Source organism: Eretmochelys imbricata, chromosome 4 (genome assembly GCF_965152235.1).
Source record: "Eretmochelys imbricata isolate rEreImb1 chromosome 4, rEreImb1.hap1, whole genome shotgun sequence".
NCBI lineage: Eukaryota > Metazoa > Chordata > Testudines > Cheloniidae > Eretmochelys > Eretmochelys imbricata.
In genome coordinates, this window is record NC_135575.1 from 62,390,526 (window position 1) to 62,462,614 (window position 72,089).

Here is a 72,089-nt window from a genome sequence, read left to right on the forward strand (position 1 = left end):
GGGGTTTGGGATTCAGCTGGAGCTAGTAAAGTTGGCAATGTCAGCTGGGTACCTCTCTCTAGTCCAATCTGGTCAGGGCATCTCTCAGGATGATGAAGGCCCAGGGTTCCAGGAGATGGTGGGGGTGGCAGCCATGGCAGTGAAGCTTGCTCCTATAGCCAATTTTTCTCCCCACAGTCTCTTTCTTTAAGGACCCCAAAAGGGAGTGATGGGTGAGCTCATCCTCCCATTATTTTGTCCACCAATTACACCTAGTTCCTGACACACCAGTTTTGGTTCACTGATTTCTGGTTCCATGATTGTTTTGTTTACCAAGCATGATCATAACTGACCTTGAATTATATCAGAACTTTTTGTTGTACTAATTCAATCAGTCTCTCTTTCTTTCACAACTTTTCCTGTCAACATCAGATGGTATTGTGACATCTTATGAATTTACACATTCATTTTACAGTTGAGCTCACAATTAGGGTAAATTTGTAGGCCCCAATTATTACAATATCAGAATATCCCATAGCTGAGTGGGTAGATCGCTCTGAAGTGGGAGACCCCTCTTTAAATCCTTTCTCTCCCTCTGGTAGAGAGGGCTGAATTGAGCCTAGGTCTCCTGTATCCCAGCTGAGCACACTAATCACTAGGCTATGTTATAAGTTGGCTGCTGCTACCCTCTCCTCCTCCTCTTACCATTACGTGTGAAGCAAGGCAGGAACCTTAGTCATTACTGCAAGAAATGAGTTATATGCCTAAACCTCCTGACTCCAGGCAGCTGGTTTCAATTCATGGATGGCTAAGCAGAGATAGGTGCCTATCTCCAAGAGAGGGGCAGGACTTTGCCCACACCATTGTTGTGGGCATGTCCCATTGGCTAGCTTAGGTGGCTCCCTACCTACTGTGCTGGCTTTCATGGACTACATTCTTATGTCTCTCTCTCTCCATTCATTGTATAGGGAGTCAAAAAGCCTAACTTGGATTATTGGATTCTGGTATTGTTTCTGTCATTTTCTAGGTGCCTAGAAGTTAGGCACCACAAGGCTCAGTGTTGAAACCCCTAAACCCTTTCATAGATTCCACCCCTAGTTCATAATCTCTCATCTTCAATTTTTAATGTTAAAATGCAGCTGGAGTTTTAGATAGACAACTGCTAAGATTGTAAGTTAATTATATCTGATTATTAGTCAAAAAAACATCTTTCATAATCTTTGGAAAATAAGAACATTGGGAAATCACCAACAAGAGCTAGAAATGATGTAACATATATTTTTACTATAATTATAATTGAACAGTTTGTTTCTGTATGGACAGACCATACATATTTCATCGTGTCTCAGATTTTAAAATTACTGCTTGCTACTTGAGAAAAACAAAATAGTTTATCTGATTTATATAATTAAGATTTTCATCTGATGGAGTTATACTATTTTGTTATTTGCATTTTCAAGAAGCCAAGAGGGCAACTAGTATAGTCTTAACAATAAAAAAAATACTGCTTTTTAATGGAAATGTTTTATTATATTTTTTTTATTATTAAATCAGCAGAGAACTCCTTTCTCTGTCTAAGGATATTATTATTTTATTTAAACTAAACATTCTAGAGCAAGAATGCAATTCCTGTTCTCCCCCCTGCAAAAAAAAAAAATTACTATGAAAAAAAAAAATCTCAAGAACTGATCAGTACTTTCAAATTTTTAAAAATATTGAACATGTTCTTATCAGGAAAAGGAAAAAGGGTATTCAGAAAATACTGCCCTGAATTCTCTGATGGGGTACATAGGTAGAATTCCACTGAAAGCAGTGGAACTGCATGTATTTATGCCAGCAGAAAATGTGCCCACTGTGGTTTGTCTTAGGTCCCAATCCTGCAAACACTTATGCACATGAGTAGCTTCACGAACACCAGTATACTCATTGAATTCAATACCAAGGCTCCCCCATCCCACAGAGGCCAGTGACATTTGGAGGCAAAACTAGGTATGAATATTGGTGCAGAGCCAATTTTCAGCAACAATTAACTGTTTATTGTATCATTTTCCTCCCATCCTTTGACTTATGTATGGGGGCAGAGACTGTCTTACTCTTTGTCTTTACAATGACCAACACAATGGGGCCCTGAGCCATAGTACCAGTTTTACTCAGTAGGATACAGATGTGAGCAAAAGTTATTCATGGATATACGTGTTTGCAAGATCAGAGCCTTATTTTGTAAATTTGTTTTGGAGAGACAAGGTTGAAAAATAATAACTGTCTTCTAGTCAGTGTATTTTAATGAGTATAAAAGGTGGGGAACCTATTTTTTCCTCTGTTTACAGCTTTCAGATGGCAGCAAGTAGGGAAGGACAATAGTAATATTAGTTGAGTATTGTAGCAGAACAACCCAGACAATTGCTAACTTTATTTTAAATTGTGCTAAAGTCCTTTTAAAATCATGACTAGTACTTTAGGGCTTGTCTACGAGGGGAAATTTACCAGTATGACTCCCTTAATGGCATTTATTCCAGCATAAGGATGTCCATAAGGATTATAATGGTGTGTATGTATACACCTGCTCCCCGCCCCAGTACATTTCCCCAGACAGATAAGCCCTTGGAGTGTTTTTCAAAGCTTGGGATTGTGAAAATTCCTCCCATCCTAGGAAGCACCTCCTAGCCCAATAAGATACAGCTTGATCTGAGTCTGCTTCTAATAACTGGTTTTGAGAATTTATTGACATGCCTGTTTTGCCTACCGACTTTCTGACGTCACTGAAATCCTGGGTATTGACTCAGTGGGGAGGAGGTACTGAGATGAGAATGGAAAGGGTGATGCTTATCTGGGAGCAAGAATGGAGTCTGTAAAGGCTTCATCTCCAGAAACACACTACTTTCTCAGGGCTATGTTGAGTTTGTTTAGAGAAGGCTTTTACCTTGTTTCTATATAAATAGTTACAATGACATCAATGTTGGCAATAGCATTTAACAAAAGATTAATCCTCCTGCACAGATTATTTTCTCCCATGACACACTTTCCTCTGATAAAGTGGGATAAGTGATTCCCATGTGTGATCAAATGGGAAATAGCTTTGTTTTAGGGCAAGCCTGCCCTGTAGCCCGCCGTACTGAATTAGTGCAGCACTGTATGTTCTCCTTGTCTCAGTTTCCCTTCTCAGGAAGCCAGTAACTCCACTTCAGGCACTCATGATGCTTGACTCAATAATACTCTCCTCAGGGCTTGTTTATGACAAAACCTCATACAAAGGGGGGCAGAACAAAGAGTCCAAATAAATAAAAGATGCCTCTGGCTTTGAGAGTTCCTCTGAAGCCTGCCCTTTAGGTTCCCTTAGGGTGACAGTCCTGATTTTGGGGCTTTTTCGTATATAGGCACCTATTACCCCCCACCCCCATCCCGATTTTTTACACTTGCTATTTGGTCACTTGAGGTTCCCTTCCCAGTCCTCTCAAGCATTCTATGTCAGTCTTTGCAAAAAGAAAAGGAGTACTTGTGGCACCTTAGAGACTAACCAATTTATTTGAGCATGAGCTTTCGTGAGCTACACGAAAGCTCATGCTCAAATAAATTGGTTAGTCTCTAAGGTGCCACAAGTACTCCTTTTCTTTTTGTGAATACAGACTAACATGGCTGTTACTCTGAAATATGTCAGTCTTTATGTCTCTCCTTATGGTGGGAGTCCCCAGTCCTCCTGGGGGAGCTGGGTAGTTCAAGCAATTATTACTTTAGGATTACCTCTCAGTCTCTAGTCTCCTCCTTATGGCAGGAGCTCCCAGCTCTCCTGCTGGAGCTGGGCTGCAATTTGTTTCCCTCAACTGGCCCCACTTCGTCCTCAAGTTCAGAGGGTTTTGTGGTCACCTCCTGCTGCTATCTACTCCCTGCTAACTCAGGGCCCTGCAGGAAACTTGTTATTCCCTTTGGTGGCTGCAAGCAACTGCCCTGCTATGTGGGAGGAGGCAGCATTTATTCTTGTCCCTTTCTCTCAGCTTATCCCCAATTGGTTGAGGGGGGAGCCTTGCCCTTCCTCTCTGCAGTTCGTTGTATCTATAATAGACCGTTTAACTCTTAGTCCTTGTCTACACTATGAGTTTAGGTCGAATTTAGCAGCATTAGATCAATTAACCCTGCACCCATCCACACAACAAAGCCATTTTTGTTGACTTAACGGGCTCTTAAAATCGATTTCTGTACTCCCCGACGAGGGGATTAGCGCTACAATTGTCATTGCCGGGTCGAATTCGGGGTAGTGTGGATGCAATTCGATGGTATTAGCCTCCGGGAGCTATCCCAGAGTGCTCCATTGTGACTGCTCTGGACAGCACTCTCAACTCAGATGCACTGGCCAGGTAGACAGGAAAAGCCCCGCAAACTTTTGAATTTCATTTCCTGTTTGGCCACCATGCCAAGCTGATCAGCACAGGTGACCATGCAGATCTCATCAGCAGAGGTGACCATGGAGTCCCAGAATCACAACAGAGCTCCAGCATGGACCGACTGGGAGGTACTGGATCTGATCACTGTATGGGGAGACGAATCCGTGCTATCAGAACTTCATTCCAAAAGACGAAATGCCAAAATATGTGGAAAAAAATCTCCAAGGGCATGAAGGACAGAGGCTATAACAGAGACCTGCAGCAGTGCTGCATGAAACTTAAGGAGCTCAGGCAAGCCTACCAAAAAACCACAGAGGCAAATGCCCGCTCGGGGTCAGAGCCCCAGACATGCCGCTTCTATGATGAGCTGCATGCAATTCTAGGGGGTACCCCTACAACTACCCCACACCTGTACGTGGACTCCTGCAAGGGAGTCTCACGCAACAGGGATGAGGATTTTGGGGACGAGGAAGATGATAGCGCACACCAGGCAAGCGGAGAAACCATTCTCCCTGACAGCCAGGAACTGTTTATCACCCTGGAGCCAAAACCCTCCCAAACCGGGCTCCCAGACCTTGAAGGTGGAGAAAGGCACCTCTGGTGAATGTACCTTTGTAAATATAATACACAGTTTAAAAGTAAGCATGTTTAATGATTAATTAGCCCTGAAGACTTGGGATGCATTCGCTGCCAATACAGCTACTGGAAAAGTCTGTTAACGTGTCTGAGGATGGAGCAGAAATCCTCCAGGGACATCTCAATGAAGCTCTCCTGGACGTACTCCCAAAGCCTTTGCAAAAGGTTTCTGGGGAGGGCAGTCTTATTCCGTCCTCCATGGTAGGACATTTTACCATGCCAGGCCATGTAGTCTGGAATCATTGCATAAGAAAGCATGGCAGTGTATGGTCCCGGTGTTTGCTGGCATTCAAGCAACATCTGTTCTTTATCTCTCTGTGTTATCCTCAGGAGAGTGATATCATTCATGGGCACCTGGTTGAAATAGGGGAATTTTATTAAGGGGACATTCAGAGGTGGCTGTTCCTGCTGGGCTGTTTGCCTGTAGCTGAAAAGAAATCATCCACGCTGTTAGCCATGTGGTGAGGGGAGGGGTGAAGCGATCATCCCAGAGAATTGGGTGTGTGTGGGGGCTTAGTTGGGTTTGTGCTGCACGTTAACCCGAAAACATCAGCCCCTCCTTTTAAATGGCCAATGTGTCTTTTTCAATTTTACTCTCTCTTTTTTTCCTCCCACAGCTGCAAATGTTTCAATGCTGCAACTAGCATCTCCGTCCCAGAGGCTAGCTCAGGTAAGAAGGTGAAAAAAATGCACTCACGATGAAATGTTCTCTGAGCTCATGCAGTCCTCCCGCACTGAAAGAGCTCAGCAGAATGCGTGGAGGCAAACAATGGCAGAGTTCAGGAAAGCAGAAAATGAACGCGAGGACAAGAGGGACGCCTGAGAGGATAGATGGCTCGAGCAACAGGAGAGATGGTGGCAGCGTGATGAGAGGAGGCAGGATGCAAGGCTGTAGCTACTGGAGGATCAAACTGATATGCTCCGGCATATGGTTCAGGTGCAGGGAAGGCACGGACCGCCACTGCAGGCCCTGTGTAATCAACCACCCTCCTCCCCAAGTTCCTTAGCCTCCTCACCCAGACGCCCAAGAATGCTGAGGGAAGGGGGAGGGGCCTCCGGGCACCCAACCACTCCACCCCAGAGGGCTGCCCAAGCAACAGAAGGCTGGCATTCAATAAGTTTTAAAGTGCTGTGTGGCCTTGTCCTTTCCTCCTCCCCCACCCCTCCCGGGCTACCTTGGCAGTTATCCCCCTATTTGTGTGACAAATTAATAAAGAATGCAAGAATTTGAAACAACAATGACTTTATTGCCTCTGATTTATTGCTGGTGATCGAAGCGGGGAGGGGAGGGTGGTTGGTTTACAGGGAAGTAGAGTGAACCAAGGGGGCAGGTTTTCATCAAGGAGAAACAAACAGAACTGTCACACCATAGCCTGGTCAGCCATAAAACTGGTTTTCAAAGCTTCTTTGATGTGCAGCACACCCTGCTGTGCTCTTCTAATCACCCTGGTGTCTGGCTGTGCATAACCAGGGGCCAGGAAATTTGCCTCAACTTCCCACCCTGCCATAAACGTCTCCCCCTTACTCTCACAGATATTGTGGAGCACACAGCAAGCAGTAATAACAATGGGAATATTGGTTTCGCTGAGGTCGAACCAAGTCAGTAAACTGCACCAGCGCACTTTTAAATGTCCAAATACACATTCTACCACCATTCTGTACTTGCTCAGCCTACAGTTGAACTGCTCCTGACTACTGTCCAGGGTGCCTGTGAATGGCTTCATGAGGCATGGCATTAAGGGGTAGGCTGAGTCCCCAAGGATAACTATAGGCATTTCAACATCCCCAACAGTTATTTTCTTGTCTGGAAAGTAAGTCCCTTGCTGCAGCCGTTCCCACAGACCAGAGTTCCTAAAGATGCAAGCATACCTTTCCCGGCCATCCCATATTGATGTTGGTGAAACGTCCCTTGTGATCCACCAGTGCTTGCAGCACCATTGAAAAGTACTCCTTGCAGTTTATGTGCTGGCTGCCTTGGTGCTCCAGTCCCAAGAGAGGGATATGCGTTCCATCTGTCGTCCCACCAAGGTCAGAGAATCCCATTGCAGCAAAGCCATCCACTCTAACCTGCACATTTCCCAGAGTCACTACCCTTGATAGCAGCAGCTCAGTGATTGCGTTGGCTACTTGGATCAGAGCAGCCCCAACAGTAGATTTGCCCACTCCAAATTGATTCCCGGTAGCTGACCGGTAGCTGTCTGGCATTGCAAGCTTCCAGAGGGCTATCACCACTTGTGAACAGTGAGGGCTGCTCTCATCTTGGTATTCTTGCACTTCAGGGTGGGGAAAGCAAGTCACAAAGTTCCATGAAAGTGCCCTTACGCATGCGAAAGTTTTGGAGCCACTGGGAATCATCCCAGACCCGCAGCACTGTGCAGTCCCACCAGTCTGTGCTTGTTTCCCGGGCCCAGAATCGGCATTCCATGGCATGAGCCTGCCCCATTGCCACCAGAATGGCCAAATTGCCAGGGCCCGTGCTTTGAGAGAAGTCTGTGTCCATGTCCTCATCACTCTCATCACCGCGCCGCTTGCCGTGATATGGCGTCTGCAGGAGAGCAGAGTTGCAGGGGAAACGGTGGTTGGATGACCAGTTTTGCAGACCTACTCCACCGTCTGCTGCCAGGACAAAACAGCTAAGTGGGTTGCATGCTTGCCATGGTATGGCGAGACAAGAGCAGCCGAGCAGAGTTGCAGTGGAAGCAGCGGACGACGGTCATATAGACTAGGACCTGCGAGGTGGATTCATAGCACCAGGAGAGCAGAGTGGCAGCGGAAGTGGTTGTTCGTTGACAACGGTTTGCAGACCTACTGCACCGTCTGCTGAAAGCAGTATGGCGCCCGCATGGAAAAAGGAGCGAAATGATTGTCTGCCGTTGCTTTCATGGAGGGAGGAGCAACTGACGACATGTACCCAAAACCACCCGTGACAATGTTTTTGCCCCATCAGGCATTGGAAGCTCAACGCAGAATTCCAATGGGCGGCAGTGATTGTGGGAACTGTGGGATAGCTACCCACAGTGCAATGCTCCAAAAGTTGATGCTAGCCTTGGTACTGTGGATGCACTCCGCTGACTTAATGCGCTTAGTGGGGACACGCACAATCGACTGTATAAAGTTGCTTTCTAAAAAATTGACTTCTATAAATTTGACCTAATTTCATAGTGTAGACACAGAGCTATGACGGGGGCAAGGTGGATTGACCAGTAGTCAGTACTACACTTAGGTCAGTAGAGATGACCCTGTCACGTGCTGTCACAGAGGAATTTATTTAGACAAATGCCCCAGTCCTACAAAGAAGCAAGTGTTTAATTGTATACATTATGCATTGTACCATTGATCTCGTTGGATTACGCTATTACTCCCACTACATAAAGTTAAGAATGTGCATTATTTTTGTAGTATTAGGACCTATATCATTATTCAGAATTACCAATTAGATATCCAAAGATACAACCCATTTATTTCCCACTGTTTGTAATACATTGTATTATTTTGTCTCAAGTGAATGACCAACAGTTCTTCATGATCATTTATTAGAAAATTTAGATGCAATCCCGTCCAGACTGCTCTATCTGCAGATATTTGAATTTTGCAAACAGCAACATTTATGGAGAAAAATAAGAAGACATCTTTTAACTCCACAGAAATCAGTAGACATGGGGAAGTTCTCGAAGGCCAGAGTGGGAAAATGATAGAAGTTTCGTAAAAATCCCAAGCACATAAACAAAAGTCCCTTTCTGAACAGAACCAAAGGGGTCCCGTCTCTGTCTTCATTCTGTGAATAGTTTCAGTAAACTGGCCATGCCATCCAGCAAACACTTACACACTTGTTTAATTAGGCACCTGAGCAATCCGACTGCAACAGAGGAACTATTCCGGTACCTGAAGTTAAGCAGGTACATAGGTGTTTGCAGGATGGGGGCCTCGGTGTATGAGTAGTGTCCTTTCCCTGTAAATGACATTGGTTTCGGCCAAGCCACAACCTTTGTGTCATTATTCCTTCCTGTCCTTCTGTCCAAAGCAATAGCTCCTGGGATAGAAGAACTACAGGTGCAAGTGCAAAGCATGGGCCTGACGCTGTACTACTGAAGTCAGGGGAGAGTTTCACCACGGACTTCAGTGGGAGCCTGATGTTGCTCAGGGAGTGGAGAGAAAATTTAAAACCACCCGGCTTTGCTGTCCCTTTGCTGGAGAGACGAGAGTAGCATCGTCACCTGAGGCAGCCCCGCCTAGTGCTGCGCCTGCGTGTTACCTCCTTCTTCCTGCTGCCTGGCCCCGGCTGCAGTGAGATGGGCGGAGGTGGTGGCATTCTCCCGGATTCCCGGGGAAGAGCCCAGCGGCAGACCAAGGCAGTGGGGTGTGGGAGAGAAGAGGCAGAGCGCATTCACCGGGCCCCTGCGGAGGGGGAGAGGGGCCGCGGGGGGATCCGTGCGGCTGGAGGCAGAAAAGGTAAGTGGCCCTGAGAGCGGGAGCAAGGCTGTGACATGTGAATAGCGCGATTGAAGCCTGCGTGTGAGTGGATCATGTATGTTGTTATAGACATGGGTGTTATTCACAATGCAATTCCCCACCACTGGGGCACTGACACGAGGGGCCAAGGGAAGGCTGCGTTATGAAGAGTTGTCGCGCGAGCCGCCTTCCCTTCCGTGCTTTTGCTGAGCGAGGTTGGGACCCTGTCGCCGGTTTGTTCGAATTCATTGCTTTCGCGGTGGCTTTGCCCAGCCTTCCGGCCGGTCTGTCCAGATCATCTGGACCTGAGCTGCTGGGGCTCCCCTGGGAGTGCTCGCGCCTGGCTGGGTGATGAAGTGTCGGGCTTGGGCTCGGGAGCAGTGAGACCTCGCTTCTCCTGCCGCAGGATTAACAAGAAGTAATAACACAGCCATAAAAATCCCCCTTCCTTCTACTGCAAATTAAAATCGATTTTTCTCCCTGGAAAGAAGAGGAACAATCTTCAACACCAAGACAATCTCATTGTAATGTAGATGCCGGTTCTGTCTTTTCCAAGGGCCTCACCATATAAAAAAATTAAATATTTGCACCACTGTTCAGGGGCTTTGGAACAATTTGTACAGTGGGGGTCCTGAGAGCCATTGACCCAAACTGTAAACCTTGTATATGATGGAAATCACTTCACGGCAGGGGTGCTCCAGCACCCCTAGTTCTAGCACCTGTGTCACTGTGACTTTACAGGAGTCTGAAATGCTGTTTTTCTGTGCGCAGCCTGGTTCCTCGCACCGGATCGTATATTTACTGCTTGCTTAACTCCCTACTCAGTATCTTCAACTTCAGAGGGGGAAGGACATTAAAAGTAAAGGCAGGTCCATGCTGCACCCTTGCCTTGTGGGGAGCGATCCTGGTCGCCTGTGTTTCATCTGCAATGGTGCGCCACTGTGAGTCCCCTGAAGTTGAAGAAATGGGAGGAGGGTACAGCCCTCCGCCCTCAGCTGCAGAACAAGACACGGATTGATGGGCCCCTGATTGCGTCGTGGTGTGTTCGAGCTTTCACGCGGGTGTGTTTCTCTTCACGCCCTCCCTCAGTGATTGATGCTGGAAATGCTGTCGTTTGCTGAGCCGCAGCCATGGTTGCGAGTCTTTCTGCTCCCGGGTGAAATGGGGGAGGCTGGGACGGACTGAGTTCGCAGCCTAGGAGCCAGGGCAGCGCGCGAGGCTAGAGGGGAGAGACGCGGCGGCTGTAGCCTGCCGGGGGAGGAATCCCTCCTGCTGCTGCGGGGGCTCTGGGGACTGAGATCAGTTTAGGGCATGGAGAGGCATCCCCGCCCTGGCTGCGCAGGGTGCCCCGAGGAGCCAGGGACCCCACCCTGCGGCGCCCCCGGTCCCCTCTGGGCCGAATGGCGAAACGACAGGGAGGGCTTGGCATAGATCTGGCGGGGCTTCCCGCCCTCCCGCCAGGTGCGGCGGCGCTGCCCAGCCGCGGGCCGTGCGGGAAGTGGGGGCAGGCGGCCGTGCTGCACCCGGCCCGGGGCGCCTCGCTCCTTGCGCACGCGGTGGGAGAGCGCAGAGCTGCGAGAGGCGACAGCAAGGGCGGGGTCCCTGGATGGGGGGCGGCTGGGGCAAGAGGAGAGGTGCCCTGAGCCGGGCAGGGGCGGAGGAAGGGGGGGGGTTGCGAGGAGAGGGCGCTTGCTGGGTGTGGGGAAGGGCGCAGCTGCTGGCCGCCGGGTTTTCTTCCAGCTGCCGCACTTGTTGTGGAGGGGAGCTCAGGCAGCATCCCCCTGGGCGGAGGGAGGGGACGCGCCGCAGCCCGCCCCACCTCACCCTCGCCCCGGGACTGAACACACTCAGCAAACTTGGGCTCTCAGTAGGGTTTCTTTAATTGCCTCTCTCAGGATCCGCCCAGAGAAGCCAGCGGAAGCTGGGAGAATGAGGTAAGGAAGGGGGGTTAACCCTTTCCTCTCTGGGCTGCAGCTGACCGAGGAGGAGGAGGAGGAGGAGGAATCACCCGACGGGATACACTTGCTGTAATTAACTGAATCAAGTCACTGCTATTTCCCGTATAAGTGTGTGTGCGCAGGACAGAATCTAGCCGGGCAAGCAGCCTACCTCCAAAACCAAACCTCAGGTTTAAACCACTCTGATAAAGTGTCCCGAGGTCTCCAGGACCATGTAGTTCGACCTTCAGTTAAAGACCGACCTGTAAGTAACCAATTTTTTACTGCCCCTTGGGTGGTCCTCTAAGGCAGCTCTGTGTGTACACATACACATGCCTTTTTATCTGCATAGAGAACAAACCTTTTTGGCTTATTTTTCCTCAATCAGAAATCAAATATTAACACTCCCTCTTTTACCACCTTCTAAAAGTATCTTTGGAATCAAAAAGGCTAGCTTTTAAAACTATGATGTCTTCATTTTGTCTGGTGGCCATTGTCTTTATTGTCTGTTTTACTCATGCACTGAACTAAAAGGGGCCTTGTCTTTTTCAGTCATACTTTTAAGGGATATGTTTCAGATGAGCATTTTCTCAGGGTGTGTTCAATGGTCATCTTCTAAGCTGTTGTGATTAATATGAGCCTTTCTTCTTGTGGCAGGTTGGATTTCTAGTTATACATGCCAGTGTTTTCTGTTGCTGTAACTGTGGTTAGCAACTAGTTGCTCCATTTACTTCATTGTAAAGCTATTGTTGAGATCCAGACATCTAAGTATTGTGGTGAGGATTGTGGTGTGTGAGCACTCAAAGGCAGTGCTGTTTTAGTGTGAGTTTGGGAGATATTTTACAGAGAAATATATTTGGTAGAGAACAGGAGGTATGGACTAAAGGGAACAAATATGAATTTCTAAAAGTCACTGTACACTGAACATTTCACTTGTTAATTTGTGTGTGCAAATATAATATTTTGCGTCTCTTTCAAATGGCAGTTACTTTGGTTGGGAAACAACATTTTTTAGAATGCTTGTCTTCTGAGCTGGGGAAAAGCTCCTTATTGCTCTCCATCTTTGAAGAATGGTTATGGGTGAAATTCTGTACGATAAAATCATGAGTGAGACAAAAATAAAATGCTCCATTTAATTAAAATATTTGGTGTTCCTTTCCTTTGAAAAGTGTGATCTGCAGATCTGATAATATTCAATATGTGTACAGCAGTGTCAATATGAACATTCTTAAAAGTACTAAAGGCATCACTTTAAAACCGTTTTGCTGCTCAGACTGATTTGGATGTAACAACTGTGCAAAGATGCAGATTATAATGTTGGAAGTCTTTGAGTGTTGATCTCCCATCTTCTCCCCTTCTACCCTTCCTTCTAAAATTTCAGCTCCAGTTGAATTTTATCAGATTAAGTGTTTAGGGCACTAACCTACTCCCAGTGTATTTTGGAGTGGGACTTGCTCCCTAGTTATGAGTGGGAATTGCTCTCGTCCCTCCCTCTACTTCTTGCAAGGGCTAGGGGACACCTGCTGCCACCAATAAGCTGTGTAGACAGTGTCGCAGTCTGCTTGAAGTGAGCTGTAGCTCACAAAAGCTCATGCTCAAATAAATTGGTTAGTCTCTAAGGTGCCACAAGTACTCCTTTTCTTTTTGTGAATACAGACTAACTCGGCTGTTACTCTGAAAGCAGTCTGCTTGTTTATCTCTTCCCCCACCCACATTAGTGGCTAGTATTATGGTGCATCTACAAACTGAGAGAGGAATTTTGACATTCCTCTGTATCTCAGCCTAGTAACTAGGGTACTTTATGCTTCTGTTAAGAGCAGGTGACCTCCTCTACTTGACTGTGCTTATCTGTGGAAAAACAATAGCTGAATGCTTGTGTGTGTTTTGTAGTTTTCCTTTCACACATTCATTCCAGACTTCTTTTTCCCCCTCCATCCCGGTTATGGGAAAAAATTAAGTTTATCACTGTTGCCATCATCCAAAGCTGCATGAGGTACTGGTGGGTTTAAAATGGTCTCTATTATTAGGTTTACCATTACTCGCTGGGCTTTTCCCCCGTTCTACTTATGGGCTTAATCTTACAGAAGTGGAGAGGAGACTCTTTTGTTCCCTGTTAATTCCCCCAAGGAAAGGCAATAGAATGTATGATTCACTTCCTTTTTGGACCATCCATCTCCTATCCTCATCTGTAAAGCTGTAACAGCTGTTGCAACACTCCTGCAGGTCAGGGGAATAAGAGGCTTCATTTGGGATTATGTATAGCTATTCAACTGATTAGAATAGGGTACAAGCCTCAACATTTGGATACAAAACTCAAACCAAAGTTGTGGGGTGGGGGTGTTTCTCTGGGGCCTCTAGCATAGGTCCCATTTCTAGAAATGACCAAAACATTTGCGGAGGTGTAGTGCTTTTGATAGAATTCTACTTTGGGATAGAAAGCTGTGTATTCAAGGGCTTTGCCCAGTGATGAAACTTAGTGCTAATTAGTAATGCAATCTGTTTGACTTTAATATTTCATCTACAGGAAACAATACCTTTTTTTCTGACTTCTAGTAGTGCTCTAAAAGGAAGTTAAAAGCCCATGCCACTCTTCAGATGGGTCAGTCTTTGCTCTGTTTTTACCAACATTTCCTGTCTCAATAGAACAGGTTCTAATGTACAAGACTGTTTTGAGCTGTTAATGAATACATAATAGGTATTAGTTTTCCACAGCATTATGAGTATCCAAAAATTAAAGTTAGCTTGAATATGTGTAATATATAAAAATCAAATATCTCAAGTTTTAAGAAATCTAAAGGCTTTACTCAACAGCTAGAAGTTGTATGCTGAACTCTTTTTTCCCCCACAATACTTTAATCCAGTGGTTCTCAACCAGGGGTACACAGAGGTCTTCCAGGGGATATATCAGCTCACCTAGATCAGTGTTTCTGAACCTGGGGGTTGCGACTCCAAGATGGGTCATGAGACAGGTTTAGGGGCATCGCAAGTGCAGGGCCGGTTTAGGGGGTGGCAAGCAGAGCAATTGCCCAGGGCCCCATGCCATTGGGGGGCCCGCCGTGAAGCTAAGTTACATGCTTCAATCCCAGGTGCCGGGGCTTGGGCCTCAGACTCCGGAAAGGGGTACAGTAGTCTGGAAAGATTGAGAACCCCTGCTTTAATGTATCTGAAGTTCTACTCTCGTGTGGTTAATGTTGGGACATTGATGAAGCAGCACTGTTTGATTAGGATTATTTACCAGTTCTTCCTAATGCATCTGAATTTATTAGAAATTTCCACTTCTTGTGTAACACTCTGAGAGTTGAGACAAACCCTGATGCGTTCAGTCTATCAGTCTCTATATAGAAGATAGCTGATTTAAATTTGAAGCACCTCTTTCTCAGATCCTTTTTCTCTCTTTTCCTTCCTCCATCAAAGTGTCCTCTTCAATGCTTCAGAGCCTGTATTTTCTGGGTTCCCCACGCTCATGAATACTTTCACTACTTCAAGAGAGTGAAATGAATATGACTAGTAAATTTGAAGTAAATATCTGGTTGGCTGCTGCCCACAAGATTCCAAAAAGCACTGGTGAAGTTGACTGGTGTCTTATGACTTTTTCCACTGAAGTCAGTGGAGCTATGTCAAGTTACATCAGCAGAAGATCTGCCACATGGCTTGTCTCTGTAACTTTTTATCTCTGTGAATGTATGCTATAATGGTTCATATCTGGCAGCGGTGAAGGTCTCTTTTTCCTCCCCCACCTTGGCAGTATTTTTTGTTCCAAAATATTAAGTAATCTGAATTGCTGTTAATTATGTATACGTTCTGTCAAATGTGAGGAACAATGCCAAGTAGATAAGGCTAATTAATAAACAAACTTTTGTTTAGTAGTAGTCTTGCCCAAGTGCATTGCTGTAACTTTTTTATTAGATTTCCTATTACCATTCTTTGCCTGGTACTCCTTCTTCAGTCTCCATCTAACTTTGCCTGTGCAATAGATACTACCACTCAATTTGGTAGTATCTATCTCTGATTACAGTGCTGTTTAACCACATCCTCCAGTAAACATGTAAAGGGATTAAACAATAGCATTCTTAGTTGGGCCTTGTTTTTGAAACTTTTTAGTCTGATGCGTTCTCAGGGAAAATCTCTAAAAAGTGTAAATTCGTTCATTAATACGAATGACCTGACAAACTTTTAAATTGTGCCTCTGGAAAAAAAAAACCTAACTAGCTTTAAAATTGCTGCCACCAACATCACCATTTGCTCCGCCACAGTGGCAACATAAAAAAAAAAAAAAAAAAAAAATGCAGTTGTCACAATAACTTTGAGCTACCAGATTCTCATCTAGACATACAAGTTTTCTTAAGTAAATATTTTCAGCTTTGCATGTGCTTAGAGCTTAGGCTATGTAATTTTATTATTCCAATTTTATACCCCCCCCCCTTTTTTTTTTGATCTGTAGTGAGACGTGCTTATTGAGGTAGCTACAGTAATCTAGATACCTGAGTGAATTATAAAGACACATCATAATAAAACTGCAGTCTCTCTTCTAGTGTGTAAATTTTGGTAAATGTATTGTAACTTGACCATTAATGACAATGACAAAATGTAGATGCTAGGTTTTTTTTAAGATGCATGTCTGTGGTCAGTAACCATAAATATTGCACAGTTTTATTAAGAATCCAGGGTTTTGGGACTCTGTACACTTTATTAATGAAAACTGCATGAAAAATATTAGGGCAAAAAAGCCATATGCTACATAGTTGAACAATCTGGGATAATTCATTGTCTTGATTCACTGTTGAAGGGGAAGCCATTTAAAAAGCTTCAGGCAGAGCTTTTGTCAAAATATAAGTACATTCTAACTCTGCATATTGAAATCTGTATAACGATATTTTTAATTTAAAATGAATAGTTGGAATGTGTTCCGTTTGTTGAAATGGCTTGGGATAAATATTGTTTCTTTAGAAATTATATTGAATCCAGAATAGGTGTTTCAGTAACCTCTGGTCTCTCCAGAGGCACTCAATGCTTTAAATTTAAAGTTTTTAATTTTATTTAAATGTAATGCCCCATAATTAGCTGACATTTTATTGTGGATGTACATAAATTTTACAAAATTAGGCCCTAGAAAACTTTGTTTTTCAGAAAATCTCCCATCTAGATTAAAACTTAAAATGACTAATGATTGTTTTATATTGAATTTTGTGTATTTCCCACTAATACATTGCTACCTGTACCAGGGCAAAAATCCAGTCCCTTTGATCTGAATTTCACCATTGTGGTTTTTGTTGTAGGTTGCGAAGATGGTTCAGGGCTGCTGCATTGTTTTCACTTCAGGCAGATTAGAATTTGAAAGTGTCTGACACAAATTGCTACTCCACTGCTCAATGTTTCAAGGAGACCCAGGGAAGTACGTCTCTCCTCGTAGGAGAGACTAAAATGCATGTTATGAATTGTCTCTCCCTGGTCAACGATAAAGAAAATGGGGCTATATCAGTTGCAACTGGATTAATGATTGAAGATCCGACAACAGAACAAGTGCCACCACCTCCTCCAGCACCCCCGTTGCTGCCGCCAGGTTCAGTCACAGGCGCTGGTTCTTCACCTCCGCTGCCTGGGGCGCCGCCGCCGCCGCCGCCGCCGCCTCTTCCTCCAGGACCAACCCCACCAGCTCCGCCACAGTTTATAAATGGGCATGGCCCCCACAGCAAAAAAAAACGGATGCGGAGTTTCTTCTGGAAAACAATTCCTGAAGAGCAAGTCCGCGGTAAAACAAATATCTGGACTATTGCTGCAAGACGGCAGCAGTTCCAGATTGACACAAAAACAGTTGAGGAGCTTTTTGGGCAGCAAGAGGAAACCAACCTTCAGGGTCCTAGGAGGCGAACTTCAAAATCATCATTTAAAGATACTAAAGAAGAGGTAAGAATTCAGAAGTAGCCCAACATTGCTGTGTGTGTGTGTGTCTGTCTGTCTCTCTCTCTCTCTCTCAGTTATTCACCGTAATGTCTTAGAAATTGATGTGAAATCTGACCAGCTGCCATTCACCATATGTTTTCTTATCACTTTACCCAAAAAACTTGCAGAGCATAAACTGTTAGATTTATGCTTTTATTTAAAGATACTTGTTCGTGAAAGGCTGGTTCTGTTATTATGTTATCTCAATAAAGTCCCTTAATTTGATCACTGGCAAAAAATATTATATTTGAGGAAGAAAGAATGTGTCTCCAGTGATTACTGTAGATTCTGTCTGGCTAGCCCTTGATAAATCTTCATTTCTGGGCATGGATTACATGAAGAGTACAAATACAGTAATTTACACGCATTATTTTATATGCACAACTGCACCATGTCCTTGTCTTCCTTTTCAGTTGCTACTTTTGAAAGCACACACTTCAAGGAGTTGTTAAAGGGATCTAGTAGGCAGCGTTCCATTAGCAGTAGTTCTGAAGGGCAAAAGTAAATGTTGTATCTTGAAGGAGGATAAAAGAATCATCCGAACACAAATGTAAAAAGACAAAACTTTGTTCTTAATGTGACTGTTTGGAGACAATGTAGGGGAGAACGCGTAAGTATATGAGTGAAACAACAAATGTTTTTCTCAGGGCTAGTCTATGCTACCACTTAAGTCGATGTAACTTGCGTCGCTCAGGGGTGTGAAAATGACACCCCTTTGAGCGACACAAATCACTTAGCATGATGAGGACACCATTTTATGTCAGTGGGATGTGCTTTCCCACCGAAATAGTTTCCGCCTCTCACGGAGATGGAGCAATTATGCTGACAGGAGAGCACTCTCCTTTTGGCATAGCATATCTTCACCAGATGTGCGACAGTGGTGCAGCTGTAGTGATATAGCACAGTAGTGTAGACTTGCTCACTGCATCTGTTACTAATTTTAGATCTAATTTAAGTTGTTCCCCATTTATCAAGTTCACCTTCTTAATACTGGGCAATAGAAATAGACTAGTTTCGTTTTCTGGTGCAACAGAAAATCTGGTTTGGGGGTCATGTGCGGTAGGGGAGAGCATTTCCTTCAACTCTGTAAAGGAATCTTTAGAGTCAGACATTTTCCAGTGAACCACTTAATAGCATTTCTATTTTGTTCTTCTTTTTTTTTTTTTTTAAACTCTTACAAACAACCTATGATTTTTTGGACTAAACAGCTTGGAAGTGTTTCTATTAAATGTTCGCAAAACTGGAAGTAAAAATGCAAATGTAAGTACTGGTAGGCAAAGGGAATTTACAGAGAGGAAATGTTAAATATGCATAAAGGACCAAAGAATGGAATGAATATTAATTCAAGCACCAAATAAGAGAGACTGCTGGAAATGTATCTGCTTTTGTATCAAACTTTAGTGAGGAAAATTAAAAAGGTGTTAGAACTGATTTAAAACATCATACATTTGTAACTTCAGTAGACTTGAAAAGGGGGTGTCAGGATAAAGTTTAAACAAATGTGCAGATATTAGAAAAAGGAAACTAATTTCTTATGAACACTAAAGAAATAGACAAACAATGGAGATCTGGTTACTTCATTGTGAACAGGTTGGGGGGGGGGGGCACATGATTTTAAAAAAGCAAATAAAGCTGCTCTTTAAAGGCTTCCATGAGTAATTTTTACATCAAGCAAAGAGTGGAATAATGGATCTCTGATTATTAAGTATCATGAATGATGGGATAATGAGTATCAGATAACATGATTTCTCAAATTTCTAACAAAACTTCATAGCTTTCATTAATATAATAACAAACATGATGCCCCTAGGAGATATTCCAATTGAGCAAAATGTTGATTCGTGAGACTTTCTTTGAAATGAGAACACTGCAGCCTTTAATGGAATCATTTTGGCTTAGAGGTGGTATATAGCTGCTTATGTGGTGTTTTGAGTATTTTTTTGATCTTCTCCTATCTCCTCCGAGATGCTGAGGTCTTACAGCTCTTTTTTAACATTAATGGGAATTGCAGCTCCTATATAAAATATTGTAAGACTACAGTATTATTTAGTGCAGAAAAAATTCATGGCTTTGTCCATGATAGAAGATGAAATCTGTTTTTTAGGTGTTTATATTCCAAATAGGTGGAGAATTGTGGGTTGTTGTGTTTTTTTTTTTTTTATATGATGGATGAATGATAGCCTTTTTATTGGTGTGGATGCCAAGTAGGGCCGAATAAACCTTTTGTGGGCCCACACCAAACATATTTGTGGGCCCCCAAAGGGCCTGGTGCATGGTGCAGGGGGTGGGGGTGTCGGTCCCCAAAGCAAGGGGTGGATGGGAGCAATGGGGCACAGTGCGGCAGGGGGCATCCCCATTCCGCCCAGCCCAGTGCAAGGGCACTGTTTACAAACTGGCTGCTGCCAGATGCACACTGGCCTGCTTGGCCCTGTGCTGCCAGAGTGCCTCTTCCGCTCAGGGGCGTGCCTATGCCGTGCCACATTGCCTCCCCACCTGACCAGCACCCCCTGACCCCTTATGCCTGGAGACTCCCCCACAGACCTCTATGCCCAGCACCCCACCAGACCTGCTATGCCCAGAGATCCCACCACCACAACTGCAGTTGCCCTGCACGCTATCACTCCTCACCCAGTGCCCCCCTCCAGTTCCCATAACCACAACTGCACAGTGCCCCCCGAGGTTCCCCTATGCCCAGTGCCCCAAAACACTGAAACCTCTCCCACCCTCCATTGCCCAGTGCCCGCTGTCCCTCACTGTCCTGCGCCCACTGCCAGACCTCCCAGAGACCCACTCCCCCACGCCCTGCCACCCAGCCGCTCTCAGTGGCTCTGCTGGGAGGTGACCTTGTCTGCTGGGCTGAGTTGGTAGCACAGCCAGGGCCAGTCCTAGGGTGGAGATTGCTTTGGTCCCTCCGGAGCGGTGCAATCAGCCAGGCCATAGTGGAAGCAGGGCCTGCCCTGGCCAGGCTCCATCAGGACCCACTTGTCTGGCGGAGCCTGGCCGAGCTCCCTGCGCTGCCTCCCTCCCCGCATTGGCCAAGATTGGCCTGGCCTCTGCACTGTTCCTAGCAGCTCAGCCCTTGGGGTCCGTTTATTAATCAGGATAAAACCAAGTCCTTGGCCATTACCATCAAGCAGCTTCCAGCTCCGGTTTGTGACCAACTCCATATTAACCTGTTCAAACGGGACACTGAGCAGGTGGCAACCGTTAAATACTTGGGAAGCATCACAGACGGTGCTGGAGGATGTTTGAGAGATGTGGACGCTTATGTAGCATCAGCCAAGTTCCGGTCCTGTCAGTGGCATTTGGAGACATTGCCACATCAAGCTTGCTTTGAAGCTGTTGCTCTATAGAACCAGTTATTCCAACTCTTTTGTACCACAGTGAAGTGTGGGTGCTGAGGAAGGCTGAAGAGCACTGGAGTGAATTTTTTAATCTTGCCATCTTCATCAGATTTTTCATGTTAAGTGGCAGAACAAGATCAGCAATGAGGATATTCATAGTCCAGCAGTTGCCTCCATCAGTACTAATTTGGTTTCAGTGGCTTTTTTGGTACGGATGTGTTAGGATGGAAGACCAGTGAATTGTGAAGCATGTTTACGAAGAAATGCCACTACTCAGCCAGTGACCACATGGTCACCAAAAGTTCTGGCAATATAAGATTGCCAATGGCTGACAGACTGAACATCCAGACGAATTATGTTAAGAACTTAGCTAGAGATCAATCCGGATTGTGCTTGATCTGCAAGGAGGTATGTTCTCTTGGGGTTTGCCTTGATACTGGTGATGAGTGTTAATGGGCTTCACCAGCAAAATGAGATTTGAGGCAAAAGGGTCAAGGAAGATGAGGGTGGAGAAGAAGACTTGAGACTTGGCTAGAAAAGGTCATAACAAATCATGTGAGATCTGCTTTGGCAGAGGGTATGGTTACAATCCACAAAAAATTCTCCAGTTGAGATGATGTATCAAATGTTGTTAGTAGTGGTCAGTGCTGGAACTGGCATTAATTTTAGTAACTTTATAAATTATGTGGAGGAATTGGCATATGTTGTGTTGACCAGACTTTGCAGATGATACCAATACAGGAGGTCTGACACAAAGAGAAGATTGAGGCAGACTCCCGAAAAACTTGAAGTAATTATGTTGCCTCTTGTTATTCCTCCAACATATGAAAACATGCTAAGATGCTGAAGTGCAGGGGGCTGGACTGGTTGACCTCAAGGTGTCTTCCAGCCTTACATTTCTGTGATCCTACTATTCTGTGCCCATGGGCAAGAAGAAAACCGAAGGAAAACTCTAACAGGGAAATGGATGGATGTTAGGAATGCAGAACAAGGTTTAGTGCGATGACATGTATGTAAAAATAGAAGTTATATTAGCTCCATGTACAGAGTTAAGGGCCAGTGTTTCAAAGTGAAGAGCAATTTGTGTGTGTGTGTGTGCGCGCCAAATTTGAGACTTTCACAGGATTTTTCAGAAAAGAAGCCCCCTTTAAAGAGTCTTAAGGTGAACACACAAAAAGTGGGGAACCCAAAATTACAGGTTGCTTAGGGAAATCTTGGTCAAAAGTTTTAATTGAAAAATCGAACAATGAGTGTAAAAAATCATATGCAGAGCAGTGAGAGCTAATATACTAGGCCCTATAAGAAAATGTGACTACTGAGGCTCTGTTGAATTTTAATTTTGTACCTAGCTTGTGGTCATGCAATACCTTTGTACTGCGCTACACCGAAAGAGTAGTTATATATGTTCTCTTTAAGGGAAAGAATAAAAACAATTAAATTGGTTCACCAATTTCCCTGATGCACTGAGCCAGATTTTCTGTAAATTTGTGTAATGTCATGAAGACAATGAGGCTATATTGGCTTAAACAGTGAGGATTTGGCCTCCTGCATACTGTGTATTTAACTGTACAGAATTGTGTACAGTTAAATACTCTAACTAAAAAGAATACGAAGAGTAGCACGTAAGATATAAGAAGGTTAAGAACTTGTATAGCTTACACAAATGGAGAGAGGGATCTTAGATCTGAACAAATTATTGAACAAGCTATAAGGACTGAATGAGACTATGTTACAGGATTTAAAGAATGGTAATTTTAGATTAGAAGTGAGCAGAACAATTGGAGAATAGAACTGCAATCTAAAAGGTCGTTGAGGGGTACCTTCAGTGAAACATTTGAAAGGAGATTAGATAATGCACTGGGGAACGATAGTTTAACCTGCACTAGGTGCTGGGGCTTTCACTTATTGAACTGTGTGGGCCTCTCAGCTCCCATGATTAGAGGAGAGAGACTGAGGTGTACCCCCACTGTTTACATTTGCTAGGCTGGTAGGAATTCTGGCTAGCAATAATCTAATTTAAAAAAAAAACCCAAAATCTCTGTATCACATTCTTTCAGACTTGTAATGAATTTGAATCAAGAAGAGAGGGAATTTCAAAGTTCTGGAAAATATTCATATCTACTTTTTTTTTTTGGGGGGGGGGGGACATTTGGCAAATGAGATTGTCTTGGATATGCAGTATTGTATAGGAGTATGCTGGAAGCATACTAGCTACATCTGCATTTTTATTTTCACCAGCTGGCTTCAGAACTTGACATATTTGGTACTTTTTCCTGATGTTCCCATTGCAAATGATAGTTGTTTTTTTTTTTTCTGACACTTTTGTTACTGAGTATAATATATCTGTGCAACTGTCAAACACAGTGTGAGGCCATTGGAGCCCTGTACATCTGTGTATTTGGAGTTGTTTGTGGCAGCCAGGTGACAGTGTTAACATGAAACAATTCTCCTGTGATAGTAAATCTCAGTGACTGTTTTTTATGGCTGTTATCTCCAAACTTGCAGTGGTAAAATTGTAATTTTAATGAAATGAGGTGATATAATTCACTCAGAAAATTGCTAACTTTTCAGATTCCTAGTTTTGTTCCATTAGGACTTGGTGCAATTTTTTGGTATTAAAAAAACCTAGCTCATTCTTTTGATTAGAAAGAACTTTAAAAATATAGGAGGAGAAAAAAAGTACACTCCTTTTTTGGTTGGTTTTTAGAATTACATATGGGTTTGAGCATTGGCCTGCTAAACCCAGGGTTGTGAGTTCAATCCTTGAAGGGGCCATTTGGGATCTGGGGCAAAAATTGGGGATTAGTCCTGCTTTGAGCAGGGGGTTGGACTAGATGACCTCCTGAGGTCCCTTCCAACCCTGATATTCTATGATTCTATGCAAAAAAAAAATTCTATAACAAATCTGTGGCTTTTTTTAAAAAAAAAACCAAACAAATGCCAAGAGAACATATTTCCTTGCAGGTCAAGTGCAATCCAGGTTGATCTCTAGCCAGGTTCTTAACATAATCCGGCTGGATGTTCAGTCTGTCAGTCTTTGGCAATCTTATATCGCCAAAACTTTTGGTGACCATGTGATCGCTGGCTGAGTAGCGGCATTCTTGGTAAACATGCTTCACAATTCACTTATCTTCCATCCTAACATATCCGTACTAAGAAAGCTGCTGAAACCAAATTAATGTCATGGGGTACTGCATCCAGATAAACTGAAGATTTGAGCATTATCTATATCTAATACTGATGTCAGATTTATTAACTGATTTAAAGTCCTTCCATTTAATCAGCATGACCGTTCATTCATATGAATTAAAACAATACTGTGTGTTGACTCTTATTTAAGTTCTTATACTGTGGTGGTCATGGTATTTGATAAGTTACCCCTGAAATAAAAATAATACGAACTATACATTTCAAAGTATGTCCCTGGATGTCATGGAACTTCAAACTTTTGTAATAGTCTGTGTCCCAGTTAAGTCATCAGTGAGCAGCATTAATGTATGGATATGATATGAAATAATTGATTCCACTCTACCTGGCCCTGGAGTACTGTGTCCAGTTTTGGGTGCCATGCTTTAAGAAAGATGTGGGCAAATTGGAGAGAGTACAGAGGAGAGCAACAAAAATGATAAAAGGTTTAGAAAACCTGACATATTGAGGAAAGGTTTAAAAAAAGCTGGCTGTGTTTAGTCCTGGAGCTTGTCTGCACTTAAAATGCTGCAGCGTTGCAGCTGTACCACTGTAGTGCTTCAGTGAAGACATTATGCTGATGGGAGGGCTTCTCCCATCAGCATAGGTAATCCACTTCTCTGAGGGGTGGTAGCTCGTTGAACGGGAAAATTCTTCCATCGACCTAGCACTATCTACTCTGGGGTTAGATCGGTTTAACTGTGTTGCTCAGGGGTGTGGATTTTTCATACCCCAGAATGACATAGTTATACCGACTTGATATCCTAGTGTAGACCAGGCTTTGAGAAAAGAAGACTGAGGGGTGATCTCATATGACTTCAGATATGCTAAGGGCTGTCAGAAAGAGGACAGGGCTCAGTTGTTCTCCATGTCCACTGAAGGTAGGACAAGAAGTAATGGGCTTAATCTGCAGCAAGAGAGATGTAGGTTAGATTTTAGGGAAAACTTTTTAGTATTGGAATAGGTTATCAAGGTAGATTGTGGACTCCCCATCACTGAAAGTTTTTAAGAACTGTTAGACATATACCTGCCAGGGATGCTATTAACTACACTTGTTTCTGCCTCAGCACAGGGATGGACGAGATGATCTCTTGAGGTTCCTTTCAGCCCTACATTTCTATGATAAAATCTAGCTTGTTACATGGTGAATTATAATTTGTCTTAATTCTCTCACTAACATGCTGTGGTTTTCTCTTAACTTGGACGTCTGTTCCGCAAGCCAAGGGTGTTGTGGGTGGGCTGCATTGTTTCCTGTTAAAGACTAATTTAATAATAGATCACTCCTTTTCTGCTCTCTAATGAATGATACTCAGATCTAGCCATTCATTTGACTTGTGTTTTGGTGACAACTCTTTTGTACAGAAGATTGCATATAATTTATTCTTTTTATAACAATTTAAGGAAAAGAGTCTGTATTTTAAGGTTTTCAGACAGGTATTACTGGAGTCAGGTCTCTTGCTTTCTCTTTCTCAGATTTCCATTTTGGATTCAAAAAGAAGTATGAATATTGGGATATTTCTCAAACAATTCAAAAAGTAAGATTTCCTTTTTCATACAATTAATTAACTTGAGCTTGAAGTGAAATGGTTACACAATAAGTATTATTGGAAATAAAGAAGACATATGATAGAATTGGAAAGGCAATGTTTCTTTAATTTAGTTTAGGTTTTGCACAAAATTGTCAAATAACTTCAGTTCATAGTTTAAACAAAAACATGTTTATCTGAGTGCCAATTTTACTTAAATCTTGTGTACTAATGAGCTCAGTTTGATTGTTGCCTTGCCAGTTGAGCTGAAGTTTCATATGCAGTAATTGAAAGCTATACATTCTCATGTAATTCAACGTGAGATGCTCTTCATTTGGTTTTTCTCTCTTTAGGAAGAAAGAATGGAATGGGGTGAGAGAGGATGTGGGGGGGATTCCCAGACCTGGGCCATCCTTTTTATGTGACAAATCTGAGGAATTGTACCATATTGAGGTGGTGCTAGAGGAATCAAACTGATAACGTAAATGGTAATAAGTCACCAGGACCAGATGGTGTTCACCTAGCAGTTCTGAAGGAACTCAAATATGAAATTGCAGAACTATTAACTGTGATCTGTAATCTATCACTTAAATCAACCTCTGGTACCAGATGACTGGTACGTAGCTAATGGAACACCAATTTTTAAAAATGGCTCTAGAGGCAATCCTGGCAATTACAGGCCAGTAAACCTAACTTCAGTACCAGGCAAACTGGTTGAAACTATAGTAAAGAACAGAATTATTAGATGAACATAATATGGTAGGAAAGAATCAACATAGCTTTTGTTGAGGGAAATCATGCCTCACCAAACAAGTGGACAAAGGTAATCCATTGGATACAGTGAACTTAGACTTTCAGAAAGCTGTTGAAAAGGTCCCTCACCAAAGGCTCTCCAGAAAACTGAGCATTCATGGGATAAGAGGGTGAGTCCTCTCAGGGATTGGTAATGGTTAAAAGACAGGAAACAAAGCATAGGAATAAATGGTCAGTTTTCAGATGAATAGTGATGTCCCCCAAGGATCTGTACTGGGACTAATGCTGTCAAACATATTTATAAGTGATTTGGAAAAAGGGATAAACAGTGAGGTGGCAAAGTTTGCAGATTGATTCAAAATTACTCAAGATAGTTAACACGAAAGCTGACTGCAGAAAGTTACAAAGGGATCTCACAAAGCTGGGTAACTGGGCAACAAAATGAAATACAGTTTTGATAAAGGCAAAGTAATGCACATTGAAAAACATCTCAACCATACATACAAAATGATGGGGTCCAAATTAGCTGTTATCACTTGAGAAAGAGATCTTGGAGTCATCATGAATAGTCTCTGAAAACAACTGCTCAATGTGCAGTGGCAATCAAAAAAGCTAACAATGTTTGGACCCACGAGGAAATGGATAGATAAATAAGACAGTAAATATAATAATGACACACTATAAAGCCATGGTACACCTACACCTTGAATCCTGCATGAAGTTCTGGTCGCACCATATTAAAAAGATATATTAGAATTGGAAAAGGTGTAGAGAAGAGCAACAAAAATGATTAGGGATATGGAACAGTTTCCATATGAGGAGAGATTAAAATGACTGGGACTGCTCAGTTTAGAAAAGATCTGAGTGGGGGTGGGGAATGTGATAGAGGTCTATAAAAATCATGAATGGTGGGGAGAAAGTGAATAAGGAAGCATTATTTCCCCCTTCCCATAACACAAGAACCAGGGGTCACCCTATGAAATCCATAGGCAGCAGGTTTAAAATAAAATGAAGTACCTCTTCACACAATGCACAGTCATCCCGTGGAACTTGTTGCCAGTGGATATTGTGAAGGCCAAAAGCATAACTGGGTTCAAAAAAGAATTGGATAAGTTCATGGAGGGTAGGTCCTTCAATGGCTATTAGACAAGAGGCCAGGGATGCAGCCATGCTCTAGGTGTCTGTAAGCCTCTGACTGTCAGATGCTGGGAATGGACAATAGGAATGTATGACTCAGTAATTGCCCTGTTCTGTTCATTCCTTCTGAAGCATCTGGCATTGGCCACTGTCAGAAGACAGGATACTGGGCTAGACGGGCCATTGGTCCGACCCAGTATGGCTGTTCTTATGAGATGAAGGAACTTTTTAAGAGTAAGCTGGTGGTGTTGAACCTTTTATGCACTGATTAGAAAATTGCTCTTCAGTAGAGGCATTGCTGAATGTTGTTTTTGAATAACACTGTTGTAAATACTGATGCATGACTAATTACAATTATTGTGCATAGCAGAGGTATGTTTTTTTCTCCAGTGTATAACTGCTGTTACTCAAGCATTTGAAATGTAATTGATTAATTGTGTATTCAAGGCCTGCTCAATCCATAATTGAAGATATTAATCAAGGAAAAGGTGATCTCGGTGGGTGTGAGATGCTGCGTGAATTCCTTAAATTATTGCCAGAAGCAGAGGAGGTAAGTAAGCTGTTTTATTTAGTTGCTGCTTTTGTGGTAGAGCTGCTGTTGCCTGGGATTCTACAGAACAGCTCTTATTTTTTCTCTAAAAGGGGCATCAAAACTCTGGAGATCTATGAATGTAAAACCATTAAGTGCAAATATTTGGCCTGTAGGATGACAACATACTTGCTTGAGATACTGAGGACATAGTCTTAGTCATTCCCTGCCTACTAAGTAGTTTAACTATTTGTTTGTTGGCAGTCCCTAATTAAGGCACTGATAAGGTGGCTTTGTTTCTTAGATGTATTTTATTAAGTTATGACCTGTAAATTACTGCTCAATTCTCTTTCAGCGGGTGCAGAGGTTTTACAGTTGGAACCAAACACAGTTGCCCAGTGCCTTCATTTAGGCTACATCTACAGTACAGCTGGAATCGATGCTCTGAGATCGATCCACCGGCAGTCCATTTAGCAGGTCTAGTGAAGACCTGCCAAATTGACAGCAGATCGCTCTCCAGTTGATGCCTGTACTCTATCCACAACGAGAAGAGTAAGGTAAGTCGATGGGAGAGTTTCTCCCGTCGACTCCCCTGGGATGGAGACCCCGTGGTAACTTGTTTCTGTGCTGCCTTAGTGATCCACAATCCTAAATGTGCCAATTTGTTTGATAAACTTAAGTCGACTGACACACAAGCTCTCTAAAAACAATTTTTAAAAACCAGGAAATTGACAGTTAACATTCAGGCCAACCTTAACTCATATGCCATACCACTTCAATATCCTAATATTCAAATGCTCTCTGACAACAACTTGCTCAGCAACAAACTTGCTTTCAGTTCAAACATATAACCAACAACACCACACATCTCTACTTAATTGTACTCAAGCACACATCCTTAACCCGGGCTACTTACTTTGTCATGGGGACAAATAACATGTATAGTGGTAAGGTCTATAACTTTGATTGGGAATGTGTAATCTAAAGGTTAAGTTAGAGGGGTTTGTATATAAAGGGACACCGTCAACTTGAAATATAGTTAGTTTTAGAGGTGGAGTTCAAAGTAGTTTTGGGTACTGAAATTGTTCCTGAAACCATTCCCTTCTCCCTTCCAATTTTATGTGGCTTTACAATACACGTATCAGTCTTCAAAAATAAGTTTTTTCTACTGAGTGTGGAAAAACCCACATAAAGTGGAAAATGGTGGAGTAACTATATATAACGGGAAATTGAATCATAACCTCACTTCATCTGTAGTCAATGCACAAAATAAACTGACAAAAGTATTTTTCCTTTCTAATCTTTCAGCTGTAGGTCTTGGATGTTACTTGTGGCAAGAGTTGGTAAACTTTCAGATAGGCGTGACTCTGGAAGTTAATTGTATGCTCTGATTATAATTTCACGCACTTCAATCCTAAATCAGATGGAACTCCTCCCTAGTTTTCTGAGTTCCATGCTGTAGGAGACTTACAGTTGTGAAATCTTGATGTGTCTAGCAATTCTCCAAAACTAGAACATGGCTTCTGATACCATGAAAGTTCAGTTGACCTTATGTGGAACAGCTGAATGTCACACTCAGTCAAGCTGCTGTGGGTAGTGAATGTACATCTTGCATGTCCTGTAGCAAAGGAGCTAGTATGGGGCTGTCAGGGAAGGAAGGCTGTAGCTGATTTCTAGAGAAAGAAGACTGGCATGTAGTTAGGCAGCAGTAGAAAACTGATTAAATTCTGAGACCTAAAGGCCACAAGGGACCATTGTGATAATCTAGTCTGACCACCTACATAACACTGGCCATAGAACTTCCCTGTATGAACTCCTACTTAAAGTCCAGTAGCTGTGGTTTAACTAGAGCATGTCTTTCAGAAAAACATCCAATCTCAATTTAAAAATACTTCATGTGATAAAGAATCTACCACGTCCTTGGATAAGTTGTTCCAATGGTTAAAAATTTGCACCTTATTTTTAGGCTGAGTTTGTCTATCATCAATTTCCAGCCATTAGTTCTTGTTCTACATTTTGTCTGCTAGATTCAAGAGCCCTCTATTATCAAATTTCTGTTCCTGTGTAGGTACTTACAGATTATGATCAAGTCACCCCTTACCCTTTTCTTTGTTAAAATGAATAGATTGAGCAACTTGAGATTTTCACTGTAAGGCATGATTTCCAATCCTTGAATCGTTCTCATGGCTCTTCTCTGAACCCTCCCCAATATCCTTCTTGAAGTGTAGCTACCAGAACTGGACACAGGGGCACATACAGAGGTGAGGTAATCTTCGTACTTGATAGTCCTCTGTTTTTACTTTCAAGAACTGCACTAGCCCTTTGGCCTCAGCATTGTGCTGCTGATTAGTCACCATGACTTCCAGGTCCTTTTCAGATTCACCGTTTAAATTTTCTCCCAGATGATTTGGGTGATATTTGTTTTCAGCTTTGTGAAACTGATCTTTGTAAAGCACCAAGCTCTTTCACAGTTGCAGTGCTAGCTGCATCCTCTTTGGGGGTCTCGGGGTGTGCCACTTCTTCAGGTGTCTGACCTTGTGGATTTACCCATCCTGGGTGGTTTCTCCTACTTTTGGGACTGGTCTGTGCTTAAAATTTTAGTAGACACAGCTACGGCACTCAGGGGTATGAAAAATTCACCCCTCTGCACGATGCAGCTATTTCAACTTAACCTCCAGTGTAGTAGTAGCTAGGCTGATGGAAGAATGCTTCTGCCAACCTAGCTCAGGAAGGTGGTGTTCCTACACCAATGGGAAAAACCCCTTGCATTAGCATCAGCTGTGTGTGCACTACTGGGTTACGTAGGCATGGCTATGGCACTGTAGCTATGCCGGTTTAGTCCCCGTAATGTAGACGTGGCCTTAAACAGGGTACCTATGGCCCAGTCTATCAGCCATGCGTACCCAGCAGGTCTGACTGGGTTTGGCACCTGTATTCTTCCTTTCAGGAGTCTGTGACTAGTGGTGTTTATAGTGACAAACAGTTGTTGCAATAGGAAAAAAGCATTTAGAGAGAGAGATTTTAAAACAATAAACTACACAGGTTTATCTTACCTAAAGTCTGACCATCTCTTCTGAGGGTAACTAAACAGGCCTAACTTTAGGCACCCCAATGGTCACCTGCATCTTAGTTTGTTTTCCCTCTTTCTTGACTCTCTCTCTTTCAACTACTGTAGTCCTTTGGATCTTCTGTTCCCAAGCCTTTTCTGGTTCTGGCATTGTTTCTAAAATGTCTGCTGAAAAGTGGTTTATCTTGAACTATTGTTCTTCCCCTTCCTGTTTGGTTTTTTTTTTTCTCCCCTTTATAGGCACTATTAAACTACACCCATATAGTCATACAGTAAGCATCCCAGTAACCAGGTAAACACACAGTATTCATATATTATTACATAGCAACTCCAATCTCATCACATATATTACTGGTTTGGACTTGGTTTTGCTTACACACAATAGATGTAATCAAGTCATCATCACTTGCACCTAAGCAAACACAAACTTATTTATTTTTATGTCAATTCCTCTTCATCTGTCAAAATTAGGTCTAATGCAGAATTCTCCAATGTAGGATGCCACACTATTTGAGTTAGGAAACTGTTATTTATAATATTTATAAATTCCAAGCACATTTTAGTCTTGGCAGCATGAGACCTCTCACATAGGTCACTCAGATATAAGTTCCCCACGATAATGTAGCTTTTTGTCCTACCCCTACATGTAGATGCTTAAGGAGCTGGTTGTTCTGTTCTTTAGTGTGACTTGGTGGTCTGTAGCAGGCACCAACGAGTATCATATCTTGTGCCTTATCTGTTAGAAGGTTGATCCATAAGCATTCAAGGTCATTTGCTTACAAGTGGGCAGTGATCTATTTTTGACAGAGTGTCCGAGTACCATCTCCACTCCTGCTTTTCCCTTTCAATCCTATTTAAAGCAGTTATAACCACTGATTTTTAACATTGCAGTCATGTGACTCTTCTCAGCAGATTTCAATAATACCCACTAAGTTAAATTTATGCCTATAAATGAGCAATTGCAATTCCTCTTATTACCCAGACTCCTATACTTGGTACATAGGCAATTAAAGAATTTCTTCTCTTCACATCCCTTGGTGCCTAGATTTATTTTGTACCAAATGAATGCTTATTTATTCCTTTTTTTTATCTGTTTCTCTTGTTAAATATAAATACCCTCCAGCCGGTCCCCTAAAGATTGATTCCCCCTCTACTGAGATGGAGGTCATCCAGATTTGCACAGCTCCCTCTCCTAAGAAGGTTGACTTATGTTCCACAAAATCAAAACCCTCTTCCTTTCAACCACTTATCTAGTCAGTGACACAGTTCCAGAATCTTCTGCTTTCTCTCTTCCTTTGCTTGTGGGACAGGAAAGATCACATTCCTCTCCTTCAGTACCCTTCTGTCTTCTCTGAAGTGGCCTGTAATCTCTGAGGTATCATCTGAAACAGTGTCACTAATACCAACATGCACCATGCCAGTGGATCTTTGCGCACTGACTTCAGAAACCTACCTAATCTTGCAGTCACAGCTTGGTTCCAAGAAGACAACACACCATCCTGTTTTCAGCCTGTCCCTTGCAGAACAGCTTAGAGTTCCTGATGTGGACCCAGGGTGCTTGTAAACCTCTTTGTGGGCACTCTTGATTTGTCTTGTGTGTTGGGTTGCGGAGCCATCCTCAGGTGGGTCCTGAACAGTCTTTTTTTTACCACCCAGTCACCTGGGACTTCAGAGATTTTTCTGCAGTTTCCATGATGCAATGATATAAACCTTGCACTGAAAATGCATTCCTTGTCACCGCTGTGAAGGGGGTAAGCTTTGAATTCTCGTGCTCTTTTCAGTTTGACCCTCAACCTTTATTCACACTACTGCTGGTAAATTGTAAACACTTGATTTATGCTGTAATCTTATCAGTGTCCTAGAAAGTGTTTGATAAATAGCCTGTTATCTCAGTGTTTCCCTACACACCAGCCTGACTTATGCTGCAAGTTTTATATCTTAACAATTTGTCCCTCCCCCCCCAACCTCCCACTGATGGTTATTCCACCTTTCTGTGCGGTCTTTTTTGAGATGGAACAACTTTTTAAACTTTTTAAAATAAGGCTAGATAATTAAAACAAAACAAAGAGTAAGGATTTATTTTGTTATCTTCAAAATGTTTTGTGCCTTCCGTACTCTAATTGTATTAGCTTTATTTACATGCATTAAAAGGGTGTTAACACTAAGAACATTTTAGTTGGTAACTGAGCTCTTAGAATTGTGTATAAATGGCACTTTTGTTCAATGTTGTTTTTTTGTGAAACTGGATACAGGCATTATTGAAATACTGGCACTGTTGTGAGGGATTTTGTCAAACAGAAATTGTTTGAACATTTTCAAATGTGTGATTTGCAAAATTGACAAAGTCAAGGTCAGACAAAGCTTCCAGCCTGTGAAATTTCTCAAATTTCTTGTTTTAAAACCACAAGCTTTTCTCTGTGGAGTACTGAGGATTTATTACCAGGGTTGCCAGCATCCACAGAAAATGGTCTCAAAGGCAGAAGTCTGGTGCAAAAAACAAGTGTAACGTTTTCTAGATAGTTTAAATAAATAAAAAAACTCACCACCAGCAAATCATTAGTTGCCAAGCACAGGTCTTCCTGGAATGATTCATTTACCACCATACCATCTCTCTCAGCACTGGAGAAGAAAGACCTGTCTGTATTTGTCACTTCCTCCTTCCCCAGTCCCACTCCTTGTCAGGTCAGTGTTCTGTGTATTTATGGAGGAAAAGTGCTGGTCTTCCATGCTACCAATCTCTGATACAAAAGAGCCTCCCCAACTCCCTCCCTTTTTTAAAAAAAAAGATTCCAGCTACAAAGCTGGGCCTATATCCCATTAAAATGGGTGACAGTTACTCTTCCTGGCATCCTGACCAAACCAGGGGGGAATCTTCTAGCTGCTTTTGATGCATACCAGTACACTGCTCCACAGGCCCAAATTGGTAAGGAGTAAGGAAGTTCACAGTACACAATTGTTAGCAGCCACCATGTCACATTCTTTTCTGTATGTATTGCAAGCACAGATTTTGGATAGTCTAACCTATTCATCAACTCACCACACACATGCTTGCCCAGGCTTATCAACACATCCTGTTAATCTTTCCTTACAATGCCTAAAAATCTGTTGTTTGATAGTTCTTTGTCTTAAAAACACTAATAATCTCTCGCTTAGATTACTGGAAAACTTCTCCCTGCTTGCTCAACTCCCTTTAAATATCTTCTCAATTTCTACATAAAATTCAGTCTCCTCTTCCTTTCCTTCAATGCTTTGTGTGACTCTGTCCCCCCTTTATATTTTTCATCTCCTCCTACATCCTTGTTTACCCCTTAAATCAACGGCAGTCTTCTTTTGACTGCACCCTTTGTCTCTTTTTCTTATCTCCTCACGATATTGCGTACGTAAGGGGAGGGGCATTTCACGTGTGGTGTCTCCATTCCTTGCACTTCAGATGCTTTCCCATGTGTCATTGTTTGATCTAGCCAGTAAGCACTGTGGGAACAGGGCCTCGTTTTTTAAAATGCCATGTATGTTCACAGTGATATGGAAACATGGAGAAATGGAGGAGACTTATCCTATTCATCTATCCCATTGTGTACTGCTGCCTCTTTTTGAGATGGAGTAATCTACTCAAATGAGTATCTGCATCCAAGAATGAGTTACAGTTTCAGTCAAGGACTCTGACTCTCATTCAGGAGCTTTGCATAGTTGTCCTGGTATTCATAAAATAAAATTCACTTTCTCGCTAGTGTACTGCGTGTTGCTGGTGGAAAGCTGTTTATAACTCATCTACTGGCTTTCCTGGCTCTAAAAAATAATTAAATATTGGCGATAGATATCTTCAGACCAAATGAGGTCAGATTTTTCTCCATTTCATAACAGACTTTAAAGTGAGGGTGAATTATATATGTAAGAGTGAATGTAAAATCTGTGTGTTCATGGCCATTGCAAACATATAATCCATCTAAAAAAGCAAATGAAAAATTAACAGCAGCTCAGTGTGAAACTCAAGAAATGAAAAATTGAGGATGAAGTTTAATTATGCTTCCTTGTTCACTATTTGTGGTGGTGGTGGTTTTTAATTTTAGCTCGTGTTCTCAAATCATTTGTGAACCTATTCAAAGTCCATTGATGTGTTAAGGATATGACAAATAGTGTGCCATGTTGCCAAAATTCATGATTTCATCATGGCTGTTATAATACTTGGGGTGTTAATTAGCGCCGCAGCTCCTGGAGTCATGTGACTATGGGAGCATTTTGACTTTCCTGTGAACAACTTTTCTAGCTCTCGTGGTTGCAGAGAGAAGCTTGAAAACATGATGCCTGTGGCATTTTTTTTCTGTTTCATTATTGGATGTCTGAAACTTTTTAAATTGGAAAATATGTAATAGCTATAGCAAAGAAATGTGTGTACAGGATAAAATTTTGTCTTAGATATTGCCGTAGATTTCCTCCAGATTGTTATAACCTTATGACCTAGTTAATACACTGCAAAACTTATATGTAATGTGGGGACCTAGTTATAACACACTAGATTATAAAGTGCAGAAAGGATCTTTTAGCTTCTCTGTGCTTTTGTCCTTACGTTTGTAAAATGGGTTACTAATATCTTCTGGCCGCACCACTGCCCACCTAGTGCTGGGGCTGGATGTGCTTCAGCTGCACCGCCCCCCCGGCACTCTGGGGCTGGGGGCGCTCTGCCATGCCGCTTGCTGGGTGTGCTGAGGCTGGGGGCATATGGGGGGGGCCAGTCACCACGGGGGTGTGTGCGTGCTCCAGGCTCTGGTGAGGAAGGGAGGAGGGGCCTCGGGCAGAGCGGGAGAGGTGGGGGCTAGCCTCCCCAACAGTACGTTCACCTGCTGCCATGGCTGATGTCAGCTATCTTGCTTCCTGGCTTTTGTGCATTTAAATTTTAAAGTTGCATTTACAGTCTTCTACATGTAATGTCCTGTCTCTTTTTGAAGAGGGGAAACGGCCTGAATGCTTAAGGTATGTCTACACAGCAAAGAAAAACCCATGACAGCCGACTTGGGCTCTGGCTGTGGGGATGTTTCATTGCTATGTAGACGTCCGGGTTCATCCCTACAGTCCAAGCCCCATGAGCCCAAGGGGTTTTTCTTTGCTGTGTAGGCATACCAGTCAATGTTTTTTGTGCAAACTTTGAAATAGATGGCTGAGTTCACAACTCTGTTTTGGTTTTTCTGGAGGGATAGGTCAGGATACCTGCAAAGACTACACAAGTTGTATGTAAGTAGTGTGAATGCAACTCAATTCCTCTCTAACCAGGATTCTCTTTCTTGGTATATCTTTGTTGTAACTGGAAAAATAGAAGCTTTATCACTTTTTGACAGAATTTGGGTTTTTCATAGGCATTTTCATTTTGAATCAACAGGTGGTGTTTCGGTTTTTTTTTTTTTTTTCCATTTTATTTCAATGTGAAATGTCATTTTGGCTTTTGGAAACTGAAAAGTTTTGGTTTTTAGTGTGTTGATTTTTGATTTCTCTCTCCCTCTTCTCCCCCCTCCCCTTTTTTTTTTCATGCCATCTCCACTCCTATTTCTTCTTCCAGCATAAAAATGGTGGTGGTGGGCGAGAGAGAGAAAGAAAACTTTCATTTTCCAAAAGTCAAAATGGTATCTTAAAGGAAAGAATTCATTTTGAAATGTAGGCTGGAAACAAAATAATTTTTGTTTTAAAATTCAAAAAATGTTGAAAGCAACATTGATCGCAGAAAATGCTGATAACAATTGCAGTTTCTGGTTAATTTTTTTGTGCAAAATATATTTTATCAGATCTGCTTTCATGTTAGGTAGAGCCTGCATTTCTGATATTTAAAATTCTGCTTCCTCTAATTTTTTAGCTCTTTATACTTTGCTGTATTTCTACACTATTACAAAAAAAAAAAAAAAAAAATCGTTTCAAGTCTGGTCTTCTGTGGCTTTGGTGGTGGACTTCCTGGGGGGTCTGGAATTGGTTTTTGGTGGCTTTTGTATCTTAAGTGAAGAGGCAAGGGTTAAATCTTCAACAAAGCAATCCTTTCTTTAGAATGTTCATTAGGCACTGGGAGTTCAGAAATATAAACACTCTGACTAAATATCTTTTTATCTCTCATTTTACTCTGCTTTCATTCTCTTGATTCCTGTGGTGTCATAACTTAATTAGTTCTCCTGTCATGTATAGCTGTCTTCACAAGGGAACTGTACTGAGGTGACAGGTGGGGAGGAGGAATCCTTCAGTGTATGTATTATACTGCGAGCGCTAGTGTCGACAAAGCACCAGCAGTTTCCGGTCTCTTTACCATTAAGTTAAGTTTAACCAGCTCTTCAGCAGGCTTAACACACAGTGGTGAAAAAGGGTCCAGCTGCAGAGCCTTGTCTGTCACTTGTGGGGTATCTTTTACAAAAAAAAGTCCATAACTTAGTTAAAGCTCTAGCGTCTTCCATGACAAACAAATCTTGAATGTTTACTGTGAAAACAAGCAGAATAACCCTGTCTGCCCACCCCCCCTTTTTTGTGGAGAGGTAGGATCCTTTGTCTTAATGTCATAAAAAAGAACAATGTCAGAAACCTTCAGATCTTTATAATACAGAATCTTTTAAAATTAAAAATAAGACTATTCTCTGTCCTTAAAAAAGAAAGAAAATAAAAGAACATTAATGTCTGAGGTGAATGTGTGTAATCCACATGTAGTTGTGCCAACCGTAGGCAAAAGCCATTTGAATGATTCATTTGGAGCCTGGATGTTCTGAGAGGCTTGTGATCCTGTGCTGAATCACAGCAGCCTATGAATGGCCGATGTCCGGATCAGCAGTGGGAATGGGAAGGAAAGACTGCTATGGTCTGAACAATCCCACCCCAGAACAGGTTGTGGTTCCTACAAAACTGAATGCTGGCCTTAGTGTCTACATGTGGTTGGCAGTGAGAGGAGGTGTGGTGTGGAGAAAGGAGAAGAGGATGGAGTTGTTTGTATGCAGGTATGTATGCGGGGTGTGAGAGAAATGTGAAGGTGAGCTACGAAGTTTGTGTGGGGGAAGATAGAGGAGGATGACTGGATGTGGGCATGAGTTTATGCATGATTTCTACATATTGTGAAACATTCTTATAACTTACTTGGACAAAATTGCAGTTGTGCTTCAACGAGGGTGTGTCAACTTATTTCTTCACTGTATGTGTGGGTGCTTGTACACAAACAAAATGTTTGTATCTATGGCTTCCTGAGTGTGTATGGGTATTGATGCAGCCATGATGAAAGAGGAGAGTACAGATGACAGACAAATGTGTATTGAGGAGTGGGGAGGTATCTGCTGCATTTTCTCATAATGTCTGTATTTGAGATAAGGAGGTTCTGGATATTTTTGTGGTGTGTGCACAGTGTCATGAGTGTCTGGCACATAAACTAGACGGCAGTATATTTTTAAGGCCCTGTTGTGCATCAGATATAACCATAAAAAGAAAAGGAGTACTTGTGGCACCTTAGAGACTAACACATTTATTTGAGCATAAGCTTTTGTGAGCTACAGCTCGCTTCATCGGATGCATGCTGTGGAAAATACAGTGGGGAGATTTATATACACAGAGAACATGAAACAATGGGTGTTATCATACACACTGTAAGGAGCCCTTACAGTGTGTATGATAACACCCATTGTTTCATGTTCTCTGTGTATATAAATCTCCCCACTGTATTTTCCACTGAATGCATCTGATGAAGTGAGCTGTAGCTCACGAAAGCTTATGCTCACATAAATGTGTTAGTCTCTAAGGTGCCACAAGTACTCCTTTTCTTTTTGCGAATATAGACTAACATGGCTGCTACTCTGAAACCAGATAATAACCATGTTAGGGAACCGTGGTTGTAATACTGTATCTTCTTCTTTTTTTTTTTTCTTCCCAAACCTGTATAGGTGACCAATCCTCATGGACGGCTAGCCTCACATAAGGTTCTAAACTTGAGCTTTTAAAAAAAATTGTTTCCTTTACATTTTAAATTATCTTTCCAGCCACATCCAAATACTTTAAAATGACTATCTGGATTTGGCTTCAATATTTCAAAATAAGATAAAACCTCCCACAAATTCACATTTAGATTGAGACCAAGAATATGAAGTCTCACCCCAAAAGAGAATTGTAGAGAAAGCAATGAGTGAAAGCATGTATGCGATGAAAATATATTGCAACTTAACTACACACTTTTATTACAATTGTAATATATTGCTAAATCATCTTAGTTCTGTAAGCACTGAACACTGTTAACTTTCAAGCATACATCCAGTATGCCAGACTTGTGATCACCTGAATAGTTGGCACCTGTCAGACAGGAAATTCACCTGCTTACAATGGAGAATCGCAAAATGAGCAATCAAAAATGAAAGAACCTAATTCTCATGGAAACTGGGGCACTATTCTCCCAAACATCATGATCACGTCTTTGTCTTTTTGTGTGTTCCGGCAAGATGGCGCACAGGACTAGTTATGGAGGTATGGGAGGCATATAATAATGACTTGCAGGTGTCCCCCTGTGCTGCCTTGCACATGTTGGGATTGAAGGAGGTACAATTGGTTTTCATTTTTCTGAAAGGGAACTCTGATTTCAAGACTCCCCTAAAGCAAGTCACTGAACTGATTAATTCTTTAAGTTAAATTTGCTTCTCTTCAGTAAAGGTGTATTCTTTTACTTTCATCTTTAATCTTGACTTTAGATTAAGTTGTTTTATTATTTTCTCTTTTTCTCTTCTAGGTAAAGAAATTAAAAGCCTTTGATGGAGATGTAGCAAAACTGTGTCAAGCTGATTACTTTATGTATTTACTAATCCAGGTGCCAAAGTAAGGAGGTACTAGGTTTATTCTATTCATGGCAAACTCTCTTTTTTTGGCTCCCTGTTTTAAAGCTAGGTTTATTTATGTTCCAGCTATTCTCTTCGGATTGAAGCTATGGTGCTAAAGAGAGAATTCACACCTTCTTGTACTTCTCTGCAGAAAGACATGGCAATTATAAGAACAGCTACGAAAGGTAATTAAACATGCTTTGACATGCATTACATTCTTGTTTTTGCAAGCAGATTAATCAATTTGCATTGTAGAGACTAGATCTTGAATTTCAGGTATCTAGTAGCTATTTAAAGGACGCTAACTAGCCTCTGACACATTCCATAAGGGTGTGTCTGTTGAATTTTTACTCTGCTCCCAGGGCCAAAGATCCCGAAGTTACTGCATCTCTTTCACATTCCTCTATGCCTGGTAAAGCTGTCTGTAAGATGGCAATATTGGTTGACTGAAATAATTATCCTAATGGATTCTCATGTAATCTCTTATAGATCCATTTCCTTCTGTTCTTCTGAACTCCCTATTTTCTAAACTTTACAGGCACCGGAGTGCTGGTGATATGTTGCTCCTTTGGTCCAGGAACTCAAATCCTAATTAAGTCCTGCCTTCTGCTTTCTCTCTCTAGTTCTCTGAAAACATCCACTCGATGTGCAGCGGCAGTCAAAAAAGCGAACAGAATGCTGGGAATAATTAAGAAAGGGATAGATAATAGGACAGAAAATATCATGTTGCCTCTATATAAATCCATGGTATGCCCACATCTTGAATACTGTGTGCAGATGTGGTCGCCACATCTCAAACAAGATATATTAGAATTGGAAAAGGTTCAGAAAAGGGCAACAAAGATTATTAGGTGTATGGAACGGCTTCCGTATGAGGAGAGATTAATAAGACTGGGACTTTTCAGCTTGGAAAAGAGACAGCTAAGGGGAGATATGATTGAGGTCTATAAAATCGTGACTGGTGTAGAGAAAGTAGATAAGGAAGTGTTGTTTACTACTTCTCATAACACAAGAACTAGGGGGTCACCAAATGAAATTAATAGGCAGCAGATTAAAAACAAATAAAAGGAAGTATTTCTTCACACAATGCACAGTCAACCTGTGGAACTCCTTGCCAGAGGATGTTGTGAAGGCCAAGACCATAACAGGGTTCAAAAAACCTAGATAAATTCATGGAGGATAGGTCCATCAATGGCTATTAGCCAGGGTGGGCAGGAATGGTGTCCCTAGCCTCTCTTTGCCAGAAGCTGGGAATGAGTGACAGGGGATGGATCATTTGATGATTACCTGTTCTGTTCATTCCCTCTGGGGCACCTGGCACTGCCCACTGTTGGAAGACAAGATACTGGGCTAGATAGACCTTTGGTCTGACCCAGTAGGGCCATTCTTAAGTTCTCTCTCTTAATCTAATGCAAAATAATTAACTTCTTAATTTTCTGGTTTTGCTCCTTCCTATGATTCTGACTTTCACCTAATCCCTGTGTTGCCCATTTACTCTGATCCTTAGTGTGGGAATACTGGTAAACACATTGAAAGCCACAGGAGCATTGCTCATATCTGCCCCAAGCAGTGTTAGACAACACAGTAGTCAAAGTGTCCAGCTGCAGGAGCCTTGTCTACACTAATGCTTCCAGTGGTAGAGCTGAATTGGTGGTATTCATAGAATATCAGGGTTGGAAGGGACCTCAGGAGGTCATCTAGTCCAACTCCCTGCTCAAAGCAGGACCAATCCCCAATTTTTTCCCCAGATCCCTAAATGGCCCCCTCAAGGATTGAACTCACAACCCTGGGTTTAGCAGACCAATGCTCAAACCACTGAGCTATCCCTCCCCCCTAGTAATGGCTGTAAATTTTTGGCAAAAAAGCCTGTTGTATCTTGCTAATGCTGAGAGTTTAACTGGGGACTTACAAGCAAGTCAATTGATAAAGGTCCATGTACACTGCAAAATTGAACTACCATATATATTCGTTCATAGGCCAAATATTTTTGGTAAAAAAGTGACGCATCAAAGAGCAGGGGTCGGCTTATAAATGGGTCTACACCAAAATTTGATGATTTTAAACTCTATGAAATCATTGAATTGAATATCTAATACATTGTCGTTTTGTTTACCTGGAGCGTTCCCGCAGCTCCCATTGGCTGGGAATGGCAAACAGCGGCCACAGGGAGCTGAGGGGCTCCATGCCTGCAGACGCAGCAGGTAAACAAAATGTCCCAACCCACCAGCGGCTTACCCTGATGGGCCGGGAGCCAAAGTTTGCCAACCCCTGAAATATAGGGTCGTCTTATGAAAGGGTCATACGGTTTTTACTATTTTTACCTATCCATCTTGGGGGTTGGCTTATAAACGAACGGGCTAATGAATGAGTATATACGGTATGTTGTAACTGTCACTTGACAGGGTAGCAACTGTAGTATAAATGGGCTCGTCCGGTGTGCCATCTTTGCAGGCTGACTTCTCTTCTTAGTTTATAGACTTTTATATCCACTTGCACATTCTTTTCTGCCTCTTGCTATAAAATGCTTCCTTGTATAAAGCTTTTTGTATCAAAACATTTTTAATTACCTTGTGTTCTGGCAGGCTGCTAACACCGAACAAAGTGGTTTGAGAGGTACCACTTCTGACTGCTTCCATAATGACAGATTAGCATGTTGGATTAAACCGTTAAAAACAGGATAATTTAAATAATGCTAATTTTGGAGCAATATAATGTCTTTTCTTAAAAAAAAAATTTTCACAGTGCAGTGATTGCAAGTGTGTTTATTTTAAGCCTTCTACAATTTAAGTGTTCCACAGTTTACTATGAATGGCTAGATATTCATCAAACCTTATAAAATAAAATTCTCTATAGTGTTTATTCCCATGCTGTGAATACCTTGCAAATTTGCAAAGATCTTTTACTCTACAGCAGTGGTTCTCAAAGCCAGTCAGCCGCTTGTTCAGGGAAAGCCCATGGCGAGTCGGACCAGTTTGTTTACCTGTCACGTCCGCAGGTTCGGCCGATCGCAGCTCCCGCTGGCCGCGGTTCGCCGCTCCAGGCCAATGGGGGTTGCGGGAAGGGCAGCCAGCACATCCCTTGGCCCGTGCCGCTTCCCACAGCCCCCATTGGCCTGGAGCAGCAAACCGCGACCGCTGGGAGCCACAATCGGCCGAACCTGCAGACGCGGCAGGTAAACAAACTGGTCCGGCTCGCCATGGGCTTTCCCTGAACAAGCGGCTGACTGGCTTTGAGAACCACTGCTCTACAGCATTTGTAGAATACTAATTTTATTAACTCTTCACAGCTCCATAGCTCTATTTCTCTTATTTCTAAGGTATTTCTCATGATAGTTTCTAAGCACATACTTGTATGTTAAGTTGAATCTTGTTGAAAATGTCCATGTATATTTTCATCTAAAGTACTGTTGTGTTTTGCGAAAGTAGAATATGTAGGAAATAAGCTTTTATTATAAGAGTTTTTATTAAGAAGTTTTATTTCATATTACTGTCTGTATGACGTTTTAATGTAGCCTTATATTCTATCTTTGGTGTCTCAGAGCTGTCTTTATTGTAACTCACTGTCTTTTAATTATGCAGAAAGTCTGCAGGGTGGGGGGAGGAGGGGTAAATAAGGAAAGTTGTACTTTCCGTACACCTTTTCAGACCCAACCAATTATTTTTATATACAAACTTTAGTAATCAAGGTCCCAATCCTGTCAGACATTGAACAGTTCCTGCAAGGTGCTAAGTACACTTGCTTCATTCTGAAGTTAGTGGGAGGTGAGGGTTGTTGGCAGCTCTTATGAGACACTCAGCGCTGGGCAGGATTAGACCCCAAATGTTTCATGAGCTACTGGTGGTTGCCTTGGAAACATTATACTAGCTGAGCTAAGGTCTGAACGTATACTTTGTGGTTTGCCAACTGTCAATGATATTCTGTCATTATGGAAGCAGTGACTTTGGATTATATAATGTCATTTTCTCCCATGACCTTTCAGTTAATTGTAGTTTCCTGTAAAAAATAAATTAAAAAAATAAAAAAATTCACACCTTTTTATGAGCTTGAGGATGAAATGGACTTTGGTAACTGACAATCTATGTATAATATACACACTACATATATTTCTAACAAACAGCCTCCAGACTGCAACTTTCTGTTTGTTTCTTTACAGAGTTAATGTCATGTGAGGAACTACATTCCATATTACACTTGGTCCTTCAGGCTGGGAATATTATGAATGCAGTAAGTGTGCATCAAAATGAAGAGGCCTGATTGACTATTGCAGTCCACTGATGTCACATGCCTTCTCTGTCTCTTTTCCTCTCTAGGGGGGTTATGCTGGCAATGCAGTTGGCTTTAAACTCTCGTCACTGCTCAAGCTGGCAGACACAAAAGCAAACAAACCTGGGATGAATCTGCTGCATTTTGTTGCTTTGGTATGTAAAAACTACCATCTTTGAGAATAACTGTTATAATCTAATTAGGGGAGGCACGGATGACTGATAGTTTGTTTTAGTTGAGTGGAAGAGATATGTGCCGTACAATAAGAGGGTAAACCTTAAGTCTCCGGTCCTTAACCGTTCCCTCTTTGCTTCCGCACATTCCGCTAGCTTACCTGTGTATGGTGATTCCCATCCACAGAAAACTGAACAAATATAAAGACTAATTAAATCTTCAGCAGAAACTTTCTGTTATTGTGTTTAAAAAAAAAAAAAAATTCTCCCATCTAGTTCTTCAAGTGTAACATCCCCTGACTATTCAAGTCCTGGGATACTTTGTTAAAGGAGCTGTCAATTTTGATAAAAACTTCTTCTTTCTATTAAAACTTCTGAGGAGAAATGATCTATTTCATTGTGCTGCTTGACTTGTTAGATTTTTTAAAGCTATCAAATCTTTTGCAGCTCCTTAGGGGTTTTTTGCCTTTTTTCCTTTTCCAATTGGAATGAATTTGAAATGCACCTGGGGTCACTGTCTTGACCAAATTTACCTTCCCTCCATGGAATGGAAAAGATTGAAATACTGCCACTTGTGATTTTTTTCATTGTCTGCGTGCAAACTGGTTTAACAGCTTTCACATCAGCAAGACACCTTCGGCTAACAACATAAGTGTTAGGTGATGTTTAGGCAGGAAATATTGCATTAGCCCAAACAATTGGCATTAGTCAATTGCCCTTACCTAAGATTCTCTCTTAATGCACATGGATTGTTTTCAGTGGAAGAAGGTACTATTATCTGTGTGCTGTGAAATGGAAATTGTTTAAACTCTCTCTAGGTCTGATCCTTGTCCACCTTTAAGTGAGGCTTTTTTCCAATAATTCACTCATTTGAACTGAATGAAAAATAGAACCTAGCAGCAGTGGCAATATAGAAACTAAATGCCTTTGCCAAAGCTTTAGAAACAGTCTTTACTTAGATTTTAGCAGGGTAATGGAATGTGAAAGGGACATTGTTTGTTTTTTAATTTTAGGAAGCACAAAAGAAAGATGTGGTTCTTCTAACCTTTTCAGAAAAATTACAGCACGTTCATGATGCAGCCAGGTAAGCAAAGAAAACTGAGAACTTGTTAGAAAGAGACATGAGTCTTCTTTTTGTGAAGCACAGAAGCACATTTACAAAGCTTTGGCATTAAAACTGAGATCTTTACAAGTGTTTACCATTGCTTTCAGGGCTTCATTTTCATTTGCAAACAGAAGTTTGCCTTCAGTGAGCTATAGCTCACGAAAGCTCATGCTCAAATAAATTGGTTAGTCTCTAAGGTGCCACAAGTACTCCTTTTCTTCTTCCTTCAGGTTTAGAGGTTTTTATTAATTGATTTTTATAGGGGTTTTTTGCCTTTGTCAATACAATGTTCAACTAGGTAAATGCATATATATTACTTTTAACAGATCAACCTTCAGGGCATGTTTTTAAAATAGTGTCATGTTACTGTTACTGCTGTTCTATAGAATAACTTCCAGATATCTGTTGGGTTGGTATAGTACCTTTCTTTCCAGATCTGGTACCACATACACTAATAAAGATTACTAGTGGCTCTCGCTTCCTCTACAGATTACATTTCCCCATTTTTGCAATACCCCCTCCCTTTTTGTCCTGGAGATCCTCCCTCCATAATACACACTCTACTGTAGGGTTTATGGGACATTCAAAATACTGGACCACCCCATTCTTGTAATATATGAACTTACTTTACAAACTTGAGTCCCCAAACTTGAGTTCTCTTAGGTGGTAGAGGGAAGGAAGATTATGCTTGTGAATGAACATGTTGTATTCATTCTGTGTATAGAAGAAAACTATAATACCTGGGGTTAAGTAAAGTTTTCAACCTGAGGCCTTGAATTGTATAATTCTACAGGTAACATTAATTCATACCTGGCTAAACTATATATGTACTTTTACGAGGCAGTGTATGATTTCGAGCATAGAACTGGAAGCTAGGAACCGCTGAGTTGTAATCCTGGCCATCATCTCTGTCTTCAACTTTGGGCTAAACTTCTTTCCACATCTGTAAAATAGAGAGAGTTCATATCTCATGGATATACTGAGTCTTAATTTAATGTCTGTAACGTACTTTGAGATCCCCTGAGGGAAGGTACTGCGAATCTGTTCATAATAGACCTGACTGGAAATTTCTGATGGAAACCTGCCTGGCTTCCTTCTGTCTTGCCGTTGACTCCTCGGCAACCTGCCTGGCAGACTGCTGAGGAGCCCAGGCTTCCCAGGGAGTAAGCAGACAACTTCCATTTTGGCTCACCCAAAATAGATTTTTTTTTCCCCCTGTCTTTTCCCTCCTGTGAAATATTTAGAATTTTTGACCTCCTTATCCCATTTGGGTGAAAGTTCCCCCCTCCCCAATACAAAATTTTTCATGGGAGGAAAGAGACTGTTTTTTGGCCAGGTCCAATTTGCAACATAACATTTGTCATTTAATCTGACTAAAACCAATGGTGAGACAAAAATGAAACAAACCAAAACACATTATAACCATTGGACATGAATAAGATCAAAAACTCGCTAGTACAAGCTGCTGATAAGCCCCCAAAATCTTCAAAAGCACACATTTGTTGTAGTGCCCTCTGTTAATTTAGTTCTCTTGCATTTTCTTACTGCTCTCTTTTGTAGGCCTGCAAAATGCAACCCGTGTCATCTACAGACTTTTTGATATGCTAAAGGTTCTGCAATGCACTGGGATGCAGATCTCTGAAGCATCTGTGATCTTCGCTGAAGCAGGGAGTGTAGTAGTGGAGAAGAAGGATACTGAGGAAAAATAGCCTACCTCATACCCATAGATATGTACACTCCCTGCTCTAGTGCTGATAATTATAGGTGCTGCTGCCATCATCACCAGCCCTGTGTACTCTGGGTAGCATTCATGGGGACTGCAGTTCACATACCTGTAAAAGAGCAGTGACAGCAATTAAAATCATGCTACTGGTGAAATGCACTCCAACCAGAATAAGTGTATGCAGTCAGTAATGTTGGGCCATCTGGGAGACATTACTAATGCTTCAGTTCCTAAGTGAGACTAAAATTCTGTGGTGGTATTGAACTCACTGTGTTGGGGTAATACCATCTCCCTGTAGGACTTACCCGGAAAGATCTATTGCTGAGGTGGTTGAGAGACTCAGTCGCTTGCTACTAATTTGCAAGTAGGGCTGCAAAAACTGTAGGAGCTGGGCCTTCAAACACAAAGGGGCTCAGATTCCATAAGAACAGGGCTATTTCTGTGAGTCTTAGGCCTGTTGCACTGCTCTGAATAGTGAGCAATGATGCCCCAGGAAGAATGCATGAAACCTGCAGAGGGGGAGATTCGTCTGTAACTTGCACTAGGCTGTGTACTGATCAGGAGTGTGTCTGTTTAGCAGCCACATCACATAAGTGGTGTGAAGGGGTGTGTTGCAACTATGCAGGTAATATGGTAGAAGGATGAAACATCATGGCTGCTGGGCTGAAGGGAACTTGTGGCTCTTTGAGCTGCCTGCATTGCTGTGACTTCCTGAAGGAGTATCCTGTAAGAAAGCTTAGGGAACCTTTCAACATTGCAAATAAGGAAAAATAAGCAGATTTTTCTGCTAACTCTTACCTTCTGCTCTGGGAAGGTTTACCAAGCAGGCAGGTCTTGTTTGATGTACAGGTGGTGTATTATGACAAATTTATGAAGCATCCAACACCTAACAATGGGCAACTCCTTTCTCTCAGTAAGTGCTCTCTGTATATGCTATTTTTTAGATTATCCATTGATAATATAGAAGCAGAACTTCATTCTCTATCTGCCAAGACAAGATCTCTTAAAAACAATATTCAGCAGGACCCAGGACTTTTTCACCAGATGGAAGGTTTTATCCAGGTTTGTAGAATATCCCTGGTAATGTGTTACTGTCACTTCAATGCAGCAGTGTTTCTCAGTTTAACATAATTTGCATGGATGTGTTAACAGGCAGTAGATTCACTTTAATATGTCTGTCTCATCATAAATCATCTGTTCAGAGCTGCTCACGCTGCACTACTGTGTTTGTCAAATATGAGTTTATAAAGGACTACGCTGTTTAGAGGAAAAAATATTGGATGTGTGTTGCCTTGAGGGCTAATCAGGCAAGCATGTTTAACTATCGTGAAATGGCTGATGAAGATCAGTGGTTAGAATATCAGATTATTTGCACTGTTCTACTGCTTTGTATTTAACACGCAGAAGCTAGATTCTTACCAACTTGTTATGCTGAAGCATGCCAGTTTTAGTTGAGATAACATTGAGCATTTCAAACTCTAGTTGTTGGGAGATTGAAGGGGTGTTTTTAGCAATTCGTATGTTTAACAGATTTGCTGTGGATTAACCCTTAACATATACTTTTAGTGTGAGCCCCACAATCGTTCTTGGGTGGTGGTTTTATTTGGTTTTCCCAGTAATTTTTTTTGTATGTAAATAAACAGAGTATTTAACTTTTGAAACAATCTTGACACATGTCGTGTAACACCTTTTAGCAGGTAATGATGAGTGGAAGAATCTATACTTGGGTTTCAATGAAGTGTAAGAGTGTGTCTGTCTTTTTTATATATATATTTTTTGTATAAATATCACAAATAAGAATACAGTATTTACCAAGAAACTTGTTAAGGCAGTTGTGATTTAAATTTACAGAAGCTGTTAATGGATTAGCCATTGCACTTTGTCAGGAACTGTGAAATTGATGGAGAAAAAGGGTGGGTTAAGAATGGAGTAGTTGCCCTCACTCTGAATTCTTAGCTTTTATCCACTGCATTAAGACTCCTTAATGTTGTGTTTTAACATGTTTTTTATTTTAATAGCTAGCTTTATGTACCATTAAAACCTTGCTTAGGACAAATTCCAAGTGGAATCTTTGAACCATTTTTCACTTTACAAATATATACTTTACATAATGCTTCCATTTTTGAAATTATGGGCAATAACTACACAGATAAGTCATCTTACATTATGTCATCCCTGTGAATAAGCTACTAATATATGTGGTAGAGCTAATTATCCATGCATGTCAGTTGTCCTGTTTATCTTAAATCCAGCTTTTGTTTGCTTTGGTGTGTGTGTGTGTGTGTGAAGACTGACAAGCAAAGATTTATTCCTACAGTAATTTTCCCCCACCCGAAGAAAAAAAAAAAAATCCCCACACCCTCTATATAAAGTCTTAGGCTCTTGATACAAACTGCTACTTTATACAGCAATTTTGTTTAGTAGGTTGTTTTTAATATTTCTGGCACTTTTTTCATCTTTTTGTTATACTTTTAAGACTGTTGTTCTTTCATCATCTAAATTAAACTAATAAAAGAGCTGATGACATTATTTGTATCTATTTACATATATACATTTAAGAGAAAAGAGGGAGGGTAAGATAATCCAGTTAATATTTTTTAGATCAATATTGTGGTATCCTAAGCTTGTTCATACACTAGTTTGCCTTTAGTGGTTGTTAGACTTAACTTTTATTTTGTCAATTCCTTGAAAAAATGGCTTGGATTTAAAATGTGTCTAAGTCCATTCCTGCTTTTCCTTAAATGCTTGGGTAAAACATTATATAGATTCTTATTTAGATTCTTACACTGATGCCCATCACTGTGGTATCTGAGCAACTTCCTCATAGAATCATAGAATATCAGGGTTTGAAGGGACATCAGGAGGTCATCTAGTCCAACCCCCTGCTCAAAGCAGGACCAATCCCCAGTTTTTGCCCCAGATCCCTAAATGGCCCCCTCGAAGATTGAACTCACAACCCTGGGTTTAGCAGGCCAATGCTCAAAGCACGGAGCTATCCCTCATGGAAGACCCTCAGACTTTGTGTATGTTTCAAAATGCTATAGTATTTAAATACAATCAAATCTAGTCAGAAATTTGGGGTGGGGGGAGATTAAAATTCAGAGTTAAAGTTTGAAACCCGTTGTTTTGCTTTTAATCCTTCGTCTAGTGACACATCTTGCTCGTGGAATTACTGTTTTGTTTTATCTTTTTTCTTTTTCTTTCTCACTTCACTGAAATGGCAACAAGTCTGCTTTTACACTGTAAGATGTTACTCTCAAAGTCCTGATTTATTGGACTCTGTGATAGCTGGTAGATGGGAATATAGATTTCATCAGCACCTACTATATCTATCAGGTGTATAAGTTCTTAATACGTCTAGCTTACAATGTATATGTTTTACTGCAGTTTGCTGTAAAAGAACTAAAAGAGCTAGAATACTGGAAACGAGAATTACAGGAGCAAGGAAATACACTTATTGACTTTTTCTGTGAAGACAAAGAAACCATGAAACTGGATGAGTGCTTTCAGATATTCAGGGACTTCTGCATAAAGTTCAACAAGGCTGTTAAGGTAAGGAGAATGAAAACACATTCTCTTTCAGTTAAAATAAATCTTTTATTCTTATGTGATCTAAGACTGCTAACATCCCCATAATATTTGACATATTTGTTTGAATTAATGTCATGTGGCAAATTGCCCATTTCTAGGGCTTTTGTTGCTCTAAGCAAACTGGAAAATAGCTACCTCTCCCAGGCTTGTAGCCAATCCAGTAATTAAGTCAAACGTTTTGCTGCCCCAAATATTTTGTTACCAACCAATTAGAGTATTTAGAGGCATGTTGGGCCAGTCATCTAAGTGTCATTGTAAGATAGCTTCCTCCCTCACCCTCTTTACAAGTCTGTAAAAATTCCCTGTCTCTGACTTGCATTCTTTCTCCCTCCAGAGGAAGGCATTAAGTGGTGTTTTTGGTACCATGAAGACTCTTTGTGGCCTTGTTGGGGGGAGATATGGAAAAGCAGACTAACAGATTTTATCTATTTCAAGACTTGTATTATAGGTGACCTCCAGTCCTGCCAGTGTGGTCATGGCAGCTGTGGTGTGAAAGCAGCCTCTGTAGCCTTTGCTCCACTTTTGTCATTGGCAGCTTTGCTTTTTTCCAGGGACAGCTTTGTGTACATAAATATGTTCTTTGTCTCATTTAATCCAATGCATCATGCCTCTTTTCCCCTACAGTGCTGTATAATGGTATAAACAGGCAACTTCCAATTAAGTAACCGTTTGACATTGGCATATTAAAAATCCACTAGAAAGTACTGTTGGATGGGACATGAAGATCTGAACAATACTCCTGGCTTATAAATACACATAAATAAAACAGATATACAATACCCAAGTTCATAACAAATAATTTAACCATCTGGAGTAGTCCCATTGCCTTCAGTGTGACTACTCACCTGCTTAAGTAGTCTGAATTGGGATTATATTGAACAAAACTAATTCAAAATGTATAATATCTCAGACCAATCCTTATTCTGTTTAGCCTGTACAGGGTACTTCAATATTAAAGGAATATCATCAACCTGAATTGCATTTCTGGCAACAACAAAAGCAAAAAAAAAGTTCTGCGTTCTGTTATAAGTGACCCTTAAGATAATTACATTGGAATAAGCTAGATAAAAATTTTTTGTTTGTTTACTTTGTGCATTTGACAGCAATTTGTAAAGTCTGACTTTTCCCCTTCTTCTGTTCTTCTAACTCATATATTCTGTCATTCTGTGTTGACAGCACAGTAGATAATTTTTTTTAGTCGTGTGAATATTGCTAGGCTCTGATGGATTAATAATGTAATAAAAATTCTGCCCTCCAGAAATGTGAACCCACCCTTTTGGCAAAGGCAAGCCACCCTTTGCATTTGGGATAGAGCTAGAGATTAGATGTCTTCTTTTGCAGTGACATCCATTGCAAATAATCCAGACTTTATCCCCAATCGTGAACAGAGAGCTTTCAAGATTGGGAAAGTCATAGAATAAACACAACTAGCCAGTTGTATACTAAAGAGATTTCTCTCTAGGGGTTTTTTTTGTTTTGTTTTTTTAAATTAAATAAATGAAATCCAACTTTAACTGGCACAGTCTCCTCTGGTATCAGCACCTTCAATCTAGCATTGTTTTCCAATTTTCTAGAAAGCTGTTTTATATAGAAAGTTAACTTTATAAAAGTGGTGACTTCTGGATGGATAGCAAATTTAAAAAGTAATTTATTACTTGCTGACAAGTTCTCACAAAATATCCAAATCCTTTTGACATTTTATCATATATAGTAGGGTTGACAAATTACACCAGGGAAATAAACTTCAGTTTGGAAGAGAGGGTCTGCAATCTCTGTGTGTAGCATGATAAAAGAATATTTTGTTTAAAAATACTGTTTTGTAGTACTCTACACCAGCCTGGTTAGTGTGTGCATGTGTGCACTTATAATACAAAACCATGAGTTTGGATAAATGAAAGAGCTGATTTTATGCATATAAAGGACATGTGCAATTATTCATGTATTGGGATGCATTTTGTAACCAAACATTACAAATTGTTTGATGTTTATTAACCACTGGTGATACTCCAGGCTTTTTCCCATGGAAAAGGTCACACTCGAAGAAATGAATAATTAATTTCATATTTGCTAGTAGCCACTAGACTAATTGTAGCCTCTTGTGCTGGATAAGAAACAGCCCAAAAACAGAGGAATGGTTCCAAAAAATATAAGAGGTTATAGTTGTGGGGAAAAAATGCAGCATGTAGACACACAGCAAAATAGACCGAGGACAGAAGATATTCATTTGATACTCAGAGTGCACTGGATCAGAAGAAGAATTGCATTTGGAAGTTTTTTGAATATTAATATGTTTTGAAAATGTCTGAGTTTGTCATGTTTGTAGATATAGCATAAGAAAATCCCCAAAAGTATATCCTGGTTGGGGTAAGAAAGTTCAATGTGTAACCTTACCAAATAGAAAAATGGAGAGAAATATCATGCAATGAAACATTTAAAACAAAGTGTATGGTAACAATTTGTAAAGTTCCTTAAAAAGATGTATATTTTTTTAAAGGGAAATAATTAGTAAAACCATAGACAGTTGAAGGATGACTCCACTATTAGGTATATTATATGCAATTATTTTTAACCAATTCATATTTAGAAAGTGATTATTTAAAGTTGATCCATCTTCATTGAGACCCGCCTAAGGGCAGGATTTAGTACATTCCATTGTCATGGAATAAACCCTTTGCCCCAGAATTTTGTTCCAACATCCAAGCGTTCCCTTTTTTTAAAAAGAGAGTTCGATTTTGAAGAACATTGTTGTAGGTCTTTCCGAGGCTATCTGATCTTCTTGAGTCTGAAAAATAGCTCAGAGAGTTATGAACTGCTCCACCCATTGAAGACTACGTCCACACTAATTTTTTTCATTTTTTCTGAAAAAATTTCATGCCATTGCAGTTGCTACCATGGGTGCAGCTCCTCTTGTGGTAGCAACAGAAGAAGCACTAGAGTAGACAAACCTCCATATGAACGCTGGTGTGTGTGGTTTGTTTTTGTCTTTAAATGTTGCTGCATAGCCCTCCTCTGATTAGGTTTAAGCAACATAGTAGGAAATGATGGCTGTCATCGGTACCTTGTCTATACTAGCATTTGCTCCGTTGTGCAGTTGCAGTGGTATTAGGAATAGGTGCACATGTTTCAAAAAAAAAATATATAGTGCAGATAAGGCTTTAATCGTTTAAATATGAAATCTAACGGTGACCATTTAGATGCTGGTCTTTAACTATTTCACTGCCAGTGATTTTAGCAGAAAAACATTGAGCCTGCCCCAAACAACCCTCTGCTGTTGTTGCAGATTTATATATCGACAATATATTAATATACTCAATATTGAGTGTGGGGACAACGTAACACTGAATTTATTATCAAAATAAAGAACACAAGTTAAATGTGCTGATTCGAGTATCACTTGCATGTATAACTCATTGAAGTCTCTGCCACAGAATTCCCTGCCTCCTGCACTAGACTGCCACAGAATCTGGGGCTATGCCACTGTGGAGTTCATAGGAACTTAGCTATAGAATGCCACCTGTCGAGGAACAATTGCAACTGGAGTGTTTGAGTACAAGCTCTCTGATACGTCAAGTCCAGAAGGATGGAATGAATCCAGGGGGCCATATGGATCTTTGTAGCATCAAACTAGATTGTTTTAATGGCTGAGATTAATTGTATGTTTAAAATGTTTCTGGTTTAAATGTTTGCATATGCAGTGAAAATTGCTGACTTAAAACTTACTAAAAATGGACTTAAAAACTAGCATATGGTAGTTCATATTCTTGGTCTCTGCAGGGGTCTGATAGTGTTTTTCAGTGCTTCCTATGCTGGCCGGTCTAATGAGCTGTATTAGTTAGGCAGGAAACTGTTCTCCATATGGTACAATAGTTGCCATGGTGATTTGAGTGGGGATCTGACCACTGTAGGAAAAAATGAAGGGATGGGTGGCCTCATTTAGCTTGTTTTGAAATAAGGGATGCTTCACTCTGAAATGTGTATTTATTCCTCTCTCTCCTTACTTTGACAGGAAAATAGGGAACGAGAGAGCCAAGAAGTTCACCAACTGCAGAGATTAAGGGAGCTGGAGGAAAAGCGCCGATCCTGGGCCACTGGAGAGCTCGGGAGCTTTGGGAGAAGTAGCAGTGAAAATGATGTTCAGACATTGGCTAAAAAAGGACTGGAGGATTTTCTACCTTTCTTGCAGCAGAGACCTCAAAGTCCTTTGAATAGAAACCCCAGCTCTAGGCGCTCCCGACTGTCCTTAGGGATTACTGCAGATAGAGAGCTTCTGACTTTCCTGGAAATCTCCAAGGATGAAGATCCAAACAAATTCAACAGCCTTCCTCGTGCAAACACACGACAAGCAAGACCCAGCATAGACTTGACTGAATCCAAAGAGGCTAGAGATCTCAGTTTAAATAACTTGAATTTACACCAAGCATTTGAAGCCAAAATGGATAGCGCAGATCTGTCTCAGTTGCCTTCAGCTCAGCCCAGTCACTTACAAGAGATGGAGGTGGGCTCTACCAGTACTAACCTCTGTTACTCACAAAAGAATACTGACAACAAGCAGCACCAGTCCAGTGTGCCTGGTGTGGAAGCAACAGCTATAAATGCTTGGGCCCTTGCTGTTGAGGAACCTGAAGTTGTTAAAGGGCTACATAAGTCTGATATTCAAGGAACAAAACCTATGGCAGACATGCCTCTAATAAACTTAGAAGACGGTGGTGTGGCAGACTTAGAGACTCTAGATGACTTGAGCTTGCACTCCCTCAGCACTGCGGATGATGATGATGCAATGTCCTCTTACAAAAGTTCCAGAGAGGCCGAAGATTGTCAAGCCAAGGTGGCAAGCTGCAAGAATGAAGTTTCAGAGCGTACCAGTAGTGGCCCCACATCTATGGATACAAGCGTTTCTGGCAGTAAAGAACATGGGCCAACGTTCTATGTATCTGATACTACTGATTGTTCTCTGACTTTTGACTGTTCAGAAGGAAATGATTTAAAATTAGTGGGCAATGAAATGAAAGATCAAGATGGCAGAGCTTACTCTTGTGTAAATGACGCTCGAGATGGGAGTAGTACAGTCACATCAAATCTGAATTCATCCTCTGCAAAGGAAATTTCTCTTCATACTTCCTCAAATGACAAAGAGGACTCCAGCAGCAAGCACAACTTTCCTAAGGAAAAGCCTGTAAAATGTAGAGAATCCTTAGGACCAAAGAGAAACTCTCTAAAAGATAGATCTCTAAACTCCTCAAAATCCAGTGGCACTCGCCCTACCCAGACAGCTACTGCCAGACCAATAAGAACTTTGAATACATCTGAAAGTGTGAGTATGAGGAAAGTGGTGCCCATTTCCAGGTCAAACAAAGCACCAAGCAGTCTGAAAAAGCCAGAAGCCAAACCAGCACTTCGAGAGGCCAGTACAACTGAAACACAACTGTTGCGACGCAACTCTATCCGAGGCACAACAGAAACCCTTTCAAGAACTCCTTACAGGCATAGCTTATCAGTAGAGGAGCCAAAATTACAGCGAGGGACTGCAACTTCCAGCAGTGCCCATTTTGAGAGGGATCAAGTTCAGCGCAAGGGCTCTCTTAAAGTGCCAGGTTCTAAATCTGTCAGAAGTATTCCCAGATCAAAACCAGATGAAAGTAAGATTTGTCGCTCCACTGTAAAACCTCAGGCCCTTTCAGATGCTAACAAAAGCACGACAGCCAGTGCGCCCAAGACACCGTCCTCTATACCAAACTTTGCAAGGAACACAGTGGCCTCCTCCTCAAGGAGTGCCAAGGTGGATCTACCTAACTCTTCAAAAACTCCAAGAATCACAAGATCAGTGTCTCAGAGGCTACCTAGAATGAGGCCAGCAGCAACCTCTGATGACCTCATCCCCAAGGAGAATCCTGGAAACTCCCTAAAACGAGCAAGTAGTGCTCGAGTTGTCAAAAGGAATACCGACCATAGTGATATTCTCAGTGTTAAAGTGGAACCTACAGCAAAGGAACAAGGGATGATGGAAAAGTCGTCCCTTAAATTGAAAGATGCAAACCGGACCACAATAGGGAAGATATTTAAACCATTATTAAAATAAGGGTTTGGGTTTTTTGACATCTTGGAATATGAACACATGTTTAAACACTGGATTTCTTGTGAAATATCCAAAACAGTAATATCACTCTTTAATAACATCTCCTGGTATCTAATGAATAGTACACCATCCGAGGACAGCAACTGCTTTTGTTCTGGTCTTCGTCCTGTAAGCATGAATTTGAATGTATTTAATGTTACTGTGGTGGAGTACAAGTGCCACAAATCTTTTGTGCATTTGTGGTATAGTACATTGCTAAAAAAACAAACTTGAAGGAATTTAAAACTACCAATTGAAATGCTTTTGTGACATGAAAAGAAAAAAAAGGGGGGTGGGGGTTATGGCCAGTTTTTTTGTTTTTTTTTAAGGCTTAAGCAGTTACACTAGTTGGTTCCTTTATTCAAAGTTGAAACGACGCCTTTGGAATGGTGCAGAAAATGAACTTTGGTGAAGATGCTTTCTGTCACTCTTGATTCCTTGGATTCAGGGAGTCATCTGTGCCTGTTGCAAAGTCCATTGCTGGCAATTGGACACACTGGGAACTGCTGGCCTGAAAATGGTGAAACAGGACATTCACTGTTTGTGGCTGTCTTAACCTCATTGAAGAATTTATGGCATGCCTTATTGTGTATATGTGTCTGTCTGTGTAGGAAGGAAGGAAAACTCTGCTGGGCAGAAAGTTTATTCTCCATGAGTGTGGCAGAATTGTCTTGCACGTACAAGTAGACTATAGTAAAAAATGACTGGTGCTGGATGTAGTAGTGCAACTGGAGGTCACGCCTATTGGAAATACCACCAGTAGCTGTTAGGGATAATAATTACTCATGTTCTGACTCGTTTCAGTCAGATGCAAACTTGCCAGCTTTTGGTAATACAAAAGTGCCATATTTATAATACATATCAAAGGTGATGCATTCAACATTTGAAGGCTGCAACCTGGTGCCGAGCACTTTCTTACCATTCCTTATTTCCACTGGTTTATCTACTATCAAATTACTTGAATGTTGCTATGGCTCCGAAACAGCCATTTCCCTGCCGCCTCCTCCTCCTTTCTTTGTCAACAGGAGCATTTAGCAGGAGAAACACAGCTTACGCATGGACAATGTTTTGTAAATTAAGCTTCTTTGGCTGCTTCAAATGTGGTTTTTAATGTTTAAAGTGGCTAAAGGATGAATTAAAGACATGTTTTAAACTAGTGTTTCATAAGCTTTTTTAAAAAAATACCTTTTTTTCTGCAGAAACAAATTTTAACACCATGTCAGATTAAGATACAGAGAATGAGGGAAAACTTGTTTTAACATGCTCTGTGCCTTCCCAAGAGAAATGTATGTAGGTGTGGGGAAACTGACGGTCTCTAAATATGTTGTTTAAAGAGCTGCCTTTTTATTCACTTACGAATGAAACCTCATTTTTAAAAAAATCATAAAATGAAATCTATTTGGAAAGTTGTCTCTCTGCCTACTGATACATCACTCCCACCCCACCCAACCCCCCCTCCTTTCCATTAGGAGTGTATACTTCATTCAGAATTAACTACCTGCCCACGCACTTCCATGGGCTAGCAACTAACCAACTGGGTACAGCTAGCTATATGATTTTAATAAAGCAAGTGGCCCTTAACCAAGCAGATCCCACTGTGGACAGCATACCAAAACACTATCAGCTGTTCCATGGGACCTCTTGTGAGAGTCTGTCTCAAAGTGAGAATTTTTATAATCAATTCACAGGCAAGGACCTCAGTGAATATTGCTTTAAATCTCATAAGCTTTCGGATCTTCCCTCCCTTGTGGGTTAAATATGAAAGCGTGTCCCTTAGCTCTGTGTGTCCTTGTGTACACATTTGTGAGAGCAGGTGACTTTTTTTTTTAAACTCTTTTATTGGTAGTAAGCTTGAAACAATGTAATTTAAATATGTTTGGAAAATGTAAATAAATAGCTATATAAATGTCTGTAAAAACAAACCATGTATTTAATGGACCATTTATACATTTCTGAGTAACTTGGTAGTTTAATAAAGTTCCCACTTACCAGAGATGTGCTTTTATATTTTTCTATTTTGATTTTGGTACTATAGTTCTCAACCTGACAGTGTCCCAAAAGGAAGGACTTTAACACATAAATTCAGGAAGTTTTAAATGTTGGATTAATTTTTTAAAAGATATTTTATATATCTTCAGTTTCATGATCAAGCATTTCTAATGCAGGCCTTTTTGCTCTCAACATGGGGTTACCAGCAAATTTGTGGAGCAGATTTGGGTCTAAAATGAAGGATTAATTGCTAGTATGTGCAGCATGTTCTGCACACATTTTGGGTTTTGGCCAAGTTAAATATTCATGGAACTAACAAGTCTGGATCTGCTGCTATCTTCATATCTTTTGGCATAGCACACTTTATTGGGAAAGCCTAGCTTATAACTCCCAGCGGTTTAGAAATGAGAGTGTGGTGGCTGTTTTACTATAACACTTAAAGGAAAAAATGGGATAAAGCTTCATTTCATCTTTTATTTTCTCCATTGCCTTATAAAATAGCAATTGGTATAAGCTGAAATACAGCGCCAGACCATGTCAAGTGGACATCAGTTCTCCTCAAAGAAAACCCTTTTCCCCTGTGCTGTGGAGAATGCTTTCTGTGTTGGCATTGCTGCTCTCTTCAGACTTGTTCGGCTCCAAAGATTTTGCTTGTTTGGTCAATGCTTTGTCCTTTATAAGTGACAAGGGCCTGCAGCCTGACTGTGCTGACAGATGTGAGCTTTGTGGAAAGGCTCCTTTACCATTTAAACATGACTTAAGTTTTAATTTTTTTAACTTCATTTTAACAGGGTTTGTAAGTGCTAGTTCATTACTTTAACTATCAGATCTGCTGTCAGAATTGAGTGACAGATGTAAATACCCTCTAGGTTTAATTTTCCATGACATCAGCTAACCCAACCCCTTCCCCTATAAACAAGTTTGCATATGAACGGCCTTATAGGGTATGTCTACACAGCAAAAAAAGCACCCGTGACTGGCCCATGCCAACCGTGGGTTTTCTTTGCTGCATAGATGTACCCATAGTTAACTTGATTGCAGTCAGTTCTGAGTTGACTAAAGAATGAGACAATTCCACTTCTTCCAGCTTTGCCAAATGTCAAACACTTTTGTCTCTGGTAATAGATGAATCTGATACCTCTCCCCAGTTATGGTGTTGCTGGGTCATGGGTGGAGGGACAAGTGAGGGTGAAGTGAGGAAGCTCGGGGCACACATGGCGATCTCTAGAGCTAGGTGGCAGTAGAACATGCTGGGGCATACTTACAGGTATCTAATATTTACACTTAGTGGGAATTATATACCTAGCTATTCAGAATCAGGGATTCACTGCATCACTCATTACAATGGCTTATGAATTTCTCAGGGAAGAAAGAAAAAGTTTTCATCATGTCTCCCATAACATCCAGGTGCAAGACCATGCTGTTTGAAACAATCTATTAACATCTTTCTAATCTTGTAAGGCTCTTCTTATCTGGCTAACTACTATATGTTATGGTGTAGCTATGGTTAAACAGACCGAACTAAACAGAGCTTCTTTCCTTCAACTATATTCTCGCCAAAATGTCCAGTTTTCTAACTGCTTAACATTTATAAACTTAACATACACTGTTTACATCTTGGGAACACTTCCCTACATAACCACTATCCAAAACAATGGAATTCATCCACTGTGTCACTAGTTAAATGGCCAGCAACTTGTTCCCTCTTTATTAACAGATAGCTAATCTATATCTACCTAGCTCTGGTGGTTGAATGACACATTCTGGGAATATTCTTTACAGTTAGTAATGGCTTCTGGACAAATAACCTTGTAACTGGAAAAAAGACACTAAAGTGCAGTACCTGTAAATAGTTTTTCACTGTAAGTCTGCATGTTTGTCTTCCATGAGTATGATTAAGACAAACCCACTGAGGACTATAATTAAGAGACTAGCTTACCACCTGTGTGTCAAGTCAGTTATTTGCATTGGAACAAGGCTATTTGCTGGCATGTGGCCATCCCTGGCAGTGTACCTGGAATTTGTGCTTTTCTGGGTTTTGCTTCCTAGAGCCAATGACATATCAGAATGAATACAAACTTTCAGGTGTCATCTTACTCCTTTCTTAAAATCTGCTAACCTCCAACTGCTGCTATCCTTTCTTATTGCACTGAACCAACTTGGAGTGAAAAGGTCATCATGAGCGTACTGATTTTGTTGGGAGGGGAAGGGAGTGGGGCTTTGTAGATGATGAGTCAATGCTTAGCAAGGGTGGCCTTGATAGGGAAGGATCAGAAAGTTGCATAAGTGTTTGGGGTTTTTTCCCCCCTCCAAAAGAGACGCTCCCAATCCAAAGTAAAGACTGTGGGAAAATTCCCTTTGAATGATGATGTATTGGAGATACAGCAGTGAATATATCTCTCCTGCTTTGGGTGTTGGCTACAAATGCGCAATAGCCATCTCTGTCCTATTTTATTTTTGTCTATTTTTTAAAAAAAACTTTAATGCTTTTACATGGGCAAAGTGAAAGAAAAAATACATAAATTCTAAACACTTTTATCAAGGAGACTGACCATTTAAAATAGTTGGTAACTGCAAACCGATCCTCTGCTGGAAATGGGCAAATATTTTCATTGGATGTGGCTTCAGTAGCAAAGTAGCTAAGACATAAAAGCAGAATCTCTTCTCAGCCTCAAAATGGGACTAAATGACCATTTTATTTTGAAATATAAATCCTAGCCATTGAAGAAGGGCCATGTTCATATGTGCATCAAAGAAAGTTGGCCACACATGTTTGTGCCATTTCTATTTCTTGGTTTACTATGAGAGTTGCCTTCCTGACAGCCTTCTGTCCTAGGGCCATTAGAAACCAAAGAAAGCTGCCTTCTGTGTAGTAGAGAGCAATGAAAAATAGCTAACCAATATCAAAACCGGAACGTGTGTAGTCTGTATTAGTATTGCTTTATCTAGCTCTTCATTTAAGCAAAACTGTCATGTGATGCTTATCTGTTCTGCATGTGTAAAGGAAGCCAGCGGATTAATCATAACACGTGTGCACTTCTAAGAGCTTATTCAGAGAAGTAATATTCTGTATTTTCATGTGCTATCACATGTTCTGGCAACTGAGGCTGCTTATGTTCTTAAGTATATCTGGAAATGGCAGTAATGCGTTATTAGCTTTTAATAGCTAATAAGTTGTGTATGGAAATAGATTTGTCAGGTGTATTAGGCAAAGGTGGAAGTGATAAATTAAGACACAATTTGAGACAAGTTTTCAAGCCCATGTGGACCCTTTCCTCTGTGTCATTAACATCTTTAAATTACTGTTGGAAGTACTACTTCTGGCAAATACTTATACAGATCAGTCACGGTGAAAGGGCTAGAGTCCTTTGTGCGTGAATAAACTGAAGCATTGTAGCAAACAGCTGACTAGTAGTGATGCATATTGCTGTTTGAGTTTTACTACTAAAAAAAGACAAGTCACTAACTTCAGTGTTCGTGTTTCTGTTATTCTTCATGAGGCATCTGAAGGTGTTACAGATGTAGTCATCATTAAAATCTATAACCACCTTTTTAGAATGAAAAGCTGGTACAAACGTGCTCTTCTTTCCATCCCTCAAACAACTGTATTTGCCTCCCTGCATCTCATTGCTGTTTCCTCCCACTCCCATTTCCTTTTATATTTTCCATCCATCCCTATTATATTTTCCATCCTTCCCTAACAATCTCACTGTTTATCTTTCATTTTGTTTCTCTACTTCTGTCTGCAAGCTCTGTTTTGCCATTTTTTGTTCTCAAGCTTTTTCTTAGTTCTCTGCTCCTCTCACTTCTTTCTCCTTCCAATCCTCTCCCCTTTCCCCAAGTCCTTCTCTTGTGGGTGTGTGAAAATTGAGTTATTCTCTGCCAGCCTTTGGTAAGGGAGGCAGAGGTGCTGGAACAATTTGTATAGTGGGGGTGCTGAGAGCCATTAAACCAAGCTATAAACCCTGTATATAGTGGAAACCACCAGCATCCATAGTTCCAGCACCTACGAAGGGAGGAAGATAGGACAAGAAACACAGGAATATGGTCTTAAGGATCCTGCTTCTATCTCAGTAGCGTCCACCTTTCATTCTTACTGAACAGCTAGGATGCAGCTGTTACCAAGTGGAGGGGCAGCAAGGAATAATGCAAGACGCTGGAGCACACTCTTCTAAAAATGGAACAATTGATGTCTATGTGGAATAGAGTGGGGAGGGGGCATTATTATCTTGGCTTTCTGGGTCAATAGATAAAGGAGTGGTAATGAAAGAATACCAGGCAATTGGATTTAAATATCCTCTCTGCCCAAAGACTCCTAAACCACCCATAATCTTCAGTGCCAGCTTGGTGACATGAGCAAATACCAGAGATTTGAATTGCCAGTTTGTAACTGTTGAGATAAATGCATGGGTAATTTTTGACTAATGTGCAGTTTTTCCAGTTTGTGTTAAATCACTAATTTTTACTAATGGTAAGAATTTCCCCCTCCCCACTTATGGAGGAAGATTTCTGCAAAGCATTATTCCAACCCGCAAAAACCAAAGACGGCTCATCAATATAGACTTGATGAATTACTACATGATGCAGAGCACTCTGAATTTGTGCATAGTATATTTATGTGGTATATAAATGTGTACAGCTACAAGGGAAGTTGGTGCTTATAAGAAAGTGTTACCAAAATAGAGATGGTATTTTGGGGAAGGTACTGGCAGAACATTAGGACCTTGTCTAGACTAGGATTTGGAAGGTGGTAGCAGTCTAATGTAAGCAAACCAACTTAACCTGTGTTTTGATGCAACTTTTAATGGGATGGTTTCAGAAAGAGAGAACACCCCATCTCAGAATAGCTAATAGCCTAGTGGTTAGGGCACTCACCTGGCATATAGGAGATTCTGGCTGAAGTCTCGGTTCTGCCTGATTTGAAGCCGGCCCTTGAACATGTGTTTCCCACATCCCAGGCTTATTGGGTTCTTGGCCTGCCTGCCCACTACCCCTCTTTTCACAAACATTTTCAAAAGGTCTTGGTTTTATTCTTCATGGGGATGGAAACAAATGGCAAAACCTCAACATTTTTGGTGAAACCAATTTCTTGTTTTCCAGCCAGCCCTACTGTTAAGACAGGGAAATGTGGTCTAGATGGAATTGTTATAAAATGGGGGCACAATTGGTCGAAAAACCATACTTGGAATAGTTATCAATGGTTCGTGTTAAACTAGAAGGGCTTATATAGGGGTGTCCTGCAGAGGTTTGTCCTGGCCTTTAGAAGGATAGTAAAGTATTGGAAGAGGTTTCCAAGAGAGGTTGTGGAATCCCTGCTGTTGGAGGTTTTTAAAAACAAATTAGACATACACCTGTCAGGGATGGTCTAGGTATACTTCATCCTTTCTCGGTACTGGAGGCTGGACTAGAAGACATCTTGAGGTCCTTCCAGCCCTACATTTCTATTATTCTATGTTAATTAACACGTTATCATCCTAGTCTAGACAAGGCCTAGGTGGGAAGCTGTTCCAAGCACATGAGGAAGCTTAACAGGAAGCATGAAGTCAGGAGTCAGCATAAGAGATAAAGGGAATAGCCAGGAGAGAATCATAGACTATTAGGGTTGGAAGAGACCTCAGGAAGTTATCTAGTCAACCCCCTGCTCAAAGCAGGACCAATCCCCAACTAAATCATCCCAGCCAAGGCTTTGTCAAGCCATGCCTTAAAAACCTCTAAGGATGGAGATTCCACCACATCCCTCGGTAATCCATTCCAGTGCTTCATCACCTTCTAGTGAATTAGTTTTTCCTAATATCCAACCTAGACCTCCCCTACTGCAACTTGAGACCATTGCCTCTTGTTTTGTCATCTGCCACCACTGAGAACAGCCTAGCTCCATTCTCTTTGGCAGAGTAGTTGAAGGCTGCTATCAAATCCCCCCTCACTCTTCTCTTCTGCAAACTAAATAACCACAGTTCCCTCAGCCTCTCCTCATAAGTCATGTGCCCCAGCCCTCTAATAGTTTTTGTTGTCCTCCATGAACTCTCTCCAATTTATCCACATCTCTTGTGTAGTAGGGGGACCAAAACTGGATGCAATACTCCACGTGTGGCCTCACCAGTGTCGAATAGAGGGGAATAATCACTTCCCTCTATCTGCTGGCAATGCTCCTATTAATACAGCCCAATATGCCATTGGCCTTTTTGGCACATTGCTGACTCATATCCAACTTCTCATCCACTGTAATCCCCAGGTCCTTTTCGGCAGAACTGCTGCTTAGCCAGTCGGTCCCCAGCCTGTAGCGGTGCATGGGATTCTTCCATCCTAAGTGCAGGACTCTGCACTTGTCCTTGTTGAACCTCATCAGATTTCTTTTGGCCCAATCCTCCAATTTGTCTAGGTCACTCTGGACCCTATCCCTACCCTCCAGCATATCTACCTCTCCTCCCCACCCCCAGCTTAGTGTCATCTGCAAACTTGCTGAGGATGCAATCTACCCCATCGTCCAGATCATTTATAAAGATGTTGAACAAAACCGTCTCCAGGACTGACCCCTGGGGCACTCCGCTTGATACTGGCTGCCAACTAGACATCGAAGTATTGATCACTACCTGTTGAGCCTGACAATCTAGCCAGCTTTCTATCCACCTTATAGTCCATTCATCCAATCCATACTTTTTTAACTTGCTGGCTGTGGGAGACCGTTATCAAAAGCTTTGCTAAAGTCAAGATATATCACATCCACTGCTTTCCACAAATCCACAGAGCCAATTATCTCATCATAGACTGCAATCAGGTTGGTCAGGCATGACTTGCCCTTGGTAAATCCAAGTTGACTGTTCCTGATCACCTTCCTCTCCTCCAAGTGCTTCAAAATGATTTCCTCGAGGACCTGCTCCATGATTTTTCCACGGACTGAGGTGAGGCTGGTCTGTAGTTCCCCTGTTAACCGGGGTTCTTTCAACCCAAAGCTCTTGGTAACTTTTACTTTGTTTGAAGTGGCGTCAGGAAATAAATCAAGGGAGACACGGCCATCCGACCAATAGATGGCTGGCACAAACAGGGCATCACGAGTGCTAAACTTTACTTAGTCTCAAGCACTTACACACATCTGCAACAGGTTAATAAAAAACCCTCAACCCTCGATAATTACCGAAGCTGAGAGCAGCTCTCGAGTGGCACAGCAGCAACCTTCCGGTGGCCAAATCTTCTGTCTGCCAGTGGGGACCACAAGATGTATCCAGAGGGAAAGTCCCTGAAGAAACCCTCCAGAAGAGTCTGTCAAGGTTCCTTCCCCATTCTGAACTCTAGGGTACAGATGTGGGAACCTGCATGAAAGACCCCCTAAGCTTATTCTTACCAGCTTAGGTTAAAAACTTCCTCAAGGTACAAATTTTGCCTTGCCCTTGAACCCTATGCTGCCACCACCAAGTGTGTTAAACAAAGAACCAGGAAAGAGCCCACTTGGAGACGTCTTCCCCCCAAGCCCTACACCTCCTTTCCTGGGAAGGCTTGGTAAAAATCCTCACCAATTTGCATAGGCGAACACAGACCCAAACCCTTGGATCTTAAGAACAATGGAAAAGCAATTAGGATCTTAAAAGAAGAATTTTAATTAAATAAAAAGTAGAAGAATCACCTCTGTAAAATCAGGATGGTAAAAACCTTACAGGTAATCAGATTCAAAACATAGAGAATCCCTCTAGGCAAAACCTTAAGTTACAAAAAGACACAAAAACAGGAATATATATCCCATTCAGCACAGCTTTATTTACCAGCCATTTAAACAAAAGAAAATCTAACGCATTTCTAGCTAGTTTGCTTACTAATCTTTTACAGGAGTTCTGAAGAGCACTCCTGACCTGGTCCCGGCAAAAGCATCACACAGACAGACAGACAGACAGACCCTTTGTTTTCCTCCCCCTCCAGCTTTGAAAGTAACTTGTCTCCTCATTGGTCATTTTGGTCAGGTGCCAGCGAGGTTATCCTACCTTCTTAACCCTTTACAGGTGAAAGGGTTTTGCCTCTGGCCAGGAGGGATTTTATAGTTCTGTATACAGAAAGATGGTTACCCTTCCCTTTATATTTATGACAGAGTCCAACTAACTCAAACTTTTCCCCCTAATTTATACATTAGTAATACAATGACATGTCACTTACAGAAAACTTGTTAAGCAAGTAGTTTCAAAGGTCAAGCAAGAGGTTTCCTTCTGGTCATTGATTAACCAGGTGTGGTTTTTCAGAGTTTGCACGCCTTGAGGCCCTGTCAGACACATTCCTGAGGGCACATGGACAAGCTTCCTGTTCTTCTAAAAGGCATGTATCAGCAATTTCAACACTATTCTTATGAGGAAGGATGCGGGATCAAGCTGTCCTTTCTGTGGCACCCGAAGCCCCCCTCCCCTCCTGCCTTGGTTAAGCTAAGGCTGCTGCATGGCCAATTTACGGCCTGCTGACATGGCTGCTTTTAGCAATAAGCAATAGTGGTTTCAGGCACTTTACTGGTTTGCCAAAATCTCCCTGTACACCCCAGGTTCTCCTTCCTTTTTTTAAAGAGAAGTTTTGAAGTTTGAGAAGTTTGAGTGCAACTCAGGGAGCAGAAAGAAGGGTAAGCAGTGGCAGAAAGATGTTTGGGAAGTGAGGAGAAATTTGAAAAGAAGCCATTGAAGAGTTTTGAGAAGGTTAGAATGGTCAGGCTTGTGGGGAGAGAGATGACCTTGGCAACTGCATTTTGGATGGAGTGGAGTGGGAAGAGATGCGGGGAATTTCCAGTAATAAAGATAAATGACCAGCATGTGAATCACCATTTTTGCAGAAGCAATAGGAATGGAAAGGAGGAATTTGAGATACTGTAAAGAAAACGGCAGTGTTTGGTGAGGTCCTCAATATAAAGGTTGAAGGGAAGAGATGTCAAAGATAGCACCAAGGTTGTGAATTTAGGTGGAAATAGTCCTGCCAAATGGTGAAAGGAAAAAAAGTCCAAGTAAAACAAATAATGTGCAACACTGATATTTCTAACTACATAGTTGTCCTCCAGGATTTGATATTTAATAAGACTGGCGAGAGGTAAAGGGCTGGCTAATTGGTCTATTGGTAAATTATATTGAATTGTTATGGATGAGTGTCTGAGTTAAAATTCTACCCACTGTGTTTTGCTTAGAGTCAGGGAATACTTTCTCCACTGAAAATGCTCATGTGAAAATGCCATCTCTTGCAAAATCTTCAAAGCAGGACCAAGAATTGACATCTGTGCCACCACAATATTGCACCTTTGTTTCTCAGTGTTAGGATGTGATGTCACCACATCACAAAACCAGAATGGAGGAGAGAAGAGAAGCCACAACCTTACTTACAACCTTTTCCTGTGCTAAAGTCAGGGATTTTGGTGGTACAGGTCTCAAACACCAGAAACTTTGGCTAGGTCCAGTTTTTCTGAAGAGGAGCTCTGACCCTATCGGCCTCTTCCAGCTGATTTGGATGAGATGCTCCAAAGAAGTTCACGTTTCTCCTGACTTATACATTTATGATGAAATGAGATCACTCTCAGTTATGTTAGACATGATAGAATCTGTTGTTTTTATCCTAAGAAAAATAAATGCTTCCTGTTTAGGGAATAAGCCAACAACTAACTGATGAGGTTAGAAATGTAATTCTTTACTGTAAAGTTCCTTGCACCTTCCTCTGAATCATCTGGTACTGGCTACTTTCAGACTGGTAACTGGTTCTGATCTGGTGTGGGAATTCCTATGAACAGCAAAAACCAATTAAAGAGATGTCCTTGGCTAGAGATGTGTGTTGTGGGTGAATCTCAGTCTGAGAAACAGAGGGAGGAGAGGCTCAAAGGGCAAACAGGACCAAGCCTAAGATTTCTGGGTCAAATCTTAGGACACCCTTCCCACCAATCTGTGCCTGGTCCACAGCTGAACAACAGACCGAGACGTGGGGACAACCACAGGGGTTCTATATCACTGTAATCCCACTGCATTGGCTACAGACAGTGTTGGAAATCGTGTGAAATGTGCCATAAACAACCCAGAGAGGAGGACACGTGACTATGATAGGAGACCTTCTATAATAGTCATAGCAACCTGCCTGATCCTAAATTATAGTAAAATAGACGTCCACGAGGATGTGTCACTTTAACACCAATTTGCAAAGTTGGTGCATAAAGACTTCCTTAACTTTCTCAAAAATAACTTCATCCTTTGCAACAAATTAGGTCACATTAACTATTACTCATCCAGACTGAAGCTGGGCCACAGGCCCTGATTCTCCATTATGTTCAATGCTCTTGGCTATAGTGGAGAGTGGCAGCTGCAGGGAGTCTGTGTGGCTCCCTGATTGGATGTGGCAGAGATTTGCTCTGCCAGTCCCCGTCCCAGGACAAATCATGGCTGGGACAGGGAGGGAACACATCATCCTCAGACTGGGTCTGGGGGTGGAGCACCTGGCATAGGAGGTGGTTCTGCTGCCTACACCAGCTTTTTACCACCAGAGTTTCCCTGCATGGGGTGAATTTTCCACTGACCTTCTCTGGCTGCTTTAAGGCCATTTTGCATGGCACAGACGTATCTTACAGAGAATCCAGCCCATTTGTCTGGGCTTTGGTGTACGCTGGGGAAACTGGCTAGTATTCTAACTATTTTGAAAACCTGTTCAGCTGGGCTGATTTTACAACTGGGTGGAGACTTAAGTAGGTCAGGCTCCTGGTGCCCTGAACTGGTTTCCAAACCACTCCAGCAACTGTGTCTCTCTCTCATTAGAAATATGGCTAACAAAAGAGGTTTGTTTCAAAATGAAATAATTGTCAGGTAGGATGTTGTTTGAAATGCTATTTAGTAAATAGAATCCTACTATATTCTAATTAACAACATTTAAATCCTATTAGAAATCACAGGATTGATTTAGAGAGACAAGGTGGGTGAGGGAATATATTTTTTTTTATTGAACCAATTTCTGTTGGTGAGAGAGACAAGCTTTTGAGCCACCCAGAGCTCTTGTTCAGGACTGGGAAAGAACTGGTGGTTGTCTTCTTGTCAGAAATTGGGTTCCATGCACTATAGAAGTTCTTTTCTGCTTCGCTTGGGCAATGTTTATATGGATAAATCCCTATTTACTGTCTCTCCATGTTTTTTCCTTTGTTTTTGCAGCAATAGGATACAAGGAAATCTTGCCTTGCACAGAATTCTCTTCACTGTCGTCATTTATGCCAGTAATATATTTGTCCCCCCTTAGGAGTCACACTGAGCATTCTGAAATTTGGAGACCTTGATTTCTAATGATTCATTTATAGGCATCCTGTAATGAGGGAGCTGGGTTTCCCTAGCCCCTTCCCTTCCTTCTTCCATCATGTTTTACTCAGAATAACAAGGAACTTTGAGCTATCCTGATGGGTTTGTGGATCAAATGGCAGATATGGGATAACATCCTTCATTTTTAACTATTTAAATATATTTACTAACTACTTTCTCCAGTTTGAAGACTGTCTCTAAAAAGAATCCAGTCCCTCTTCTGACTCGCTGCCAGCAGCTGTGCGAGTTCCTCCTCATCCCTGTTCTTTGTACTTGTATAACGCACGTGGATTCAGACTTCAGCTTAGTGTGTGACACCTCTGCTGCAGTGCCTCCAGGGGATTATGCAACAGAAGTCTTCATCTCTGGTCATTTTTCTTTATAATGGGCTAGGTGCTATTACATTAGACAGCATGAGAAGCAGTTTAGTCTTTAGCATTGGGAGGTTGGGAATGGGGTGGTGAGGAGGCGGGGGTGAGGGATGCTAATTGCTGGTTTGGAATGTCCTTGTTATTATAAACATTTGTTCTGTACCAGCCCGTGTGGCTCCCAAACTGATCTTAAATACATTTGTTTACTCAACTTAATGGTGAATAATCGGGTGGCTTGTTCTACCAGTGCCACACCAGGAAGGCTCAGAGTGAGTCACTACAGCCTGAGAAGACTTGCACTATTTCCTGGAGCACCTAAGTGATGATGTAATTGCCTCCTGACAGTAATAAAAATACAATCATGTGTAAAATAGCTTTCGGAGCCAGGCAAATGGAATTCCAGAAGAAAACTTGCCCATAGTGCAAAAGAACACATGGTTCACTGTGAGAGAATCCAAATAGTGTATTTCCTTATGTAGAGTGATACATCTGCCAGTGAAAGACCAGCATGAGACCAGTGAGAGAGAAACCGCTTTATGTGGCTTTTATGGAGCAGGATAAATTCAGAGCCCATACTATGACTAAATTAATAACAGTGGTGAATGGCTGATAAGAGTGTTAAGTTTATAATTTAAAAATTAATTATGATTTTAACTTTAATTTTTTTTATGCTCCTAAAAGCAGCGTGATCCCCAAAGACAGCCATTTGATCAAAACTGATTTCAGTGTTGCCAACTCTTGCAATGTTATGGCTGAGCAGTGGGATTCTGGTCCCTGAAGCAGGCAATCTCCTGAAGGTGGGAAAAGCTCCAGCCTTCACAGAAATCGTAGACTGTCCAAGGAGGGAGTCCCTCTGATTGACGCTTTCCCCACCTTCTGGGAAAGAGCAGTTAATTACAGCTTCTGAAGTAGGGAGATCTCCCCTTCTCCCCTGAGGAGCCACCTAAGTGTGTAGGTTGAGGAGGAGCAAAGGGAGTAGCCTGATGCGCCTTGTGACAAGAAAGGAGGGGGCAGCAGAAAGCCCAGCAGCGCAAGATAGCTCTCCTCCCTTCTCCCCACATTGCCCTCTTATGAAAAATGGGTTGACTCTCTTGTTCCTCCATCTCTAACCCTGCAACACCAGGCCCGGGAAGGGAGAGACATACTCCCCTGCGCCTGCATTGGAACTTCCCCCTTATTATAGGCCTGGGAAGGCATGGGAGAGGGGTGAAAGCCCAGGTCTGGAAGGGGTTAAAGAGCCTTCATAGCTGCTGCAGGGCAAGCACATATGGGGTTGGGGAGGGGGGATTGCAGAATTGCTGTAGTTCTGGGCAGATATGAGAGCTGGAGAGGTGGGGCATAGAATTCATTGATTGGCACTTTGGGGTTTGGGAAGAAGCTTGGAAGCCTTTTGCACCATCAGGCAGCACTTTATACAAATTACATTACAAATCTTGTCCCAAGCCGCTGGCAGGTATGGAGTCTGGAGAAGCAAAATGAGCTAGAATCAGTGTGTGTAACAATGCTCAAAACTGTCCATTGTCTCACGTGCCCTGGGGTTGGAGAGTGGGAGTTCAAAATTCAGAAGATGGACCAGAAAAATATGATTTAATCTCTTTTCCTGTTTATCTCATGGTTTTTGAGCTGTTGGATTTGATACTTGAAATGAGGAATCCCAAAGTCTGCGGTGTGGGAATTTTGGTCACAGCATAAGGAGAATGAGTTAGTGATGACCTTAACTCTGCAAGTTATTGCACTCGTTATTTTAACAGACTCTTCATTTTGCTACCTGTTCAGGATCTCTCATTGGTGCATGGCAGGGCTGGAGTCCCAAGAGAGCATAGCTTTGG

The 72,089-nt window shown here is 41.6% G+C and overlaps 1 protein-coding gene across 1 annotated transcript; it reads left to right on the forward strand.

Moving 5' to 3' along the window:
- The first annotated feature begins 16,798 nt into the window (after window positions 1-16,798).
- Window positions 16,799-56,594, forward strand: FHDC1 (FH2 domain containing 1). Its single transcript, XM_077816152.1, has 11 exons — window positions 16,799-17,281; window positions 25,321-25,382; window positions 27,711-27,813; window positions 39,576-39,661; window positions 39,748-39,848; window positions 43,817-43,887; window positions 43,974-44,081; window positions 45,113-45,183; window positions 47,872-47,989; window positions 50,315-50,479; window positions 54,525-56,594. The coding sequence occupies exons 1-11, from the start codon at window positions 16,799-16,801 to the stop codon at window positions 56,592-56,594; spliced, it is 3,438 nt and encodes a 1,145-aa protein (XP_077672278.1).
- The last annotated feature ends 15,495 nt before the right edge of the window (window positions 56,595-72,089 follow it).

What these genes read in the sequence shown, in the direction of transcription:
- FHDC1 (XM_077816152.1), top strand. Translation starts at nt 16,799, where the DNA reads ATGCATGTTATGAATTGTCTCTCCCTGGTCAACGATAAAGAAAATGGG. An exon ending in TATTGCCAGAAGCAGAGGAG is followed by an intron (nt 27,814 to 39,575) that starts GTAAGTAAGCTG and finishes TTTCTCTTCTAG; the next exon opens with GTAAAGAAATTAAAAGCCTT. An exon ending in TTACTAATCCAGGTGCCAAA is followed by an intron (nt 39,662 to 39,747) that starts GTAAGGAGGTAC and finishes TTTATGTTCCAG; the next exon opens with CTATTCTCTTCGGATTGAAG.